The 69,403-nt window shown below is 36.4% G+C and overlaps 10 protein-coding genes across 11 annotated transcripts in view; 5 read left to right on the top strand and 5 right to left on the bottom strand.

Moving 5' to 3' along the window:
• The first annotated feature begins 3,848 nt into the window (after positions 1-3,848).
• On the top strand, positions 3,849-12,775 carry LOC137735353 (pentatricopeptide repeat-containing protein At5g04810, chloroplastic). Its single transcript, XM_068474774.1, has 10 exons — positions 3,849-4,906; positions 5,208-5,335; positions 6,733-6,873; positions 7,318-7,404; positions 7,723-7,876; positions 8,785-8,844; positions 10,015-10,443; positions 10,647-10,942; positions 11,136-11,265; positions 11,629-12,775. Exons 1-10 carry the CDS (start codon positions 3,971-3,973, stop codon positions 12,136-12,138), a joined length of 2,871 nt encoding a protein of 956 aa, XP_068330875.1. The 5' UTR covers positions 3,849-3,970; the 3' UTR covers positions 12,139-12,775.
• Positions 12,776-15,096: 2,321 nt separating this feature from the next.
• LOC137733220 (transcription repressor OFP13-like) lies at positions 15,097-16,252 on the top strand. The gene has a single exon (XM_068472374.1). The coding sequence runs from the start codon at positions 15,097-15,099 to the stop codon at positions 15,979-15,981; it is 885 nt and encodes a 294-aa protein (XP_068328475.1). The 3' UTR covers positions 15,982-16,252.
• Positions 16,253-19,029: 2,777 nt separating this feature from the next.
• LOC137733914 (uncharacterized) lies at positions 19,030-22,781 on the bottom strand. The gene is made up of 7 exons (XM_068473131.1): positions 22,627-22,781; positions 22,335-22,464; positions 21,300-21,383; positions 20,877-20,916; positions 20,288-20,356; positions 20,056-20,165; positions 19,030-19,379 (listed from the first exon to the last, which is right to left on the bottom strand). The coding sequence occupies exons 1-7, from the start codon at positions 22,643-22,645 to the stop codon at positions 19,229-19,231; spliced, it is 603 nt and encodes a 200-aa protein (XP_068329232.1). The 5' UTR covers positions 22,646-22,781; the 3' UTR covers positions 19,030-19,228.
• Positions 22,782-24,278: 1,497 nt separating this feature from the next.
• On the bottom strand, positions 24,279-33,465 carry LOC137734811 (exocyst complex component EXO70A1-like). Its single transcript, XM_068474094.1, has 12 exons — positions 33,213-33,465; positions 32,796-32,891; positions 31,923-32,128; positions 30,252-30,512; positions 29,247-29,385; positions 28,958-29,170; positions 27,840-28,045; positions 27,345-27,545; positions 27,157-27,256; positions 26,375-26,484; positions 26,115-26,261; positions 24,279-24,852 (listed from the first exon to the last, which is right to left on the bottom strand). The coding sequence occupies exons 1-12, from the start codon at positions 33,378-33,380 to the stop codon at positions 24,735-24,737; spliced, it is 1,965 nt and encodes a 654-aa protein (XP_068330195.1). The 5' UTR covers positions 33,381-33,465; the 3' UTR covers positions 24,279-24,734.
• A 3,984-nt stretch (positions 33,466-37,449) lies between these two features.
• Positions 37,450-40,003, bottom strand: LOC137733337 ((+)-neomenthol dehydrogenase). The gene is made up of 4 exons (XM_068472489.1): positions 39,933-40,003; positions 39,125-39,389; positions 38,021-38,206; positions 37,450-37,912 (listed from the first exon to the last, which is right to left on the bottom strand). Exons 1-4 carry the CDS (start codon positions 40,001-40,003, stop codon positions 37,508-37,510), a joined length of 927 nt encoding a protein of 308 aa, XP_068328590.1. The 3' UTR covers positions 37,450-37,507.
• Positions 40,004-41,541: 1,538 nt separating this feature from the next.
• On the bottom strand, positions 41,542-51,283 carry LOC137733842 (uricase-2-like). Of its 2 annotated transcripts, none has more exons than XM_068473036.1 (8): positions 50,839-51,283; positions 49,971-50,063; positions 49,024-49,099; positions 47,977-48,086; positions 46,843-46,934; positions 46,512-46,685; positions 46,344-46,434; positions 41,542-41,631 (listed from the first exon to the last, which is right to left on the bottom strand). In XM_068473036.1, the coding sequence occupies exons 1-8, from the start codon at positions 51,040-51,042 to the stop codon at positions 41,548-41,550; spliced, it is 924 nt and encodes a 307-aa protein (XP_068329137.1). In that variant the 5' UTR covers positions 51,043-51,283; the 3' UTR covers positions 41,542-41,547. The 2 variants fall into 2 exon arrangements, with proteins under 2 accessions (XP_068329137.1, XP_068329136.1); XM_068473035.1 differs by lacking the exon at positions 41,542-41,631 and adding an exon at positions 45,126-45,480 and having other exon boundaries at positions 50,839-51,280.
• A 3,052-nt stretch (positions 51,284-54,335) lies between these two features.
• LOC137733641 (dnaJ protein homolog) lies at positions 54,336-57,774 on the top strand. The gene is made up of 7 exons (XM_068472778.1): positions 54,336-54,493; positions 54,617-54,786; positions 55,232-55,397; positions 55,481-55,622; positions 55,710-55,986; positions 56,087-56,285; positions 57,256-57,774. The coding sequence occupies exons 2-7, from the start codon at positions 54,637-54,639 to the stop codon at positions 57,573-57,575; spliced, it is 1,254 nt and encodes a 417-aa protein (XP_068328879.1). The 5' UTR covers positions 54,336-54,493; positions 54,617-54,636; the 3' UTR covers positions 57,576-57,774.
• Positions 57,775-59,374: 1,600 nt separating this feature from the next.
• Positions 59,375-60,642, bottom strand: LOC137733598 (cucumber peeling cupredoxin-like). The gene is made up of 2 exons (XM_068472729.1): positions 60,429-60,642; positions 59,375-59,847 (listed from the first exon to the last, which is right to left on the bottom strand). Exons 1-2 carry the CDS (start codon positions 60,640-60,642, stop codon positions 59,375-59,377), a joined length of 687 nt encoding a protein of 228 aa, XP_068328830.1.
• A 2,678-nt stretch (positions 60,643-63,320) lies between these two features.
• Positions 63,321-64,847, top strand: LOC137733330 (uncharacterized protein At3g28850-like). Its single transcript, XM_068472484.1, has one exon. The coding sequence runs from the start codon at positions 63,605-63,607 to the stop codon at positions 64,712-64,714; it is 1,110 nt and encodes a 369-aa protein (XP_068328585.1). The 5' UTR covers positions 63,321-63,604; the 3' UTR covers positions 64,715-64,847.
• Positions 64,848-67,728: 2,881 nt separating this feature from the next.
• LOC137735174 (uncharacterized) overlaps positions 67,729-69,403 on the top strand; it is a 3,480-nt gene continuing 1,805 nt past the window's right edge. The window contains exons 1-6 of the mRNA XM_068474569.1: positions 67,729-67,891; positions 68,048-68,192; positions 68,351-68,411; positions 68,493-68,625; positions 68,862-68,985; positions 69,248-69,304. Of these exons, the coding sequence (XP_068330670.1) occupies positions 67,803-67,891; positions 68,048-68,192; positions 68,351-68,411; positions 68,493-68,625; positions 68,862-68,985; positions 69,248-69,304 (609 nt within the window). The 5' untranslated portion in view covers positions 67,729-67,802. The remainder of the gene's footprint in view (positions 67,892-68,047; positions 68,193-68,350; positions 68,412-68,492; positions 68,626-68,861; positions 68,986-69,247; positions 69,305-69,403) is intronic.

Consider the following 69,403-nt stretch of genomic DNA (forward strand, 5'->3'; position numbering starts at 1 on the left):
TGTAAGGGAAGAGAGATTAAGAAGGGAAGGAATCCCACTCCAAATGAAAAATGCAAGAACATAACAACATAACCAAACCACTCTAAGTGCTCAATCCCAACACAGCACACTTGAGGTCCCTCAAATCTGTCAACTTGCAAAACCGGCACTGCACCGTGAGAATGGTGTATATGATAGATAAAACCCAATAAGTTGTGTAGCTTGTGTGAGTAGTAAGTAAACTATGATTCACTAAGCATGCCATGTCATAAAGCCATAAGTACGGATTATTGTCATCCAATCTCTATGACAAGTATTCTTACAATGCTATACATCCTAAATCATCTTTCTCTATGGTCACACCTGTCATCTCGTGTTCTCCTAGATCATTAATCCTCTCTTCCATACATAAACAAGTTTTAGAGCTAGGATGACACAGTTGCCCCAAGCCTACACTTCATATGATTTCCAAACTTCTCATAGAACTACCATGCAGGAAAACAGAGTCCAAAAACCATTTAATGAACTCGACAAGCATGAATCATTAGTTTTCATAACTACTCAATGAACCTATAAGAAGTAGGATTCTAGATCAACTCAATGAGATACATATAATATAAGGTTTCAGACCAGCTCAACGGAACAATATAAGGAGTATGATTCCTGACCAACTTAACAGAATCCCTAAAATCGAGGATTTCAGACCAACTCAATGGAATCATATAAAGAGTAGGATTCCATTCCAACTCAATTGAATCCATAGTAGTTCCGGACCAACACAACGAAACCATTTAGGAAATAGTATTTGTAGACCAACTCCATGGAATCCCTATAATGCGTATGACCCCTTAATGCAGATTAACCAAGCAGAACCATATACATACATAATATAGTATGGTCCCCCAATGCGGATTAATCAAGCAAGACCATACCATACAACAATAGCTAGGCAATTATCATCTATTGCAGATTTCCCATGACACCCCTAATAGTCAACAAATTAGGGTAGAGATGTGTAGTTCATCACCAAAATGATAACAAAACCATAGGTAATAATTAAAAGATGTGATAAAATTTGGACTAAAAATCATAATTTCATGAGTAAACTAAAATTATCTTGCAAGTCAACTACAACAACCTCCCCTCTTGGGGACACAATAGGTTCATCTCAATTGTTGCAATCAAATCCGCAAGTCATTGTGTGTGGAAGAGATGCACAAACTTGTTTAACATGCAAGACTGTAAATTGTGTGTGGAAGAGATGCACAAACTTGTTTAACATGCAAGACAATAAATAACTGTAAGTAGCCAAGGACCAAGGGTGTCGCCCAAAAGCTCTCTAACGACCAAGTTAGTATGTAAATATATGAGATTCAAGTAGAGACAAGAGAATACGTGTGCGGTAATTCCGTTACCAGAGATAAACTCTAAAGGGGTATATTCATACTAGTCAAGATAGAGTCGTTTTAGGATATGGAATCTGTATTAAATAGGGAGAATCCTAAAGAATATATAGGAGTATATAGTGCATCCTCTTAGGAGTATGTTTACTTCCGATGCCCGGTAATTTTTTTAGATTGTAAGGATTATAAGAATATAGGAAACTTGGCTGATACCTTACTGGATCAAGTTTTAGTGTCTTTCAGAAAAAGTATGATCAATCTCAACGAAGTTGTCAACTTCGCCCATTGCTCTGGAACAGGATGATGGTGGCAGCGCAGCTCTGTCTGTGTAACTCCGTTGCAGAAGCTGTAGAGTCCATGACCAGATTTTTGAGGTATTCGTATTCTTATTTGCCTTACATCGACCTTGGAAAATCATGGTCCCACACTAATTAATCACACCATGTTCAGAGCATAACAATAGTACATTATTCACAAACAGTCTGTGATGTGCATACATAACCAATAGTTTGGCTATGTTTTATTACAACTAGATAAAGACAAGACAAAAGTAAAATCACCTTACTTCGTAGAAATATTGTAATATAATCAAGCCCACTCGTTGTTGTTCACTACTGCTTTGGTCTCACTATCTCATAAATTCGGATTGTGTCTCTATAACAAGCGTCTTGCCTTTGTCGAGGCTACTCAAGTTTGCACCTCTTCTGTCAATTATTCTGTTAAGAGTTAATGGAAACCACCATTACTGTTAAGTGTGTCGTCGGCCGTCGGAAACTAAACTCAAAAATTGGCAAATTGGGGTTGAATCCACCTCAGATTAGTTGGAGTTTGGCCGAGCTTCCTCGCCAGAAACTAAAATCAAATTGAATAATTAAGAGTAAATTGTAGCATTGGTCCCTCAACTTTAATCAAATTGGAGCAATGGTCCCTCAACTAAAAATCTACTACCATTGGTCCCTCAACTCATCAAAATGTGTAGTTATGGTCATTTTCATCAACTTCATCAGAATTTTGTCAAAATGAGTTGTGTTGGAAGGACTATTGCTATAATTAGGATCCCTCAACTCATCAAAACGTGTAGTTGTGGTCATTTTCGTCAATTTTGTCAAAATTTTGTCAAAATGAGTTATGTTGGAATGACCATTGCTACAATTTGGTTAGAGTTGAGGAACTATTGATTTAATTAGGAGGGAATATTTCTTTAGTTGGATTAAAGTTTAGGGACTAATGGTAATGAGTTTTTAGTTGAGGGACAATAGCTGCACGTTTTGATGAGTTGAATAACCAATGTTAATAGATTTTAATTGAGGGACCATTGCTCAAATTGAGTTAAAGTTAAGGGATCATTGCTACAATTTACTCTTAAATCAAAGCTCAAATGATAACGATGTCGTTGAGTTTCAATTCGAAATTTGCCACAGAGTTCACTGAGAATGGTTGTTCGAATTTAGTACCTTTCTACCCTCAATGATTCTAGTTTTAGTGGTTTGGAATCAAGATTTGGTCGGCGTTTAATGGTGGTTGTGGTGGTGACGTCTCGGTGAGCTAGAAAGAGAGAGAGTGTGTGAGGTCGAATTGCAAGTTTAGGGGAGAAAAGACTTGGAGAATGAGGGAGGGGATAAAGCTGACTGAGTTGGGTCACAACTCATGATTAGAAAAAATTGTTACAGGTACTCCATGTAATCGAACAATCTAATCAATGAAGAGTTTAGCCAATTTAACAATTGAGTAAGTTTCACGAACCGCAATAAAATGAGCTACCTTCGTGAGTAGATCAACGATCATGACTATCCCTTGTTCGGGAAAAAGTTACAAAAAATATATGGTAGTCTCTTCCAACTCCAAACATGAATAGGAAGCGGTTGAGACAATCAAGAAGGTTTTTGTCTTACAGCATTAACTTATTGACAAATTAAACATCTTCTCACATATTGAGCAAAGTCCCTTTTCATACCTGACTAGTAAGGCTTTATAGTATGATACACCTTGGTAGCACCGGGATGCATAAAATAAGTTGAAAGTATGTGCTTCGTCTAAAATTTCCTTCTTCAGTTCTTCATCATTAAGAACATAGTTAGAACAATTTTTAAAAGCAACCTATATGCTGTTTTTGAAAGCTGATGTTTGGAGGCCATTACTTTTAAAATAAGCAAGATATTTTAGTTTTACCAAACACTTATTTATCGCTTAACTTTAAAGTAAAGTGGTTTTTGGTTAAAAAAAAAAGAATTTCAACGAAATATTCCCGGTACTGTTTACTTTTAACAAAAAATCGCAATTTTACATTTCTTGGTTATTCACTTACACATTTATTTGTTATTTTTGATTAAAACTAAACTTTTTAAGAACTTTTTGTTAGTTTTCTTTAAAAAAAATTAATATCAAACTGAACCTTAGCGCATTCGACTTTTTATCCGAAGTTTCGGATTTGAATCTATTTTTCGGAGTTCGATAAGGTTAATGTAGATTATCCATGGTTTGTAAAAGGAAAATGAGCGCTACGGTTACCCTCTCCATAGAAGCATATGGCCTCTAGGAAGTAGAAACATCTACTTCCAGTTCACACGGTCCTGACTCCTGACCGGATAATGGAATTCTCACTCAGCACCCCACACTATCCCAACACCACCTCTCCCTTCTCCGCCGTCTCCGTCGTCCTCAACCTCAACCAAAAACAGCACTCCACCACCACCACTTGTCTCTCTTTCTCTCTCAAACCAACACCTCCGCCGCCGCCAAATTCTGACAGCCCCATCAGCTCCTCCCCTCCATCTAACCAACTTCGCCGCCCCAAAACCCTCAAAACCGCTTCTCCACCCACCAAACCCACCTCCAAATTCCGCTCTAACCCTTTCAAGAACCTCATTAATCCCGCCCAAGTCCCTACCCCACCAATTAACACCACCACCAACGCCAATTCACACCCGCTCACTGACAAGCTTTGGCTCACCAGCAAGCTCTCTCCCCCACCTCCACCTCCACCTCCACCTCCACCTCCGCCGCCCGAAACAGATACTTTTGAAGAAACCCAAAAACCCATCAAGGACAATGAGCCCGGAAAGAATTCGGAGCTACCCAAAGTTGAGTTGCGGCAGGAAGGTAAAATCTTTGTGGGAAATTTGCCCAACTGGGTCAAGAAAAATGAGGTTTCCGACCTTTTCCGGCAATTTGGGCCCATAAAGAGTGTGATTCTGATTAAGGGTCATTCAAGCACTGAGAGAAATGCCGGCTTCGGGTTTGTTATTTACGGTGGTAAGACTGCAGCTAAGTCGGCCACGAAGGCTGTGGAGTTCGATGGCATGGAGTTCCACGGGAGGGTTCTGACTGTCAAATTGGATGATGGGAGCAGATTGAAGGACAAAACTGATGAGAGGACACGGTGGCTTCAAGGGTACGACAGCGTTGAGTATCAGTCTCAGTGGCATAAAGAGCGGGAGAACTCGCGGAAGGCATTGCGCAAGGTTATGGATACTGAACCAGAGAATTGGCAAGCAGTTGTTAGGTTTTTTGAGAGAATTGAGAAGGTAAAAGCTCGGTTACACTCGTAGTTTATATGCATTTCACGTTCACTATATGTCAACATCCTCAGGCATATTTTGTTTCGATATGTATAGCTGTTTGAATTTATGCTGTATGCTATTGCTAATAATGAAAATCACCTTCAAATTCACTTGGTGAAACATTAATTCGTATACTCATCACACAACATGTTATGGACATTCATATATCCGTGCATTATGTGGTACTTAGTCAATGAATGGTTGCTTCGGTAATATGTGCATGACACAAGTGTTTATCCTATGTCTTTTTTCTTCTTGACACCAGCCTTCCAGAGGAGAATATGGCCTGATGGTGAAGTATTATGCAAGGCGAGGGGACATGCATCGTGCTCGTGAAACTTTTGAGAGCATGCGAGCAAGAGGAATAGAACCAACATCCCATGTGTACACAAGGTAATACTTTGCATAAATCATTCATAACTTAAGCTCTCGGTAATAGTTTTTGGGCCAACTTTTATTTTGGGTAAGTTAATGATCCTGTAATTTGTGGGGAAGTATTAGCAAGTCTTCTTTTATAGTTCAGAAATCAAGCACCTGTTTCTACTTCTCTTTCTTTTTTCTTTTGTTTCTTACAAATGTTACGAGGAAGTTTAACAAAAAACTTTATGGATTATGTATTGAATTCGAAATATGAAACTCAAGTTTCAAAAATGGTTTTGGTGATGTTTGATATTCTTGAGTAGACTCCAGGTGATTTTATTAAGGACTCACGTGATTGACATCCCAATTTTATTAGAGGCTTTGAGTTGAGTTTGTAATTAGAATACGAGATCACTGTTAATTTGGTTAAATTTTCATGCTATTTCTCATGCTGATTTTTAATAAAGCCCATTCAATATGTAAGAGAATTCATATAGTTCAGACTCTCCTTTATGAATAAAGGCTTTGTTGACTGTTGAGTTGTACAACTTGTACTGAATTTTATTCTGACTTGTTGGGTGATTAATGAGACTTCATTTGTTAAATTAGAAGTTTAGGGTTGTTTTCAATCTTCTACAAATTTACAATAGAGTAAGATTGATAAAACTCATGGCCTTGTAATCGAAAAAAAAAAAAAAAAAAAAAAAACTTATGGCCTTTATTTCAGTGTATCTGTTGGTGATATTTTTGAGCTTATGCCCTTAATGTAGGTTGCAGTGCACATTTATTTTTGGTTTAATGTGTTAAAGAAATTACTCTCAATCTCAAATCATACTACCACTGGCCCTTGTAGTCACAGTAGTTACTCTCAATGTTTACAAGAGGGATGCCCATAGGGGTTTGTTGAGAGAGTATATCCCACATCGGGAACGTAAAGCCTTGCCTTACACTAGAGACCAATTGGTTTAGGGCTGGGTGATCTAATTCTATCATGGCATCAAAAAAGGTAATCCACATGTTACACCCACCGGCCACACATGTTCCCATGTCACTTGAATATGAGTTGTCCACGTGTTTGACTTTAGTAATACTAACACAGCATGTGAGGGAACTTGTTCAAAGTATATAACACATCAAGAATGTAAAACCTCACGTTGCAATACATAGTGTTATGAGTATCTGCTCCTAATACCAATTGGTTTTGGATTTGGTTACTAATTTAATCAAAGCTTTAAGTTCAACCCACAACAAGAGGGTGAGAATTGGGAAGACTTTCACAAGATCAAAGAATCACATTATGAAATTTATTCTAGTTTGCATTACAACTATAGGGTCCAATCATATCTAAAAGTGTAAATCTCTCTAGGAGTATGTACTTTAGAGTTTTCGGTTTCCTCTTCCCGACATTAAAAGTTTTATACTATGTGCAGCCTTATTCATGCTTATGCAGTTGGCAGAGACATGGATGAAGCATTATCATGTGTTAGAAAAATGAAGGAAGAGGGCATCGAAATGAGTTTGGTGACTTACAGTATCATTGTCGGGGGATTCGCAAAAGTTGGCAATGCTGAGTAAGCAAGCAATATACATATGTAGTTTGCACATTTTCCTAGTAATTATAGTGGTTTTATAAGGTGCTAATTGAAGTTGTTTCAATGATACATTTGGTACATTCACAATTTTTACGTTTGAGAATTTGGGTAAATTTCATTCATGTGCATTGTAGTTTGGCCCATCTGTTTAGTCATTGGTATGGTTTGATTATTAGTAATCTAGGTGTAAAACTGTCTACAAAAAATAAAAATGGTTGGTATTTGTGCACCCCCTCAGAACCTAGGGGGTATATGTGCAAGTTTCCCTAGTAGAAATTTGCCACCTTCATTTTAAATTTCAAGTCATGACATACAATCTAGGTGATCGATTGATTGTTTTATTAATGCTAACTTCTCATCTATACTGAAACAGAGCAACTTTTGTGTGTCCTTAATTTAATTCTATTTGATGTTGTTTGGAAGAGCTGCAGATTACTGGTTTAAGGAGGCCAAAGAGAGACATACAACTTTGAATGCAATCATTTATGGGAATATTATATATGCTTATTGGTGAGTGTTGCAAATTCCGTCTTATGTCCCATTCATTTTGGTATCATTATATATGTATCGGTCATTATGCATACACAAATTATTTGTATTACGCCCATTTTCTAAAATCTGAAAGACAAGGGAGTAAATATAACTCTTGATTTAACTTCTCTTGCATTAATGATTTTTCTGTTTGCTTATCATGTGTTATGTATCATTGTTGCTCCAAATTCTGTTTGGGGTCATCTTAATATGATGTAACTATGCAAGTAAGATGCATTTTAAATGCAGTCTTGTTCTTTAAACTTTTATGTTATTTCTGCCTTGCTTGAATTACAGTCAAACATGCAATATGGATCGCGCCGAGGCATTAGTGAGGGACATGGAAGAAGCAGGCATAGATGCTCCTATTGACATTTATCATACCATGATGGATGGCTACACAATTATGGGGAATGAAGATAAATGTTTGATTGTGTTTGAACGACTCAAGGTACAAGCTTCAATAAAAGTGTTTTCCTTGTCTAAGTTGTGCATATATACATTCTTCTGTGCTGGTGTTCCTTTATGAACAATTCAATTTAAGAAGTCTCATTACTCTTTTTAATCAGATGATACTGGTAAGTTTTAACAAGATTTCTTTTCTATGTTGTAGAATTTAAAAAATATCTTATGGTTAAATGGAGGAAAGAACTGTAATTCTGACTAAACATGTTCTTTTTGATTGAAAACATAGAAGACTTCTTTATAAACAAAGACTAATGATTAGTTAATCGGGTATGAAATATGTCTATGCGCGTTCAACTTTTGATAAAAGAACAAGTATGAAATCAAGATATAGTTGCCAGCTTAGTAATGAATCAGTGATTTAATAAAAGGAGCATTATGGGAAAGTTAGAACAGATGTTTATTTTTTATTCTTTTTGTTTTGTTGCAAGTTTATGAAATAGTTTTGTTGCAAGTATATGAAATACTCAAGTGATAGAGAATTTAAATATAGGAGATTGTTAAACGAGCCTTTTATGGAAACTTAAAACAGAAAACTTTGTTGCAAGTATATGTAGTATAGGATTAATGTTGACAAGTAGAGAAATGAAATTTAAGAATTGTTTGCTTACGATGCATGGAAATTTTAAACAGAAAACTTGAAGAATTGTTTGCTTATGATGCAGCCTATTCTTTTCTTTTGCCTGGAAAGGTTCTTAGATTGTCCGTCAAGCTTTTAACTCTTGCCTATAAAACTTAAAGAGGTGTTTTTTCAAGGCCCTAAATACCCTAACTTTTTTACTATTTCTTATAGGGGATGTATAATGTCTTCATCCAATAACGTGATTGTTCATTGCCCATAAAGATTTGCCATATTTCTTCTCTGTATACTAATACTTGCTGATTGGCATATAGGAATGTGGCTTTACACCTTCAGTTATCAGTTATGGATGTCTGATCAATCTTTACATTAAGGTATGGCTCCTTTTTTTCTGTCCTTTTTTCCCTTTTCACATAAAAGTAACAATCAATTGTTTCAAAATTTATCCTTTGTGCTATCATTAAGGGCTCACAATTCAGTTAATACACACATTGTCGATTATGAGCAATTATATTTTTGGAACCTTAGGAATGTTTCCTCAAAAGGCCAACTTGGAGTTTTAAAACTTAAATATCATTATGCGAATAAGCTTACTTGATAACTCAATTCCTAGGCCAACCTAAGAAATAAAGAGTAGGCCTTTCAGATTCTGTTTATAAACCCAAGATGGTGTTATTCTTCCAGTCTTCTTTGTTTCATTCTGTCGTGTTAGATTTTCAATTTTATACATAAAAAGTATATATCCACTGGGTGGTTAGAATGCTCTTTAGTACTCTTCCTTTCTGCTGATGACCACCAATCAAAATGAATGAATAATGTAGTTCTTGCTTCACGATAACCTGACGATCCCAATGAAGAAGTTGGGGTTTCACCATAAAACCAATTAGTAAGGGAGTAGCCCAATTACTCATAAGCACATGCAAGGTCCCTTCTTTCCCCGATGTGGGATTCATACTCTTAATATGCCTCCTGACGCATGGTGAATTTTCAAGCCTAACACATGGACAACACAAATCGGGTAATGTGGGGCACGTGTTGGCCGTTGGGCTTCACACATAAGTCAGCCTGCTCTGATACTATAAAGGAAGTTTGGGTTCCACCATTAAACCAATTGGTAATATGGGGAGTAGCCCATTTACTTATAAGCACGTGCAAGGTCCCGATTTGGGATTCATACCCTAAACACCAAATATAACTTTAAGAGGGTTGTAACATTGATCCCCTGAAGAAAAGCTAAGGAAGAAAATTCATAATGATCGAACTGGGCCAAATTTTTGTGTCTTCAAATTTCTTTGCTACATTTTACTTGCTGGTGAGAGTCTGAGTTGAGAGTAACCTGTCCGGTGCTATGCTGTTTGACTACTGCTGTCCTCGTCCTTTTCTTGCTGAGTCCATCGCTTTAGTGGTTGTACATTTGTTCCTTCTTTGAATTCCTTGAGTTCTGATTTACAATTAATTTTGGGGGCGCAAGTCTATAAGTTTGTACTTGTTATCATTTTGTCTATAAGCTACGACTAATTTGAAGATTGGTATCTGAATTTCAGATTGGAAAAGTTTCTAAAGCCCTGGAAGTTAGCAAAGTGATGGAATCAGCTGGCATAAAACATAACATGAAGACCTACTCCATGTTAATCAATGGCTTTTTGAAGTTAAAAGATTGGACTAATGCATTTTCAGTTGTAGAAGATTTGGTAAAGGATGGGTTGAAGCCAGATGTAGTCCTTTACAATAACATTATAACAGCTTTCTGTGGAATGGGTAACATGGACCGTGCCATTCGCACCGTTAAAGAAATGCAGCGGGAGAGATATAGACCTACATCACGGACGTTTATGCCAATAATACATGGTTTTGCAAGGGCTGGAGAAATGAGAAGAGCCCTCGAGATTTTCGATATGATGAGGATGAGTGGGTGCATTCCCACTGTGCATACATTTAATGCTCTGGTTCTTGGTCTTGTGGAGAAGCGGCTGGTAAATATCCTTGAGATGCAATGCATATATTATATACTTATACAATCATATATTACATATAGTACATGCATACATACACACACACATATCAAATTTCTCTACTTGGGGACATTCAAATTTTAACGATAAAAGATTCTCCATTATTTGATTGCCCCGTCCACTGCAATTATGATTCAAATTTGAAATGAAAGTAAGTGTTGCAGATGCAGAAGGCGGTTGAAATATTGGATGAGATGACACTAGCAGGCATAAATCCAGACGAGCACACATACACAACTATCATGCATGGTTATGCAGCTTTAGGTGATACTGGCAAAGCCTTTGAGTATTTTACCAAACTGAGGAGTGAGGGCCTGGAGATTGATGTGTTCACATATGAGGCTTTGCTGAAGGCATGTTGCAAGGCAGGCAGAATGCAAAGTGCATTAGCGGTCACCAAAGAAATGAGTGCTAAACGCATTCCAAGGAACACCTTTGTTTACAACATATTAATTGATGGGTATGGTTTGTTAAAAGTTTTTAATATGCACTGATATACTTCACACTAGTACTTTCGTGGGTCTTTATTCTACCGTCTGCTTCTTTGTTTTGTAGGATGTTTTATGTCAAGTTACTGGAATCTACTTTTTCAATATATTCTTCTCTTTAGTTGATTATTTTCGCTGCCTCTGAACCTGCCTTCCTTTATGCAGATGGGCTCGAAGAGGTGATGTTTGGGAGGCTGCTGACTTGATGCAGCAGATGAAAAAGGAAGGGGTTCGACCTGATATTCACACCTACACATCTTTCATAAATGCTTGTTGCAAGGCTGGAGATATGCAGGTATTTTACAATTTTGTCAGGTCGTTGGAGATAATTTTATTTCAAGAAGTATTACTTATATGACCATTCTTTCATCGCCATTTTGAGCTTTTATGAATAAAATGTCTATTTCATATATTTCACATTTGTCGTACTTTATTTAAGTACTTTATTCTACAGATGGATTTCGTGACTTGTTATGCATTAAAAAGCAATGGAAAATGGTGTTTTTCCATAACTGCAAAAATTTGTCATCTTTCTGATTTCAGTTGGCCAAAACCCTGGCCTTATAATACAAGAATTAGAAAACTAAACTAACCTCATTTTCATTTTAAATTTATCAATTTGGTTCAGCAGTTCATTTTATTTACATTCTGTCTTCAGAGAGCTGAAAAAATAATTAAAGAAATGGAAGCGTTTGGAGTGAAGCCAAATGTGAAAACCTACACTACGATGATAAAGGGTTGGGCGCGTGCTTCTCTCCCAGAGAAGGCCTTGAGATGCTTCAAAGAGATGAAGTCAACTGGGTTGAAGCCGGACAGAGCTGTATACCATTGCTTGATGACATCTCTGCTGTCAAGGGCTACTGTTGCTGAAGTTTACATCTACTCGGGCCTTCTGTCCATTTGTAAAGAGATGATTGAATCTGGGTTGACTGTTGATATGGGAACTGCAGTTCACTGGTCGAGGTGCTTACGCAAGATTGAAGCAACAGGTGGGGAGCTTACAGAAGCCCTGCAGAAGACCTTCCCACCTGATTGGAGCTCATTTCATACCTTAGATGTAAGTTCAGATGTAGACAGTGATGAAGAAATAGATATTATCAGTGACGATGATGAGACGGAGTTTGCTAGTGGAATAAACCGTGATGAATTTATGGAGAGGATTGTCTAAACGACAGAACCTGTTTCTAAATCGTGTTGCTGACAAAGGATATAGCATGCTACTGCGCATACAGACGTTATGCACGCTGGTTCGGACTCTAGCTTCATTTAAAGCAGTGAGGTTGAAGAAATTTTAGATTGCTGGAAGGGTTTTTGCAGGATGAGAACCAGTGCCATTACTGATATCATGATTCTTTGTTAGCTTAAATGTTCTTTTGTACAGAACTTATTTTTTATATGAATTTTTCAAGTTTTTGAACAGAAATGGCAATTAGGTTTTGTTTAGGTTTTTCCAAGTGACACAATTCGTTGTTTTTCTTAAATGTTAGGTGTCCAACTCCAAGCCCTCAAATGAATTTTAAATAAGGTGGCACGTCAAGAAGAAAAGTCAAGAAGATCCTAACAGAGGAAATCCAAGCATGTGTGCCAAATCGTATTCTTAAGGAGCTTATTTTTAAAACTCTTTTTATCATCACACACTTCTATTTATTTTTAGTCGTCGGATTGAATAACTCGAATAAAAAATAATGGACAAATTAAACATGCGTATGCATCATTAAAATTAGGCTTAGTAGCTACGCCTCCTGAAACTCGATTTTAATCTGACTTTGTTTCCTGTAACTCAAAAGTCACCACTTTACTTATTGAAACTTAAAGTTTGCTTCACTTTGCCCCCTGAAACTCAGTTTTGATCCTATTTTGCTCTTGAAATTTGAAAGTCATCTTTATAAAATTCAAATTTACTCCACATTGACTTAGATATGTTAATTTCTTATGTGAGTAGAATTTGAGTGAGCCATGCTGATCAATTTTTTTTCTTTCATCTCTTTAATTTCTTTTAAATTTAATATTATATGATATTTTAATATTAACGCATAATGGAGATTTATAATCAAATTTCATAGTTTTATTGAGTGTAGAGTCCTACATATATTTTATGAGGCAACCTATAAGTTTTAAATAGAAGAGAGCTCACAAGTCAAAGTAGAACGAATTTGAAGTTTTAGGAAATAAAATGATAACTATTGAGTTATAAAAAGCAAAATAAAATCAAAATAGAGTTTCGGATGACGTAGCTAATAATAAGCCTTAAAATTGTAAGATACATCACTAATATGGTTGAGCTATCTAATTTTAATTCCTTGAAGATATGCATGAATCTAAATTCTCATGTTCTACTCAATCCAAATAAACGATGCGATTGTCGGAATATGAATCGCAATGTCTTCCGAATGATGGACTTTTGATTGTTTTGAAGGGAAAATAGTTGTACATGAACCGTGAACTGTTTTTTTCCTACCCACCTTAATCATCCTAAACTGCACATGCTTCGTTGACCTCCTACGATTGACCACTTCATTAACCAAATTTAATTCGGGAAGCAAACATGCCATTGGACGACATTTAAATTGTGCAGGTCAAAATTTAGAGAGACAAAGAATGAGGTGCGGCAAGAGAGTTAGAAACGAATTAGGGATATATTAAGTAGTATTTTATTTAAATTAATACAAGGAGTTATATTTCTACGCACGAAATGTAGTGAGTTGAAGAGGAAGACTCTAACTATTAGGGCCGTCCACTACTTGCAAGATAATGGTGTGCTTAAATTTGAGCATCGCTCGAACCAAGTTACCACAAGAAATTTTCTGTCTTTTTACCACTCAAAGTGATACAGAGCTGAAACTCGGTGGGTAATCTTCACAGCGGCTAGAGTTTCTTTTTTCATGTCTAGCGTTTTGCAACGTGTACAAATTCATTTGCCTAGTGAGATTTCTCTGTTTGAAGAAGTTCTATGTTCGGAATCTCATTTTCGATGTCAATGAAAATAATTGATAAATAGGATAAAGGGCAAAAAAAGCAAAAAAAAAAAAAGATAAAAAGATTCACAAAATGAGTAGTCTATTTTGGAGGTTGTAACCTCTAACTCCTCATAAAGACGTTGGGCAGAGGAGAATTGTATATGATGGGGTTCAGCCGTTCCCTCTTAAATAGCTCATATGAATTTTGCTTGGTCATATGAATTTTGCTTGGTTATGTTTGATTTCTTCTTTTCCACGTCAGTTTTGTAGTAGTCTCCGAAAAAGAAGAAGAGCTCTTTTTATTTTTTATTTTTTATTTTTTTCTAAAGAAATAGAAATTTAGACAATATGACCGTTAATCAGTTTCAATACAATCAAATAAAAGAGTTTATGGGAAGAAAAAAGCAGAATTATTGGACGACTGGCGTGGAAAAAGAAATTGGGGGAAGTGAGAAGCATAATTTAAAGGGAAAATCCTTGTACATCACAATCATCATTTAATTTATCAATTTTTTTCATAATTATTGGTTTATTAAAAAGTTTTTAATTGATGGTTCGGTAAGAATAGCATTACTAAAGTTGGAAATATCAAATCAAATTCTCTGACTTTTTAACCATTAGATCTTTGGTCAAAAACAAAAAAAAAAATCAAGATTTAGCGGTTAAAAATTCTAGAGTATTCACCATAGAATATTTGTTAGGATGTGACTTTCACACATTGTTTTTAGCTTCTCACACCCCCTTTTATTTATAGTCACCGGATTAGATAATTCAAACAAAATCAAGGGTCATGATTAAATAAAAGTGTGTAGAAGGCTAAAAATGATGCGTAAAAAATCAATTTATTTGTTGAGTTGTTTTGATGTAAAGATTTTTCAGTATGCCGAAAACACGGCTCAGTAGCTATTTATATTATAACACTTAATATACCGAATCGTGTTTTCATCACACTAAAAGATTTATGTTTTGGTTGGGGAAGGCATTCAACACCATTCAATATTGTACAAACGAGGAATTGAATACACACATGAAAAGGCCCTACCACCACCACCACCACCACCACCACCGTCAGCAAAACCCCATTTTCTCTCCATCTTCCATTTACTCTCCTTTTTTAAAATGTCACTCATCTCCTCTTATCTAAGTTGTAACTGGCCACCTATATATATATGATCTATCACATTATTATTAACGCCATCACAAACTTCACAACAAACATCCTAGATTCCCGATCGATACCAACCAACTTTGTAAGCTCTCTGACGGACGTCTTGGATTGGATCCTTCCAATGAAGTTGCCTTGTCTCTTCAAAAAGAAGGAAACAAAAACGATAGCAGCCACATCGGCAGCGCCATGGCAGTACTGGCCCTCTTGCAACCACCCCAAGACGCTTTCCTTCCGAGCCCGCAGTGGCAGTGACAACATGTTCAAGACTGTCAACTCCGCCTTCTTGGATCCAGTTACGGAAGGAGGAGCTGATCAGTCTTGGTTCATAAACTCATCCTCCTCCTCAGATAATCAGTCAACAACCGGGTGTCATCATGAGGACGGAGAGGAGTCCTTGGATACGGTGGTGGTCCGAGGGGCAAGATCCGAGAGGCTGTTTTTCAAGCCGGAAGACACGAGCTCCATGGTACAAAAGGCGAAAGGCACCGGCGGAGGAGAGATGATGAATCCGTTGTTGAAGGAAAAGTACGTGCCGGTGTTAGCCAACATGGAATCGGAGGATCCGTTGAAAGATTTTAGGAGGTCAATGGAGGAGATGGTGGAATGTCATGGGCTTAGTAAAGATTGGGAGGGTTTGGAGGAGCTGTTGGGATGGTATTTGAAGGTCAACCAGAAGAACAACCATGGCTTTATAGTGGCAGCATTTGTGGATCTCCTTCTTGCTCTTTCTGCTGCTGCAGCTGCTCCTTCTGATCATAATTATTATTATTCCACTTCTTTTTCTTCTGCCATTTCTTCTTTTTCAAGATCTTCTCCATTGTCATGTTCTTTTCAAGGTCAGGAGGAGGATGACAGTGCAGAACCAGTAGAGATCACAATGTCTTAGCTATATTTATAATCCCCGTCATGTCATGTGGGGTCAAAATGTGTCAAAAAATAGGTGTCCCACGATCCTAATCCTCTATATCATTTAATCTAACATTCGTATAGTTTTAGATTGGGCTAAGAGCGAGTCCATCCGTTTTTGGAGGGCAAAAGCAAGGTAAGGGGGTAAGGGCAGTGAATATGTTTTTACTATTTATTCAGAATAGTAATTGTCTTTGTGCAAGTCCACTCTTTTGTGAAGGGCAATGACACTATTCACAAATATATTTTGTATGCCTTGTAAGTTTGTTCTATGAAAATAAAACGGCTTTCTAATTTCAATAATTTATTTCAAATACAAGACAAAGTTATAGTATTACAACCCACCAAAGATGTTAAAATAATATTATTCTCAGTAGCTTGGACTTTGGAGTATGCTTCACAACATATGGCAATAGTTTTGTATTTCAGAGTATGTTTCACAACGTTTCGACATTCTTGCTTTATGAATGATCTTTTGTTGTTATCAAGATTGAACTATATTTATGCTTGTAGTTGTTGAAAAAAGAATTGTGAAACAAAATAATAAATTACATAATACATTTGAAATATTTTAATAATAAAATGTTATCACCCTATTTGATAGATTATTGCCACTTCGATAAATGGCTTCCGATCTTATGAGGGCCTACATAATAGAAATTGCTCGATCCGAGATGTGCCCTTAATTTGCTTGACAAATTGTGCATGAATCTTCGTCCATATTTGTTGCACCATCATCTCATTTTCATGACGGGATCATGAGTAACACGCATTCAACACTTAAGCAAAGCAACATCTTCCTTGATCAACTAATTGACCTCTTACCCCTTTTTTTTTTTTTTTTTTTTTTTGGTGGTAACAAAAGGATTTGGGAAGTAGAAAAAAAATATAGGAGATTGTAGTAAAAAAAAAAATATTGAGTTATGCTGTGGGGAATGAAGAAGATTGTTAGGTATTTATAGAAAAAAAAATTTGGGTATTTTTTGGTCTTTTGGTTTTTATTTTATTTTTTATTTGTATTTTTTACCATTAAATTTATCCTGGTTGATTTTTAAACCATTGGATGCCCCAGATTGCGCCACATGGTAGCTGCAAATTCTTTTGCAAAATTTGTCTACCTTTGAAAATCCAGTGGTCTAAATCAAGGGCCCATTGGAATTCAGCGGCTGAAGTGCACGGATAAAAGAGTCGTTTGGCTCTGTGGCTTACAAGTGGGGGGCCTTTCGTCTGTTGTTGACATTGGCCATTGCCCACGAGCTCAAGTCCAGGAGAAATTTTTAGTTATGACGAGAATTCGGATGGTACATCACGTGTTTTTATGCAAGTGGTGGAAAATTTTAATGTTTAAGTTATTAACCTTTTAACACACATAACCCACCATTTATATAAGGACACGTGGTGTACCACCTCATATAACGGTTACACTGAAAAATCTCTCCAAGTCCAGGCGAGAATTGGCACGGCAGCCCAACAGGCTCTTGCCATTCCTCCAATTACCTCCTCTTTAGAGCACTTCCAGTGTAGGAAGGTCCCCCAGGGCAATTGGCAATTGAATCCCCTCCACTAAATAGTAATTGATTTTAATGAACAGTAATTGCCTTTTGTATCTTCACTTCTAAACTGAATAGCCATGACAATAGACAATTAAATATTAGTATTTTTTATTTTATAAAATAATAAAAATAATTTTATTTGTAATTTCGGATAGGATTTTTAACCGGTCTCGTTACGCCACGTGTCATTATTCGAAAGTACAATTTTTGGTGATAGATTTCGATAAGATTTTTATCCAATTCCATCACACCACGTGTTGTTACCTTTTTAGAATCGTCAAAGATAGATTTCCGATAAGATTTTTAACCAATCACGTCGTGCCACATGTCACAATCTGTTTAGAATGTTTGAATATAGATTTTGATAAGATATTTATAAGGTATTTATAGAAAAATAAAATCTTAAATTTTTTTTTTCGGATTTTTTTATTAATTTTTTAACATTTTTTATTAACTTAATTAATTTCTGCTGTTGGATTAAAGAAAATTTGAAATCTAACCCTCCAGATTGTGCCACGTGACATAACAGTAACATATCAGATTTTTTTCTTTTTAAAAAAAATTTAAATTTGAAAAACGTGGATAGTTGATCTGGAATCGAACGATTGAGATTGTGCCATGTCATCTAGCCATTGAGGGAGGTTTGAATTTTTTTTTGAACGTTGGAAATCCAACGGTTTAGAAAAAATAGCCGTTGAAATCCAACCGCCTTGAGGGTGCCATGTGGCGCCCAGTAATGTTAACATATAAGAATTCCAACCGTGGGCCCCACTGCTTGAAATCTTGTTTGTGACGCGCCCCTACGCATGCGTGTTATACACGCGCTTGATGCAAATTTTTTGTATAACGTGGCTGACGTTAGCCCTTAAGCACTCGGGCCTTAGACTGCTGCCTGCCCTTTCCCACGAGCTCCCCCTTGGCCCAATTGCTCGAATGGGCTAGAGTAAGAAAGGGAGATGATTGGGTTGCAAATGGGGATAGTCCATCGGGCTCAACCCAACGGTGGAAGTGCTCTGAGTGGACGGTAGGCGGGCCCTTTCGGAGGCCAAGGGCAATTTAACCCAATTGCCTTGTTAATTGGGCTACAGGTGGACTTACTCTAATAATCAACACTAACAACACTACCAAGTCCCGTTTATTATTTGAGCATTATATTCTACAAAAATCACCAAATTCAAAATCATTTGACTGTTGGATTAATTGGAAGTTGTAATAGTGTTTCTTTGAAAAACCGTATTCGTCTATTTTCTTCCATATAATTGAATGTCTGAATAGTTTTGGAGTCATCAATATTTTTACAAGATAATTTAAGAATGATGTACTAAATTATAGACGGTTTGGATTGTTAAAAAACAGTTACAGAATGAGCAACACAAGATGTCCCTTAACAAAATTATTTGAAGTATAACTAAATTATTTGAAGTATCCCTCAACGGATTCATGACAACTTTGGCGTACATATGTGGAATCCTTGATGCCGTAGAAGGTACGTACGTACGCAGTTGTCCGTCCATACAGTGTAATATATTCACAAAAGCACGCAATGGAGCTGGTTTTGAGCTCTAACGTTTATGTTGACATGCCTTCTTAACAGGAGATAAATTGCAGAAAAACATTCACAAACCCAAAGGAAACAATATTATACAAACAAGAGTCTTAATTTGATATCCAAAGTCATTTTGTAGGCGTGGAATTGGGTGGATCCTTCCCAAACCCCATCATAACATGAGTTGCCAGCATTGAACCCCTACGAGCCATTTCCAAAATCCGGCCAAGCAGCGGCACCTTCACCGTTTCTCTGTTTGAAAGAGGCTTCTTGTCCCACCTACACAAATTTCACGTACCATTTCAAACATCATCCGAAAATTTCTGTAAATAGCGTTGCAGATTTAGGAATGAATTCTTGGTAACAAGAACTGCATCTCACATTGAACTAGAGATCTATGATCCACATCGGTCCTTAGACAGACTATACAGCTGTAAAACCCCATGCTTCGATGAATACTCACCACTCTTAAGGAATATACTTAGTAGCTCGGTAAAAAATTCAACGACATCTGTTCTGAAAGTAAATCCTTACGAACAACTTTCTACCTATATTCCATTGATGAAACTTTGGTTTACATTTATGCCGCATTTGCATGTTACTCATACAACTTACCACGCGGTCAGGTTTTTCTGTGCATTCAAGCTCTTAGCAAGTGTCCTATGTGCAGCCAGAGAGGGTGGGGAGAGAACTACCCTAAACAAAACTTTGGCTCTCAGACTACCTTGTTCTCAGGGTTTAACATCGATCATAAAACAAAATCGCATATACAACAGCATATTACACTGTATTTAAATGCATCTTACTCGATATCTATCATGCATTTTGCACATAACATCAGAGAATCAGAAGAAAGCATATTTTGCTCCAAAATTTGACTTAAAAGAAAAATAGACCAAAATATACCAAAAAATAAATGTAAGATCTGGAGTATATTAGAGCTTGCAGAGCATACCAATCTTCATGGCGAACGACTTTTCCTTCCAAAACAGACAATTTGATGAGGGATATCATATCTATGTCTTTCCCCATGAACTTGTAGTGTTGCTTGTTATCAACCCATATCTGGACTCAATTGACAGGAACTTTTAATTAGGTCTTGTCACAATACAGTGACCCAACAAAAGCATATAGTAAAAGATCAAACAGAAAGAAAATTGATGAGAGATGCAAAAGTAATTCCGGACCTCGTGATTTCCAGGTGAAACCATATTTTCTTTGACGCTGTATTCCACAATTCTTGATTCACTAAAGACCTGAAATATAGGAAGGCAAATCATAGCTGTTAAAATGTGGAACAATACGTTCAACAGCAGTGATCACAAATTTGCAGCAAGAAGAAAGACAGCAATGCCGCCATATTAACCGCTACACCAGAACGCTCAAACCAGTCATTTATGGAGAAAATACTATCTTAGCTTAAGCCAAATTATTCTTTGGCTTTCAAACCAAATCACTTTTCATTTCAAGCTAACCTACACTTTTATATATAAACGAACAATTCGGGTTTTCAGTGAAGCACTCTCTAATATAAATCGTGAAATTTAGTCCAAGCTAACCTTCAATGTCAATTTCTTTTTACAGTTGGCAATACACTACAAACCATTTGAACCAGAACAGGAAACAAAAACAAAAGAAACGAATCCAACGAGCCTTTGCATGCTCAAAGGCTCTAGCAATATCATGACATCAACTGTCACTGAATTTAAAAGATACCCAAAAGAATTTCACACGAGAAAAAAAAAATGAACATTGTATTCCGCATGGAAACAGGACCTTGGGAAGTGAATAAAATGCCGATTTGATCTGTTTCAACCTGCCAAAAGAAATATAGAGATAATGTAATGCACAGATTGTAAATTATAAATTCAGTGTGACAGAGTTAATGAAGCAACAAGATCTAGCAATGAACCAGCTTATTGAAAAGGTGATATATCCCATATACTGAGCATCGGTCGAGTATGACAAAAACAAGCTCATATTTTGGTGGAAGATTGGTCTACCAACAAGGAAGATACCCTCTAACTCTTCAAATTGGACGTAATGTTTCAAAAGGCGAAGGCGAAGCCAAGGCGTTTTATGGATAGCCCCGTAGGCAAATGCTTGATTTCGTCACGAGTATACTAAGTAATGAAATTCTAGCATAGTTAATGGAAAAATTCCATATAAATTGACTGATGCCAAATTGCTAATACATACCCACGAGCGCACATCAGTGGGTCCTCAAAGGAAGCATTTGGAGAGTAGATTTCAAAGTCGGAAGGCGTTGCACAGGACCCGTATCTGAAATGATTCAAAACAAACTTGTCATCAAATTTACCGGGAAAAAAGGAAAAAAGAAATATAAAACCATCAATTGAATTCAATTTGATATGCAGGTTGTACAGGGAAATGATCACCTTGTAACTTTTACTCTTCAAATTAATCATGTTTTTCCCATTTAATTGATCATGCATGAAGTAAGCCATTTTTAGGATTGACAATGCAATAACTTGTACGAGTGTAAGGCTATATACAAGCATGAAAACCAGCTTTGTCTCAACATGCTAACAACAAAAGGGTGACCAAAGTCAACAAGGCTCCCTGCTTTGGGAGAGTACGTGGAACCTCTACGCAGCTTTACCCTTGCTTTGCAAGTTTGCAAAGAGGTTGTTTTCACAACCAAGGTTCTAAAAGATGTTAGATGCTAGTCGGGCGGCAGGCTGGAGCCTAAACGGACTTAAGTAAATCTATTATATTTCGTGTAAATAAGTGTCTGTTTATACTTAAAATATATATAATTTCTTCATAAACTACAAAATAGAATGACATATATATTATGAAGTATTGGATTATAAGGAAAAACATGGGGAACAAACATATAATGTGTGTTCATTCAACTATTCAATAAGTCTCTTACAATTTATTAAAAAAATAAAATACAAAATGAAAGTTATATATTTTTTGTCTATGTAAGTTGCAACCTAGGTGGGGTGGACGGACTAGCCGGTGCCTAGGTGGTCTAGGCTAGACGCCCTTTCTTGATTTTTAAACGTTTAGGCATTAATCGGGCTGTGGCCAACTGCCTAAGCGGCGCTAGCGGCAATTTTTAGAACAGTGTTCACAACTCAAAGAACCGTGACCTTTCAGTCAAAACAAAGCAACCCTTCTGTTGCTAACAACCGATATGCTTAAATTCTCTGTTTAGTGTAAGACGGTAGAGAGAGAGAGTGTGTGTGTGAAATTGAGACTCACAGTTTAAGAATGTGAAGAATGATATCATCATGAACAGAAGCTGAAACGCCGTCCTGCTTTCCTGAAATAAATTCACACCTGCCTTCCTTCTTCGTCTGACTCTGACTCCCTTCCTTTTCCTTTTCCTTTCCTTCATATATGAAAATTTGAGACCACGCGAATATGGAAATTCAAAAAAAAAAAAAAAAAAAAAAAAAACCAGCAACGGAAGGAAAATTGTAGAAAAACCCACTTCAATTAGAGTCAGACAAATTAAGAAACAAATAAATAATAATAAAAGGAGAAATAAAACCTTGCGGATGCTTCTCCATGGCGAGCGATGAGAAGGCGAGACAGGTGAGGTGATGGTTTCAGAAGAACACAAGACTGAGAACTGAGAAGAAGAGGCTGCAGCGACTTCAGCCAACTCAACAAACAACAAGTCCTGGCTTCATGGCGCGCAACGTGGCCATTCCTTGTCCATTTCTCTCTTATTTCTTTTTCCTTTTTATTTTATATATATATATATATATATATATATTGATGATACCTCGTATAATTCTTTAAATTTCATTTTAAAGGACTCGCCTAATTGCCAATAAATCCAAAAAAATGGAGTTTCACAAATGAAATTTTAAAATAAAGTAAAATATTTCTCTAAAGTTGTATGGGATGATGTATTCGTTAGAAATAGTGTCATATATTTGAGCTTGCAGACACATAATGACCCGTCAACAAGTTCATCTTCTTTATTTTTAACCCGAACGATATTTAAAACCAAAGTAATTCTAACATCTGAAGCATGTTTAATGCCCTTTTATCAACTTTTGGTGTTAAAGAAGCATTGCATCCATCATTTTTCATCACTAATTTTGGAAACGAACGGTGAATATTGATTCTATAGTCAACTATTTGGTAGGTTGAATTATCGAAGGCACTCATACATACATTCACATTTAAGTAATAACCACCATGTAGTCATACAATTGATTTAACTTTTTTTTTATTGGGAACCTCGGCGGTACGAGAGAATTTTATTGATATGAAAAAAGAAGAAGTTACGCTTAATCAGGAGAACATAAACCTTACTCCTCATAAAACAAGAAAACCAAATACAAGAAAAAGAGAGGGATATAAATCTTATCCTTCTTGAAAAAGAAAATACAGGAAAAGAGGGGGATACAAACCTTACCCTCATACAATTGATTTAATCCCAACACTATGACCTCATATATTTATATAGACAAACATACCATATGAAGGTTTTACTATATTTATAGCAAGGAGTGAAAAATTTAAAAGCCACACAATAAACGTGCCATAATAATTTGATTTGAACTAGTCATTTATGAAATTCGAACCTAAATCCTATTAGATAACAATCATCTTGAGTCTCCAAGGAAGAGAGCAACGTCCAGAAATAATGTCGATGACAAGTTTTGAATCGGCTTCAACAAGGATGTATTTGTACTTCCGGTGGTGTACAAACTACAAAGTTCGAAGTATCACGCATGCAACGCTGCAGCCTCAGCAACTGGGACAACGGTTTTGTCTCCAATTGAGGATTTCCGACATTATTTTTTTTTTAACAAACGATATTATCCATACTAAGGGAAAGAGTAGGTTAAGTCTAACAATAAACTAGCAGTAATATAATTTAAATTCGTATTTAACGACAATTAAATCTAAAACCTCTCACTTACCAGTTAAAAAAATTTCCGATTTAACCATCTAAATTATTTAAGGTGGTTGACGTGGTACTACTACACTACCTAATAATTTCTTCTCAATGATGCTTGTCTGATGGACATGGAAGAGTTGGGAGCTGAACACTTCAATCATAGACATACCATGACTGATGCAGAATTCGATATCAATTTTTTCACGTAAAATCATTTTGAAAATTAAATTGATGACGTGGCAGATTTGGAATCCATTAGGCAGTACAGAAACATGCAAGCGTAGTGGGGTTTACAAAATCATTGGTATTCCTCAAAAGAATTTTAAAATCTGCTCAAAAAATAACATTTGCCGACGGTGATGGGTTTTGAAAATATTCAAGAAAAGACCCAAATTTGGTCTGAAATACGACAGCCCATTTATGTAAAATTACAAATATGCACTTGGAATGCCGCCGGGCCATAGGGACTATACAAGCATATGCAGAACAGTAGAAAGACTCCTCTTATTCAGTGTGCTATTAAGCACCAAACCAACATCTACAGATCTATATTTTTCGTTTTCCAGATGGATGCCGAACTCATTACCCGCCTAAACATAAATCCATTGAAACCATGCAGGGATTTAGATGCTAACTTTCAGCGGGAAGGGCAACGAGCGTTCCACAGGGTACCAAAGCCGATAGTATGCATCATTGGCAAAACCTTCACAGAGCCAGAAAGAGCGAGAGACAAGTCAAATCTACCGCCTGGGTTCATTCACGTTCTTCCCCTCGAAGAATTCACCCAACATATGTTCGAGATCCTCCGCTGTGTATCTGACGTACTTTTGGGGGGTCTTCCCACCCTCAACAAGAGGCCTGTGAGACAAACAGAATATACAGATTTTGGAACCCATAGATGTAACTCAGACTTGGACATATTTTGAGAAGGTGACAATAAAAACAATGACACCTTTGAGATGATTTCCAGGCCAATTAAAAAACAATAGTTACATATCATTCAGCCAGAATAACCGAAACGAATTATTGTCCTATTACAAATAAATGAATAAATGATGAGAGTATCTACAACATGGTGAGATAAGAGATGTCCTCCTTTGAAGCTCAAGACTAAGTCCGTGTCCAAATCTAAAAATAAAGTCTTTGGGTCTAGCGAGAAGTGTCTATGGTAGTTGTGGCCTTGCTTGGTCTCTAGTACTGCATTGGATTGACTGACCTCACTATATTCAACATAATAGGTAAAGGTGAATGATTTTTCATTCCACGGAATTACATAGATTACCCAAGAAGGAAACTTCTTCCTTCCAGTCCCCCAAAAATGGTAGGATAGGAAGGGTTAAGTTTCATTCATGTCTAATCTCCTTCTAATTCCCTTCAAATGAAAAATCATTCACCTTTATCTTCAACATCCTTTGACTATAGTGGGTTATTTTATTTCCAATCCAATCCTCGAGACCCAACGAGGACTTAATGTCCAGACTTCAGAGCCAGAGCATCAAGTTTGGTCTAATAAATTACAAGGCTTAACTTTCAAAATGGTCAATGTGATTTACCCATTTAGCCAAAGTAGTAGGTGTTTTCAATTTAGCCGATTTGGTCTATGTATTTACCTCTGTTAGGCAATCTAGTTTCTTTTCCGTTTCAGAAATTTTATTTTTCCTCCTAAAATTACTCTTTATAACACCAATTACGGAGATTTTGGCCCGTTTGACAATCATTTCATTTTTCAGTCTTAGTTTCCATTTAATGCTAGGAATAGAGGAGAAATATAAGAGAGAAATGAGGGATGACCAAGGGCGGAGGATGGGTGGTGGGAAGTAAGTGGAAGAAATGAAAAATAAACACTACAAACTAAAACCAAATTTTAGTAGGTTTTCATTTCTGGATTTTGTTTCCTACATTTTCCTTCACTTCTCCCTCCACCCTCCCTCTACCATTCATCCACCCTTCATCCCTCATTCCTACTTATACATTCCCTATATCTCTATGCAGAAAAAAAAAATGAAAACTAAAATGAAATGGTTATCAAACGGGCCTCAATGTTTATGATTCTTAAAGGGATATATACAGGACATATGTTGAAAGCGCATGAAAAACAATAGAAGATGATGAAAACGCACCCATAACGTTTTAAGAATGATCTGTAGGCAGGCAATAAGACTTCAGCAACTGCAAGTCTTAGTGACTCTCGCAACTCAGTATCAGGAACTGTCCACTGTGATTGTTTTTGATGAAGCTCCTCAAATTGGATATTAAACGTCTTGAACCTGAACATTTCAGCTAGGTCAAAATGTTGATGACAAAGTAAATCCATCAATCGATAGATAATCAAATTTTAAATTTTAAGTGTATGTTTGATAGGATAGAAGTTGAGATCAACCTATCTTTAACAATTGCTCTTGAAACTCCACTGTTACTTCCTCCATCACCAGCTACTGAACTACCACCTCCAGATGATGTCAAGCCTTGGATGGAGAGGCACTGAAGAATCTGCACGGAGGATAACACCAACATTTCAGAAGGTAGTGAAAAACTGTTTAAGAGAAAAATACTTCCAAGTAAAATGAACATGCTGACAGTGTTAAATATTCGTATAGCAGCTTCTGCATCACTGCATATGGAAAAGAGAATCCATATTTTCCAAGAAAGGCCATAATTGTGCAAATGTAATGGATTTTTATATGAAAATACACATTGTTCATGGATTTGAAAAAAGGAGTTATTTCTTATAATAGGAATCAACATACCAAACTAATGGTTGATCATACCAGACCACACACAACAGAATCAAAACACAACACTACAAAAGCACGTGTCTATCAGTTTATACAAAACTTACATTCCATAACTCCTCAATGGTGTACTAATACGTCTAATAATATCACAATGACAATATAATATCTCAAACCCGGATCATATTTTTCATCAATTTTTTCTTATTTGTGGATTTCAAAGGTCTGTAAACGTTATCTCCATTATTAACATTTTTAAAAGATAAAAGAAATGCTAAAAGCTTAACATCGATTATAATACAAATAGTGACGGCCCAAAAAGCAAGAACCAAGTTCCTAACTTCCTATAAAGACAAAAACTAAGGTAAATTATGGAAAGATCATGCAGGGTTCAATTGGGCAACAAATCAACTATGTTAACAAACAGCACCTTTCCCCAAGCATTTCTTTTATATTGATTTGCATGCTGCTGCACAATTCTCCGGTGTCTTTGCACCCAATCATCCCCTAACAAATCTTTGGCTTCAGATCTGAACACAATTTGAAACAGGAGTGCCACATAAAATAGGCTTGCAACAATAAAACCAAAAAGTCAAATAAAACATATCTGAGACAAACCTCCGCACAGATCTGACCATATAGTGAATATTATTCATGAGAAATAGGTGAGTTAAAGCTGGATCTCTGTACTGCTTAGATTTCCCATCCAAATTGGTTTGAAGAGCTTGCATTATTTGCATCGTGACAGCGGCTAATTGTGAACCATCTTCATCTCCATTTTCAAATTCTTTAAAAAGTTGCTTCAATGTCGATTGGTAACTGCAAAATATAGTTTTGGTCAACTTAAAAAGCTGTTTAATGAAAAATTAAGAAATAGGCATAAAAAAACCTATCTAACCGTTAAAACCTAATATCTAAGTGAGAAACATATGCTGGTCGATTGGCCAAAAAAGTATGTATCCTATGTATTAATGTATCCAAGAGTTAAGCAGCATAAAGAAAGATTTCAATAGAACTATGAGGCATGTTAGAGGAATGATCATCCAACCACAGAGCATCACTGTCAGACCACAGGACTAGGAAAAGTCTTAAAGCCTAATTCGTGGAACTTACTCAAAAAGAAACTTCACATAGTTGATCACATAGCTTGTCAAAGGATGGACAGTGCCATCAGTTACAGCAGTTTTCGTTGCATCCCTTTCAACGGCTTCTTCAAAATCCCCAAAGGTCTTTTTTGCGGTCAGGGCAAGCCTTTTAGTCAAGCTTGAAGCTGATTCTCTAATTTCAGCACAAGCTTTACCTATGAAGATTGTTTCAATCTGCAGATGAATTCAGGGATCAACTCAAAGCATCAATCTGGCACCAGGCCATCAAGCTACCTACTTTCTCAACAACAGGCAAGTTTGAAGTGACCTAGAAACTACGTTGATGCAAAATAGAAAGTATTATAGTAAAGGGATGTGCTATCCACACACCCCATTTTACTTCTCACACACCCTTGATAATTTCTGTCCGTTGATCTTCTTCAATTCATTTGATCCGATGGCCGAAAAGTAAAAAGGTGGTAAAATGGGGTGTGTGGATATCACACCCCTATATTAAATTTGATGTTCTACAAAAATTGCATTTTAACCAGCCACCGAGTGTACAGAATGAAATAAGTGATAACACTAATTCTTCCAATTATGAAAACAAAATTAATAAAAATAAAGCATCATGGACATCCTAAAGTATTGAAGCCCTAACTGTATAGTAATATCCTGAGACAAAATCAAACAAAAGATTATAACCCATTTCTAAAAGAAAGATAACCAAACAAATATCAGGTCAAAATACAATGAAACCAAGTATTTTGATATAGATGAAACGGAAACAAAAAAAAAAAATTATCTAATTTGATATGGATGTGATTGATAATTTGTGGAACAAAAGCCATCTGTATTTTAAGCAGACACATCTGGGAAAGAAACAAGAGAATATAAATTTTAAAATAAAATCCCCTAATTCTCGATCTCAAAGTTGTCTGATATACTTAATGATCCTATGTTACCAAATGTGATGAATTCCTAACGTCCAAAGTGCTCTAGACAAATCAATATCCTTACAAAATTCAGGTTATCAAGAGATGAAACTACACCTAAGGGGAACTCCTAATTGTGTCGTCTCCTTAGCTCCAATTTCTCATATTGTATACCTAGTGCATCTTTATAAATTTGTTAAATTATTCAAACCTCTGAGTGAAGCTCCCGCATTATCTCGTACATGTCTAAAAGTACAAATAACTTTTCCGGAGATCTTTTGCTGTTAGCAATTGCCTCCCCAAAACTAAGTAGAACTGAGACACTACTTCTGGTAACTTCAGCAAAACATTGGTCACCGAGAGAATCAAAGCTTTCAAAAATTTGATCGCAAACTTTCCGTTCTCCAGCAAAGAGTAATTTGACCTGTTCAAGGACAGTTAGGTATTGAAGAAAAACACAGATAATCTATGAAACTGAGCAGATTCCATAAAGTTCTTACAGCTATACGCATGTAATGAATCCAGTTCCCAATCTTGGCCTCCAAAATCTCCCATTGCATTTTCTGAACATCATCCTTGCTAAGTTTTTCGACCCCCAATTTATGGAGGCTTTCTTCCAAAACTGAAGAACGGGCATCCCTGAAAAACATAAACAAGATAAAGATTGATAGAATATATTCCAAATTTAAACAGAAAAAGACATGAGTCAAAGAAGCGCATATAAGTAAAGCACTATCGGAAAATAATAGTCCATACAAATTCCGCTACTATATGCATGGAAAAGTAGACTTTAAGTAAGCAATAAAAATTCAAATACAAGATCTGAAGCTAGCTTCAATGTTAATGGTGTGGTTAGGCACCTAGGGAGGACAGCAGAAATTAGAAATGAGATTGAAGCATAATAGCATACAGACAACTCTACAATCACAATAACCTTTCTTTAGGATTTGAAAACTTAACTCCTATGTTTTTGGTGTGTTGACATGGGCATAGTGTTCCCTATGCGTTTTCTGAAAGTCCAGATGCAAAGATTATGATACAGTTGTGAAAATTCACATATTTGGAGAACTATCAGTGCTTAAGAAAACAATTGCTTGTAAAAGAACCATTTATCAAACTATTTAAGACAACAATAACTAAGTGCAGTTTTCTTGGCAAAAGTGATCAATGCCTTCTTAAGTTTAAACTCTTTCTAGCATATGAAGCTGCATCATTTCCAAGAATACAAAGAAGTCTTCGACACATGGACACAACACAAGTGTCATGTCCTTGGGTGCCCAACATGGAAAATGTTCTATGGAAGCGTCCACACACATAGGCCAGTTCTCTTCTGGTCATTAAAAAATAAAAACTGAGCTTCACCAACATTAAATAACTTTATACCCAACGGATCATCTGAATTTCAAAAAATATGAAAACGTGAAATAACCTGTTGTCATGAGTAGGAAGTGAAAAACCAACATAACACATTGATAAATGAAAAGCAGAGAATGACCTTTTATTACCTGTAAATTATTAGCAACTGCTGTTGGTGACCAGCTTGAAACATCTGTTGGGCTAAATCATGTAACAATGGAAGAACCCGCGGTGGTATCAGAGCAGGAGGTGTGTAGACAGCATTTTCTAAGTTACTGTTGTGGTGTTCAGGATGGTGATTGGATGAAGGATTCTTGCCACTATAATCACCCTGATTCCCAGGAGATCCTGAGGATGGCCGCAACGAGTTTGGGAGGCAATCAAAAAGGCGCTCAGGTTCCACAGGTTTGCTGAAATAAAAAAACAAATATATGGTGTAAATGAAGCACAATTCAATTCTAAGAAAAAGAAGAAGCGCAGTTACAGTTCAATAGAGGACCTAACAACCTATCTGAAGGTCATTAACAAAACATTAAATTTCCCAAAGAAAAGTCACCTTTTATCACAAAGTTGAGCAATAAAAATTAAAATACACAATGATGTTAATGGAAATGACCATTTTGGTTCCATAGTTTGACATTGGGTTCAATTGGGTCTCAGTCTATGTAACATGGATACTGCAAAGTTTTTAGGGTGAGTATCCCATACGGATACGGCCCTGATATAAATTTCGTATACAGAAATTGAAGTATCTGTTGACATTCGGGTACAGTATGGATAGGTATAGATACGTTCCAGATATGGTAAGGTTACGGCACTAACGGGGATTATAATTTTAGGAACTTTGAGGTCAATTTGTAATTTTAAAAGAAAATTTAGCCTACCAAATGAGTCTTTCTTCTCCTTCTTGGTAACAGAAAAGGGAGCTACAGATTTCATTATCCTTATTCTTATTTATAACAAGAAGAAGTGGAAAAGAAAAGGGACGGATCCTTCAAAGGGGAAGGGTCCCTTCAAGACTGGACTGGAACCAGTCTCAATACTGTCAAGTTGTGCCTACCATGTGTGGTCAACCCAAGAAAAAATAAAAAATAGAAGTGTGACATTACATGTGGTGACTAATTACCAACAGAAATAAAGAAATTTCTTGACATGATGCAAAATATTACAGAATATTACTAAGAGCTGGACTGAACAGCTACATAAAGAGAACCACGAGAGGTATCACGGAGGTGGAGTAGCCCATCATTCTCTCCTCTCACATTTCTAGAAAGCCTGTTCGAACATTGAACTAAAATTACTAATGGTATCTATATAAAAATGATGGGTAGAAATTTGCTAATTAAACACATTTTTAAAGTATGCATAGTATTCTATTTGACGTATTCGTATCCTAGTTTTTAGGGTTTTCATATCGCCCTACCACAGCATCACGTCTCTGTGTCACAGTCTCACAATACCTGTCATTCAAATTGTTTCAAACAAGCACCTGTGTTAACTAGTGGTTACAATAAAGAAATGGGTTTGGGATTGCATTGATTAGATTGGGGATTCCAGTGATTGGATGGGATTCGATTGTACAATAGTTGGAGAAGATGTAATTCTTCCATGCTAGACTTTAATTCACGAATTCAATGTTAGATTTTCCTTTAATAGTTTAACAATTTTTTTGGACAATATTACCCCAGCACTAATGACTCTACCATCAAAAAGATTGAAAAAAAATATAATTTAGGACTCGACTGTAAGACAATGACACATTTGAGAGTTCAAATACTAATGCACCAGAAGAACAACATCGTTGGCATTCAAATACTAACCTGTAAGACGATAACAGCTGCTTGAACTCTGCTTCCAACTTTGAAATAGCTTTAGCAAGCAAACCATTTGCATGACTGAGAACTCCATCACTACTCTTAAAGCCTTTGGCGCTACTAAAGAACCGTATATTTCTTCTTAGCTGATCAATTGCTTCTAGATAACTTTCCAAGTCCTCATGTGGCCCTCTAAGTATCTTTGACTCGACCTGTGAATTGAAATCAAAATGAAATCAACAACCATAAATGGGAAAACATTATTCATCAGACATAAGGGGTACAGAATATATGCGTGAAATGGTACAAACATAGGCAAGATAAGGTTAAAACAACACTGTCATACGGTAATATCCCAGCTATTAAAACTCTAATAAGCATTTTCACTGCTGGAAATAGTGAAGAATTATTCAATGATAGGCAGATTATTGAACATCCAACAACTACAAAGGAATCAAATGTAAGGTAAGATCCTCTCTTGCAAGCTATAAAGCGTGGATAACTCTAATAAAATGTAAGGTAGATTATTGAAAATTCAACAAACTATGTGGAACTAGTAATTTCAAATCCCACTTAAAATACAATGTAGCCAGCCAGGGTTTTATAGTTTTTCTGCCGAATCTAGTCATGTTCTAAAAAATCAAATTTGTTTCTTACAATGGAACCAAAAAGTGAACAATGCTCGTCGTATGTAAGCACCAAAATCCTGGATGAACAGACTCGCACAATTCATTGTAAACGGCGCAATTGCAAACAATCAAAAGCCAACAAATCAATTCCAAGATATGCGAAGGAAGCTCGACATACTTCTCTAGATATACTACTAACTAACATGTATGTGAGTTGTTACAAGTTAAAGCTTAGAAATGATAAATGTACCTGACGAGAAAGATCGAATTGCGCCAATATAACCTCGGCAGCCTTTAATGTCTTATCAATGTTCTCATGGGCTTTCCGAATAGAATGCGTTCTAATCTGCACAATCCAAAATTCAGACAAGCCAACCCAAATAAGAAAACACAAAACTAAGATCAAGCTTATGAAACTATAAGTCAAAATCCGAGAGATCCGCTGTTTGGTCACTAAGAAATAGAAGAAGAAAAATACATACATACATACATATATATATATATACACACACACACACACACATATTATATTTGCTACTCTTTTGTGAGAAAAAGTAAAAGGCCAAGTCAATCTCAGCGATCCGAACTTGCATCTGTTTAGATGTTCTAGGAACAGAAAACGAAAGGTAGAAGAAGAAGAAGAGGAGGATGAGAGGGTGGGACCGACCTGCGTAGGACGCATGGCGGTTTCGAGGGCGGAGAGGCGGTGGTCAAAGGAGCCAAGAATTGAGACGACGCTGTCGGTGATGGTCTGGCTCTTTTGCAATGACTCTCTCATTGTGGCTGCTCTGGCACTCAATGAATCGCCGCCTCCTGCGGCGGCCACAACACCCATCCTTGTCCTTGTTGTTTGAATCTGCTTCGCCTTTGTCCTCCTCCTTCGTTGTTGCTGCAGAGTTTCTGAACGAAAGAGGAAAGGAAACAAAGAACGAGGATTGAATTTTAATTTGATTTTTAATACTTAAAAGTTGGCGAGATGGTAATGGTGGACCCCACTGACAGTTGGACATTTCTTTCCGGCTGTCAGACGCTGTGTTTTCTGGACACGGTGTTTTCTCGAGTCTCCTCTCATTCTCTTTCCCTCTCAACAGGAATTTTTATTTGGTAAAATTATATTTCAACCCACACCCAACTGAAAAAAAATTATTTCTTTAAATTCCAACTTTGCAGTTATGTTAGAGTGTTGATAAATTCACTCATCTCTCTAGTAAAATGATATCTAAGATAAAAAAAAAGAAAAACCTCTGCTGCTCTAGGTTGACAGGCTCGTCATTCCCTATCTTCTAGAACAATCCACCTCTTTAAATCTTCAAAAAATCAAGTCCCCATTACCCTTGGCCTTTTTAATTTGATTTGTTTGCTTTTGTTGACAGTACCAACAAACAACCTTGAAAACTAGGATAAAGGCTCGTCTGTCCAATCCAAATATCGATTGCAGTGGGAGGCGCGAATGAGGTGGAATACGGTGTTCTTAAGGAGGGTGGCATGCTGGAGGATGGAGAAGGTGCCGAGAATTGTGTAAAATGTAAGTAAAATTGTATAGCTGCGATTCTCGTTGTGCATCTTGATCAATTGAATCGTTTCTTTGTAGATTTTGTTTTACTCAATAAAAAAAAAGAAGTAATTTCAATATAAAGGTTATTTTAGGAATAATAGTTAGTGGGAAAATAACATTTCAATTTTTTAACTTTTTGTGATGAGTGAGATTATAACGTGGGTGGAGAAATAAAACACTAGAGTGGGTCTAGCAGCACTCTTGTGTTAATAAAAAAAAATTGTGATATCCATACACACATTTTTTTTATCTCTCACACACCTCTATTAATTTTCAACTGACAGATCGATTGAATTGTTTAAGCTGTCATATTAAATAGATCGAGGAAGATCAATAGATAAAAATTTGGGAGGTAAAACCAGAAAAAAAATTTAGAAAAAATAATTAATGGTCTCTTTTTATCTTTCTCCTCTCTCTCCAACTTGTTTCTCCAGGCAAAGTTGGATCCATTACTAATCTCGAAAGAGGCCACATGTTATAGAGTGGAGCCACGTTCAACGCCGACACTGGCAGAGCATGGTGGTTCCCATTCTTAAGGGTATCCACAAGAGGGAGAGGAGAAAAACAAGGAAAATTCCACTTGCACTTGGGATGGATTCTGCAAATGGGAACCAGAGTTTTATTACTGCTTGCTTTAGTACCTCACTTAGACAAGAGGAAAACTAATGAAAATGGTTTGAAAATTTTGAGTTTTAACGATAAGAACAAAATAAAGGGTAAAGTGAATAACACAAGGATTGACTTTTTAGTGTAAAAATGTGGTTATTCGTTAAAATGAATAGTACCGGAAGTTTTCGTTAAAATTCCCATTAATTATTGGATAGTTGTTGTGCTTATTTATAGTCAGTCAATGAAAATGCATGCTTCCAGTTTGCAGTGGCATTGTGGGTTTAGGGTTAATGGGGGTAGAGAGAAAAAACATTTGAGGGAATATATGGTGGAGAGAAAAAACATTTAAGGGAATATATGAGAGTTTGGTGGAGAAAATATTTAAGTTAGGTGTAGAGATAATTTAATTGGGTCGATATAAAATTTTCTTTTATATTTCCTCCTACCTATCCCTAGACAATAATGTCTTTCCTCCAAATATTTCCCCTTATTTTTATACCACTGTTGTTTGATGTTTCATTAGTCAATCAAACATAACACAATCAAACATTAGTCAATCATTAGACAATAATGTCTTTCCTCCAAATATTTCCCCTTATTTTTCCCTACAAAGATAAACTGCTTACAGGAAATAACCCACACCGAATGCATCGTTTAATCAAGAAGCTTAGTACTTTGTTCTCTATGAAAAACTTGGGGCCTCCACTATTTTCTGGGCGTTGAAGTCTCCTATTTGAAGAATCATATGCATCTTAGTCAAACAAAGTATGCATTAGATTTTCTAAAGCGGACCAAGTTCGTTGATGCAAAGCCTATCTCTACACCAGTTCCTGCAAGTGGTGCACCGCATCCTGATCATCATACTTACAAAAGTGTCGTGGGTGCTTTGCAATACCTCACAATCACACGCCCTGATCTTTCTTATGCGGTTAATCAAGTGTGCCAATTTATGCATGCTCCAAACAATTAGCATTGGACGAATATGAAACGAATTCTGCGATATGTTAAGTCTACCTATGATCATGGACTTCTGTACAAACTTGGTAACATGCATCTAAGTGCGTTTTCAGACGCTGATTATGCAGGAGATCCTGACACAAGGCATTTGACAGGAGGCTTCAATATATACTTGGGTTCAAACCTGGTTTCGTGGAGCTCCAAGAAACAAAAAACTGTCCCGTGCTCAAGCACAGAGGTTGAATATAGGCAGCTGGCCTATACTGCAGTTGAGCTTCCATTCCTACGTTCTTTGTTTCGTGATCTACAGCTCCTTCTTCTTCGTCCACAAATATGGTGTGATAACATTTCGTGAATAGCCTTGGCCTCTAATCCTGTGTTTCATTCACGAACCAAACACTTGGAGGTCGATTATCATTATGTCAGAAAGAAAGTGGTTTGTGGTGAGCTTCTTGTTAATTTTATCTATTCACAAGATCAAGTTGCAAAGCTTCCAGTTGTTTGTCGTCATCAAGGTTCAAGCTTCTGGTTTCCAAGCTTCCAGTTGTTTCTCATCCTGTCATCTTGCAGGGGGATGTTAGACCAAGTCCTCAGTCCGTTAGAATCAATATGTTTGAGTCTTTTATTCTCTTTGTAATTCTTATCTCTAAACAGTTGGTTAGACGTAGGACTTTGTCAATATTCTTAAGTGCTCTGATTGTATATTTGAATAACCTTCAATGTAAATAAGGGTTTGAAATTTTGAATGTAATCTTCAGTATATTATAAATACATGCAACCCAAGCTTCAGTGGGTATGCAATTGACTGTGAAAACCTAGCTGCATATTTTACAACATTCAAAGTTCTTAGTTTGTACATCAATTGGGTAAACAGAGACAATAGTAAACACGAAACAGCTACCGTATATACAAAAATTACAAACACCAACCATATTAAGCTGTCACAAAATGGTAGACGCAATAGCGAGTTATCGTGCACGAGTAAGACCACAGAAAGTCATTGTTGATAGATAAGAGAACATAATTCTTCACTCAAGGCAAAAACCACATATAGCCATTGTTGTAGCACAACGACAAGACAACAAAATTGCCCTACGTCGATCGAGAAGGGACTCACGCAGCCGTTAAGTTCAGTCACCAAGGTGATCAACTGACATATCAGTGCATACAAGGCGTCAGGCCACCAAGTCAAAATGCTTAAGATCGCGGAAAAGAAAAATATGGTCACCCAAGGAGTCGCAAACGCCAGATTCCGTTGCCTAGGACGGCGCAACCTTCAAATCCGGTCATCCAAAGGTGAGCAGCCATCCGTTCTGAGGGCATAAGGCGGTGCAACCGCAAAACATGTCATTGAGGTTGTTGCCACTGCGTTTTAAGCGAACGAAGGTGAATCTCACCACCAACAACCAAGAACCACCTCAAAATTCTAAATCTAACTCCAAATCAAAGGACAAGGCCTTGGGAGGAGAAAGATCTCGACTTTGGGGCGGAGGCTCCAATTAAGCCATTGAAAAATGGTTGCCAACAAAAAGGTGGGGGGAGAGAATGTGTGATGGGTAGCACCTTAGAAGGGAGAGGAATGAGAATCGCGAAAAAAGACAACACAGCCTTTCACTTTCTAGCTTTTGTATTTAACATGACTAACAATATTGTTGATGAAAAGTCTAAAAGCTAAACATGGTTAATCTACTAAAATTGATATGCATCTAAATCCAAATGCCTCAATAAATAATGTCTCACATAATATATAATTCTAACACAAATTTAAGCATGGAGCCTCACACATAACGGATTAATACAGTTGACTCGAAATTAATGTAATAATCACTCGACTCGAGCAGCTACAATTTAGAAAGTATGACATTACTACTACTTGTACTAACCCACCAAAAAAATTTCCCCGTTGGAATCTCCTTAGGAGGAAGCAGTGCCAGCCTTGCGCCAACACTAGCGGCATCATCGGCTGTGTGGTCGCCCTTACAACGAGTCATAGATGTCTGCGTGAAGCCGGGACAAAAGCTATTCACGCTCAAACCCCTCCCCTCGTATCGCTTGGCCAAAACTCTTGTGTATGCATTGAGTGCAAGCTTTGATACAGAATAGTCAGTCCATACTTCAGGCCACCCTTGGCTCTTCCATCTCCCGCTCTTGACGTCTTCAAGAAACAAACTAACCACCCCCTCGATATCCTTTTCCGATAGGCTTTCACTTTCTAGAAGTTGTTTTGTGGTAGGGTTTTTCAGTTTCTGCAGAAAAAAAATATTGAGAGCTTGATGATTGAGGTTTAATGCATGCATCTGTTGTTTCGTGAGCTTAATATATTAATTAGCAAGTTTAATTTTTTGATCGCTTACATTTAGTGAGCCGAGTCTGGAGCTAACGTTAAGTATCCGACCAACATAGGAGGTGCTACGACGGAACATGGGCAAGAGGGCCTCCGTCAGTAACTTAGATCCGTAGAAGTTGGTTTTCATCACTATCTCAGCATGTTCCACAGAATTTTCATTGATATCGTTAAACGACACAGCTGCATTGTTCACCTTCATATCCAAATTTATAATCAATATAAAGAATCAGTAGCGGCTTTGGAGGAGCGAAAGATTCGATTGCACAGGCCCCAAGTTTGAAGCACACCAATATTTATTTTTTTTGCCCTCTCTAATATTGTAAATAATAATGCTATACATGAAAAAAAAAAAGAAAAACAATCTTTTGATAATTAATCTATACAAAAAAACTGTCCCACTTTTATGATTTCTCTAAAAAATTATTAATAATTTAGTGGTCACATGTTACCATAGTATAATGATATTCTTTTTCCTTTGTAATCGGAAGATTTTAAGTTCAAATATCGTGATGTGAGTTTAATATTAAATATTGTGACAGACTTATGTGTGGCTTAGCACATCTCCATTTCTTAGGTCAAACTTCACAGATACATATTTAAGATATTCGATTATATGGAACGGATCACACTGTGACATAGATATATATTAAAGATATTCGATTGTATAGAATGGACAGATTGTATAGAACAGATTACATTGTCACACAGATATATATTGAAGAATCCAATATTCGATTATATATAACGGATCACATTGTCAAATATATAATATTAATGTAATTAGGTTCACACTTAACATACTATATGGTGACAATGTAATATGACGTCTACAATGTAAGAATCGATTCTGTTACAGTAATAACAATGTTATTATGTGTTATTATATCATAATATTACCACAATATAACTTTGAGCTGTAAATTAAACTTTTGACGATTATAGTATAACTTTACCATGAATTTTAACAATTTAGATGTTATTAATTTCATGTTGTAAGACCACTTAACGTAAAGGTAAGGAGCCCAAGTAAATAACATAAATTGGTATATAATTCCACTGTAATGTTAAAAAAAAAAAAAAAGTAATTAAAATGGAAATAGAGAAAGCTTACAAGAATATCCAATACTGCATAGGCTTTTTGGAACCATAAGGTGAAAGATTTGATAGAAGCAGGATCGGAGACATCAAGGCAAGAGAAGACTACACTGTGAAGACCTTGAGCTCTGAGTGCCTCAAGAGCCTTGCCACCCCTTTCCTTGTCTCTGGCCGTTAATATCACTCTCACTCCCAACTCCGCCATCCTCTTCGCAACTGCAAACCCTATTCCCTTGTTTGCTCCTGTCACTATTGCAACCGTGTCCTCCGACCACCATCTTCTTCTATGTCGATCCACCACCATCAAAATTATACAACAAATTGTACTTCCACAATATTATTATTATTGTTGTTCTTTTCTTTTTCTCAATTATAGTCAAGGCATGAAAGTTAATTAAACAACAGTAGTAATATTGAATGACCCCATGCATGCATCTACCAAAATTAAAAGCTCAAATAATATATAGTGATGGCAAAGTACATAAAAGCAACGGTTAAGGACCAAACCTAAACGCATAAAGGAAGAGAAGAAAAGAAAGGAGAACTAATAAGACCTAACCTAAATGGTTTGAGACCAAACTAAAGTAATGGGTTGAAACCAACATAGATTATTTTTTTTTTACAATTAATATTGTGAATTCATTTAAACTATGGGGTAGGGGATTCAAATTTTAGTGCAGAAGGAAAGTACTATTCTAATCAACTTGACTAAACCTAAGTCTGCATAGAGTGATAATTTAAAAAAAAAAGAAAAAAAAGGAATCAAATACTGTTTTATCATGCATCATGCAAGAGAGAGAGAGAGAGAAGGTATTATCTTTTACCTGCTGGTTGGGGCTGGGGAGAGGGAACGAGAAGGAGAAGGAGAAGAGATGGTAGCTTCTTTGGACTCCATAAATTAAGTTGGGGTGAGAGAGAGGGAGGTGTATTAATTGGAAGGGGGTGGAGAGGATGAATGGTAGCAATCTGAATTTATAGACCAAAGGAGATTAGGAAATTGCAAGTGTATGAATTGGACATTAATAAATTGAAGGCATAATCATATGATATGCACATGAATAAATTAAAAAGACCAAACCCACCCACGTTCCTACTTAAGGTAGCTCCTACTTTGTTTCTTTCCTTTATAATTTAGTATATGTTCCACCGGTTGCCTTTGCCTTATATATATTTCAATTCCCGTAGCATTTTTCAAGAATCCAAACCGTCTATATCCATTTAGTATACCCAATTTAAAATCATTAAAACATTTATTTATAGTGAAGAAAAATAGACTAATGCCATCATCAGTTCTGCTCTCCTAATGCTCTCATTTTGAGGACTTGTGAGGACTAAATGCATAATAGCCACAAGACTATATTAGTTTAGATCTAAATAGTTAATATATTCAACTTAATAAAGTAAAACCAACTTAAGATCCATGAACCATTAGAAAATTCATCTTCGTTTTGGTTTATTAAGTTGTCAAATATTTTAAGCATTTGAATCTAAACTAATAGAATCTTGTGGCTAATATGCATTTGGTCCTCACTGGTCCTCAAATGAGGGTCCTAGGAGACCAGGACTCATACGGTTATACAAAGAAATACTAAAATGACTATCCCAAGCATTGTGAAACTAAACCCACCCCCTTCTTCCTTACTATAGATAATATCATTTGTTAAAAAAAATGACCATTATTTAATCCAACGGTTATGTAGTTTTAAATTGTCGTATTTTATTGACTATTAGTTAGTTGAAATACATTATAGAGTAGGCCCCAACAATGATATATAAATATGAAGCGGCTGCATGCGGATGCGGCTGTTCTTTTATCAATTACAAAGAACCATTGTCCTCCCTCCCTGGTGGTGTTGTGGTCCTCCAGTCCAGTGCCTGCCGTGCTCCCCCTATACTGGTAGCTGTTGACTTTCCAGTCATTACACGTCTGTTTTTGGTAGAAAATATATATCAAGGTTAGTGTGTTATTTAAAATAGTCTAGGATCTCTGTCTCACATGACTCTTTGATTAATCTGCATCAATGTCTTTGTTACAAATGTGTACTTACACACGGAAGGAGGCTGGAGGCCGAGTGTGAATTGGAATTTAACAACATTCTTAAACGTAGATTAAGTTCAGATCTCCGTTCCCATAAACTAGAGTAGTTTTAAGTTTTTAGAATATCGCTCGTATAAAAAGAATATTGGTTTGTCAAAACAACATATTGATCCAAGCATAGAATAAACTCTAGATTTCAGTTGTTTGACTTTCGAACATTATTCATCGTATCCCCCACTCATGCATCATTTCTAGAACTCTAGACATTCTTGAGGCCGGACTTAGTCTTCTTCAGAAACATTGTACTTTACAGTTAACGAAGGAGTTAAGCTATTAGCTTCAAACGTCGAACAAACTGGTTCTGTATCTTGGAAAGCTTACAAATACAGAAATGGCGAGAACTACGTCTTTGACCAGAAACGGCTTAGAGTAGCTTCTATTGATCCGTGTGGTTCATCAGTTGGGAGATAAACATCGTCCTCAAACTGCAAACAACATAAAAGGAGAAAGAAATTTTCATGGCTCAATGAAGGATAACACATCATTAGCTAATACCACAAGAAGAGAACAATTAAAATTATAGATTAACCTCACCATAAAGTCCACATACAAGTACAATGCATCGGAAAGTCTTGTCCATTAGCGTCTGTGGGTTTTCGTTATACCAAGGATTTGGTTTCACACGTATCTCATTAAACTTAATCCCTTATTTTAAAAATGTGCCATTTTCACGACCTCTAAAACACGTGTGTATTGAATACAATAACTGGCTGGGTTTTATCAACTTGCAATTTCTATGCCTAACAGAATCTTTGCAATTCCACGTTACAACATTGACATAAGAATATTATTCATGAATCTTGATCACGAAGAAGCTATTGCCTTCGTGATCACAACGTGAATTGAACCTGTAAAAGAAACAGCAGTTTCCAAATAAGTGTCACAGAACTACTGGACAAAGCAGATACCATCAACGTACTATAATTTAAACAAGCTATGAAGGGTGAGGGCTGAAGACACCAGGAAGGAAAAATGCGCGCTGCAGTGGACAGCTGCTTTGCGGGGAAACATGGAATGTGAGCTAAAAAGCAACATGGCCCTAAGCAGAATAACAGGAAAAGATAGGTTTAGGAAAGCTGCTGAGTAAAAAGCCTGACTGGTCAGAAATCAATTTACTCTTTTCAAACAGTAGATATATACGGATGAGAGCCACTGGCAGAAGTTTAATCTGTTAGTTATTAAGTATATAGATTTTATATGCAAAAACTTACATAACAAAAGAGTCTTACCTTCACAATAGTACTATCCTAGTTAGATAGATTAACAGGTAAGAAATGGATATTAGGCATTTTCAGTTGTTAACCTGCCTCCTCACATCTGGATTCGAAGCACTCATAGATGTGGTTCTCTAGTAAAACAACTCAAGTGGTTTTTTAGGGAGGAGAAAGTCGAACAAAAGTAAAGGTTCTAAACTATTTTGAGCAACAAGTCACTCGGAAGTCGGGATAGACTCAAACTTTGTCTTTTTTTGTTGGTCAGTGTTTATGCTGCTTTTGTGGCAGAAATAGTTGATGACAGTATTGAATTAAAAATCAGATTTATCTATTTGTTTCTAAAGGCAGTTTAAGAGTTAACATTACTTATTTGTTATGTATTTTGTAGCCTGGAGGAAAGTCTGATCATAGTTTTAAAGGCAGTGATAAAGATCCACGTATATTATTCCATCATGGAATACCATCAGGCTGTAACTTGTTGGCTTATGACTCCATCCGTAAATTACTTGCAAATTCAACCAAGTAGTCCATTTCTTCTACCAAAGTTAGCCTTGTTATTGCCTTTCAGAAATTGTCTGTGCAAGATGTTCGTCTTTTGTCTTCATTTTCGTTCACTTGAAATATATATGATAATTTCTTCACATTTACAGGGATGGCTGAATCAAATTATTTGGCAAAGATAACACTGAAGCTCTACTTGAGTCTGTCAATGCAGTTCCAAGCAAGTTTTTACAGGGTACAAGTATTACGTGTTACTTTCTTCGATTTCCAACTGTTTTGTTTCGGTTTTCTTGTTAATGTAGTGAAATTTAGAGACCCTTTTGTTCTTCTTGAAAAGTATAGCAGTCAGTTCTCTCGTACGATGATTCAATAGTCAGTATAGCAGTCAGTTTACGGAGAACCAAGGCATACTTCTAAATGCACATACCAAGAACCAAACCGAGGCAAGTTTCTATACTATGCTTTCCTCTGATATATTTTTCATTCTTCGACGAATGAATTATCGAAACTTAGTTTTTGGCTTTGTTTATCTACTGCCGTGTAATAATTATTTTGCAATGTTGTGCTTAGGTTTGGGACATAGAAAAGAACATGTTGGCTGATGTTCATCCTTTTCAACAAGATATTACCTTGCCCACGGTTATGCAGCATATAGTCCCTACATGTAAGTGTGTGTCACTCCCAATTGGGATCGATCGAGTAGATAGGCGGCTTCATTTGTTTCGAGTAAATTTATGTATTGGACAACTGTGCTTGCAGGTATGATGGAGATTCTGGTGGTAATGTTACAGTTTTGAAGCTTGAGCAAGAAAAGTGATTGCACGACATCATCCCAGGCATCATCACTCTTCTGAAGTATTCATTGAAATCCTCTATAAAGTTCTCCACCGTAAGGATCGTAACTATCCAATATAGCTTGATATTATACAGATGAGAACCTATAAGATTAAGAGCTGATGGAAGGCCATGAGTATAAGTTATTGCACGCTGTGCGAGTCTCAAATAATCAACTGAAGGTTCTTTTCTTCAGAAAGCATTCAAACTTAAAAGCTCAAGAGCCTTGTCGGCTTCTAACTTTTGGGCCTTGTATATCAACTTATACATTTAATCAACGAACATTTTGGTGCCATGAAGTACTTGGACTAAGATCTCCTCAACAATGTTGCTGAGAGATGAAGCTCCATAGCAGTTAAAAACAAATCACACGTTTAATCAACGAACATTTTTCTATGTTTGTATCCAAAAGAGATAGGGTTTAATTTCAATATGCACTAGTGATTACTAAAGTCAATCATTTTTCTATGTTTGTAACCTACCTACTACCTTTCAATGTGAATGTGGCCAAGTTGAAGGAGAGTAACTTTCGTGACAACTTCATATTGAAAGTGATTTCTATTAAGCATTTTCCTACCTACTAAATTTAAATGTGGAGTGGAATTCTTGTGGCAACTTAATTTCATCAACAGTGATTTATTTTTCTTTACTGACGCGCTCTTTCTTTTCATCTCATGACACTAACACGATGCAATGCAACATGATGCTACGATGTCCATATGTCAAACTAATCTTGCATATAGAAAAGTTGAAAAACGCATGAAATACGCAATTGATTTCAAATACTGCAACAAAAACACTCTAGATTGTTAAGTGATCTTCACACCCGTTTTTTTCTTTTGTACTCCTTTTTTCATTTTTACTCAGAGGTTAGCGCCAATGGACTCCAGGCTTGTTTTTTATTTTAATTTCATGATTTGTTTGGAGTTAGACATCTGCCACACCGCATCTCTTATATGGGTGCTACATGGTTCTACACACATTTGTCACACCACACGGGAGGAGACTTGTTTCTGTTGGCTTACGGCATCCGATGGATCGGCATGGATGTGGTTCCATCGACATAAAAAAAAAGAAAAACCTCTAGCGTGTGTGTCTCTAAAGTAACAAAAACGAAGTTTCCCAAAAACTGATGTATGGGATATACTGATGTTTAAACGGTTTTTAGACTAACATTGTCAAGATCCACCCATATAAATCCAATAATCCAATGCTCCAGGACATCTCATGCAAAGATGTATTTGTAAAAATTTCGCTAAATTAGATTTAGCGGAATAATCCTTAATTACATCTTACCGTTCCTTGGATTCCATTTTAAACTAGAGAAGTTTTAATTTCCTGGAATATCGCTCGTATAAAAAGAATATTGGTTTGTCAAAACAACATATTGACCTTGTATATGTAGAATTAAACTTTAGGTTTTCAGTTGTTTCAGACTTCTAAACATTATTCATCATATCAACACTCTTATTTCTATTTTACAGTTGCATCAGTTCTAAACCTCCAGACATTCTTGAGGTCGGACTTAGTCTTCTTCAGAAATACTTTCTACTTTACAGGAAAAGTTAAGCTTATAGCTTCAAACGTCGAACAAACTGGTTCTGTATCTTTAAAAGTTTACAAGTACAGAAATGGCGAGAACTACATCTTTGACCAGAAACGGCTTAGAGTAGCTTCTATTGATCCGTGTGGCTCATCTGTTGGAAGATAAACATCGTCGTCAAACTGCAAACAACGGAAAAGGAGAAACAAATTTTCATGAGTCAATGAAGGATAACGCATCATTAGCTAATACCCCAAGAAAAGAACGATTGAAATAACAGATTAACATCACCATAAAAATCCACATACATACAAGTACAGTGCATCGGAAAGTCTTGTCCATTAGAGTATTGTTTTCGTTGTACCAAGGATTCGGTTTCACACTTATCTCATTAAACCTAATACCATTTTTAAAGATGTGTCATTGTCACGACCCTAAAACACGTGTATATTGTACACGATAACTGGCTGGGTTTTATCAACTTGCAAATTATTCAAATGATGAAGTCTAGCCATTTAGTTTCCGACAACAGAATCCTTGCGATTCTACATTACAATAACATAAGAATATTAGTCATGAATCTTGATCACGAAGAACCTATTTCCTACGTGATCTCAACATGAATTGAACCTGTAAAGCGCAGGGAATACCAATTCCAGTATGGCAAAAGAAACAGCAGTTTCCAAACAACAGTCACAGAACTACTGGACAAAGAAGAGACCATCGGGATAGTAGACTTTAAATAAGCTATGAAGGGTGAGGGCTGAAGGCACCAGGAAGGCAAAATATACTGCACACCGCAGTGGACAACTACTTTGCAGGGAAACAAGGGATGTGAGATAAAAAGCAACATGGCACTAAGCAGAATAAAAGGAAAAGATAGTTTTAGGAAAGCTTGCTGAGTAATATGCCAGACTGGGAAGAAATCAATTTACTCTTTTCAAACACTACACTTCTACAGATGAGAGCCACCGAACAGAAGTTCAATACGTTAATAAGTATATAGATTTTGTATGCAAAAACTTACGTAACAAAAGAGTCTTACCTTCACAATAGTATTATCCTTGTTAGATAGATTAACAGGTAAGAAATGGATATTTGGCATTTTCAGTTGTACTGCTTCTATGTCGGGAAACCTGTAACCATGAACATGAATAAGTATATTATTTGGCAAGCATATGCAATATGAATGTGTGTGCTGACAGAGAAATACCCATTGAGAACAGTCTTTGCCATGTGATAAAGAGTGCTTTGGACAGATGGGCTGTATACTCCTTCCTTTGGAGGACCATAGAAAGTGTCAGCCAGAGCTTTTTTCACACTCAGGTATCTTTCAGTGAAGTACAGCGTCTTTTGAGGGATGCTAAAAATGGATTCATATTGGTACCTGCATGCAATTTGTTTCAGTAACGTAGATTTGTAGTCTCCAAACACTTGTGGAAATTAACTCTAGGCTCAATGTAACCACTGAAGACTATAATACAGAAGAAACCAAATCCACTTAACAAGCATTATATCAAGTCACCAAATGAAAACATGCATACTTCCATGATGCAGTGATCTCTGTAGCCAGAATCCTCTCTCGTGTGTCAGGAAGAGCTGTGTATTTGTCCCTAATAAACCCCTCAAAACCTGACTGTTCAGGTAGAATCCAAACAAAAAATCATCAGTATCAATCAATCAACAAACTCAACAAGAGAAAAAGAACACACATGCACGCTAATATGCAAATAGCAGTTAAAAGTCTTCCCAAATTATATCAACTTGCAATGTTTGCAATGCATACTTTTTCTGTCTCCTTTCCGTGTTCAGTAAATTGATAATGCATTAGCATGATAATACAACCACGTGCAGATGATATCATGTTAGTCAGAAACCACGAAATGGTAAATTTTGATAACTCATAAGGAGCCGGAGGTTAATGCATTGGAAGTTCTGTTTCCAGATCTTATCACTCTCCACTCTCCAGCAAGAGCATCGAGAAGCTTCAAGATTTTTAAGATGCATCTGTGTTTCCTTCCGGTTAAGACTTAAGTTAGGAATCTCAATGACTTAACAGTCGGAAGAGTTTGCCCTGATGTCAGGGGCTGGAGTATATATTCAAGGGACAGTTACGAGCAAAGGGGGATACCATAGGGGAGAGTTCGCATCCATTTTCTTTGATCCAATTTGGAAGGCAAAGATTCCTCTTAAGATTCAAGTGCTTGCATTCCTGATGGCTAAAGGGAAAATTAATAATTGTAATCAGATTCAAAGAAGGCTCCATAAATTTCTTTGAAGGGCTGGGGAAGGAACTGTCGATCATCTTTTCTTAATTGTCCATTTACGATACAGATCTGGTAGAAATTGTTTAAGGAGGGTCATTCAAGTTAGGTGGTCCAAAACAGATGTTACGAGGGTCTTATGCACCTTAAAATCTTGAGAAAGACAATGTTGTAAAAACTTTTACGTGTAGAAGGGCATGACAGTTTTTTAGATCATATGGATGGAGTTAAACAGAATGAGTTTTTAGGATTATTCAGCGTAGATGAAGTTTTGGATCGATTTAGCTTTTGGTCCCAACCCCCACCCCCGGCGGATTCCTTTCTTGGTTATGCACAGAGTGATTACGATATCCATTGTCACATTACACCTTCAACTTTTAAAACCTTGATATAAATTTGATTGGATAAGATTACCTTTGTTGTCTTTAGCAGAGATAGTCCTTCAATCCCAGAAGTCACCCTCAGTGCACCAGATTTCTTTAAAATTACCTCTGTTGTACGCTTCTCGGATCCTAATTTGAAACCTTTAACAAATATGGCAATGAAAAAAAATTAAAAATTAAAAAAATGAACAGAATGGATGTCTCCAGATTGCAAATCAATATGCTTGGAAATACTTTCAGAATATATGTGAAAAACAAGGACTTCTACTCAACATTTGGATGCAAAAAACAGTGACCTAACAAGATTAAGCTTGAGGCAACAAGAACGGACATACCATCCATGATGTCATCTCTTGACCCTATCTCTACAAGCAACTAGACAACAAATTAATCCCGAAACTTACCACTGTTTAGGTTCCAAGTTAAGGTAATTCTCAGCTAAATAAACAATCTTCGTATACAGTAAAAACGACAAGGAACAACGTGGAGCAAATAGTTAAAAATCGCTAAATGCAAATGATAATTCATATGTGAAATATGGTTAATTAATTTCCAAGTGTTCTGCTTATAAAGTGATGGAGGAGCATCTAGAAAGATCTTCAAGATTGCTTGTGTCCACTGGGGAATTAGGCTAAGGTTTTAGTTAATCTGGGAAATTTAGTTCTTTAATATTTTCTATGCTTCCCTATGTGTTTAATGTATTCTAAATAGGAATGTGATTAATTAGGTAAGTCCTAGTTGGATGAGATTTCTTAGCAAACAAGATTAGGGTTTCTGGGCAGCTGTAATCTAGTATAAATAGGCTATTAAGAGAACCATGTATCCAGTGTTTTTTATCAAATGTATTCCAGTTTCAGATTTAAGAGTTTTGCTTGGGATTCTCCCTAGAACTCAATTATCGTCCTTTCTACTTCGATTCTATTGCTTTTATCTCTCTATTTCCTTGCTATTTTACCCGCTCGACAGCAGCTTATTGTGATTGCCCTGCATCATAAAGTCTTCACTAGATAGTCGATATCATATACAGTAGCTTTATAGCTTCGCTTACAATTGTATGCAGGACAGAAGATAGACTAACCATGTTCATGTGGTTGACCGTCTACATATGCACGCTCCCATGGCTTCTCCACAATCCTTACTATGGCAGTAGTGACCTACAAAAATAAGAACAACCGATTTTTTTCACCAACTATCAAATATTACCAACAACAAATATTACCAGAAATAAAAAAAAATATGAGATGCCAATTTGAATGTAATCTTTAAATGAAAAGCAAGATAAAATTGTAAATATTGTCCAAAACAGTAGGCAGAGGAAGTTTGTGCCAAAATATTCCTTATCATTACCAATCTTCATCTATCTCTATCGAAGTCTCTCTCAGGGAGACTACTATAACTAGCAGTAAATGTTGCAGGAAGGAAAGCTTCCTCCTTTTCGTAATTTGTTTTTATATTTCAAAAACGACAGCTTTCTTTCTAGATTATGCAAATACTAAAAGCATTAGACAAGGCCAGAAGGAGGTGCTGCAGTTGCAACCAGGCAGTATTCTAAGTGTGAAATTCTGTGCGTATGGAGAGAGGGCGGTTGTTTGTGTTCACTTGAGAGCATATCTAGCTCAAATTTTATTTTATTTTTGATCTTACAATAGCACACAGTCCAGACACAATTTGTTTCATTAAAGCTGAATGACACCAAGTTTCACACGAACCACGAGAGAGAGAGAGAGAGAGAGAGAGAGAGAGAGAGAGAGAGCACAGAAAAAGTCCAAACTTAAGACAACCGATGAAACAGAAGCTTAAAAAGATACCATGAGTCATGCCTTCAGGGATAAGGAAAAAAAAAACATTACGCTGTCCAGATGAAAGCTTGATTAGTTAACCAGGAAGCCAACCAAGAATAACAACAAACAGCCATCATTTCAGCAGTGACAGCGGTAAAGATATCAACCATTTTTTATTTTCATCTACAGCATGGGATTAACTGATGAAATTCAAAAACAAACACTTGAAGTACATAGTGTTTACCTGCTGGTAAAGAGATGTGAAGTGCTTAGCAAGTCGAACTGCAAATTCCTCCACTGAAAGTTCTTCTTTACATTCCTTTGCCTTAACATACACCTGCGTTGCAACTACGTTAAATTCCAAAGCGAATAGCAACCTAAATGATGGAAATATAGCAGATTTCCAGCACTGGGGAAGCTAACAAACATGTATATGTACATATTATTTTTCTCTTATGTCAGTATGACATTACATTAAAAGTATCATCCTGTTAATTGGAACTAGAGTCCATAAGCAGCCATGTTAACTGAGGAACCTTAAATTCCTCGCTCCCAGTTTCAACCGATATTTTTGCCATTTGGTGCTGAGAATCATGATCAGCTGCTAAATATGCCTTACGAGTTATCGCTCAGCAATAGTTCATTAGAGTTGATATGTTGCACAGCAGTTTCACCCATGGATTCTACCTGTCTCTAAGATTTAAAATTAATAGAAGTAGTTTTCTCCACTGTCAATCATTTTGGTTCTTCTGTGCAAAACCTCCGTTAATTTGAGGATATTTTTGTCAAATCAACCCCTCCACTTGAACTGTGATTCTTCAATTTAACAGAGATCTTTTACAGAAAGAGCAAAATAAGTGACGCGGACAGTCTCTAAGACCACTTCTATCGATTTTAAATTGGAAGGACCAACATGAAAAGACACGCCAATATCAAGATGGCTAATAACTCTAAAACATATCTTTGAAAAACTAACAAAAGATTTATCAATCTAGGTAACAAGATATCATTTCACTGATCATAATCTATTAATTAAGAGTGGATGGAAATCATAATCACTTGGATTGTTGATTTGATTCGACGAGAGAGAGAGAGAGAGGCTTATTACTTACAGTGTTCTTCATGGTATCGGTAGCAACGATATCAGAGTTGTCGTCGCGGGTATAGGCAGAGACGCAATCGGAGAGGAGGCTGATGCCGACGTTCCATTCGACGATGGTATGGCGTCCGTCGATGTTCCGCCAGACCCTCGCCACCCTGACCCTTTGCTTCCCATGCCTCTGCTCAAAGTTGAACCCCTCTATCCTGTTCGCCATCGTCTCCCTCCGCGATTCGGCGACGGACACCAAACACAACCAGACAGACCGACAGCCTTCCTTTTAAACTACCCTCAGCCAATTATTCTCAACTTTCCATTTGGATATGGGATTTAGAGTCAGACTAGCGTGACACCAACGTCGGAAGTTGTCAAACTAACAAAACCATGTACAGATCAAAACCATTGTCCTGCTCTTTCACTTGACGTGAGATATCATCTTTTCTGTGGGTATTTCAGCCAATCGGATTGGATTTTCACAATTTTTTTTTAACATTTGACTTCAAATATTTTAGAGAAATGCTAGCCAAACTTGCCTCAGACGTGCTTCCACGTGTCTATTGGCACTCTAGTGGCGAGTCACTCACATGGCTAAGTGGGCTGTGGGCTGTAGCCCAGTGAGGTTTTTTGGTAAACCCGTAAACAAAAAGACCATTTATACGGAAAAGGATCCGGTCAGATCCTTTTTTTTTTTTTTTTTTTTTTTAAGAATATGTGATTATAATCGTTCATCGTATATTGTGCGGTCATTTTTCGTTAAGTACTATTTATATTTAGTTTTAAATTTAAAATTTGAAATTATTTCTGATCGCACGATGTATGATGAACGGTCATGATCGCAAAATCTCTAGGATTCTCAGCACAAGGATCCTTTTCCCATTTATACTATGCAAGCTAGCGCTGCTTCTATACTTTTTACTCAAGAAAAAAAAATGTTTTTAATCCACATTTAAATCTCTGTGTCTGCAATTTTCTTACTTTTCATTGAGATTTTCTAATGAATGTCACTTTCTATTTGTTTTTTATTTCTTTATTTACTTATTCTTGAGTTAGTTAGTAGGTTAATTATTTATATGGTCCTTGAGTTTATGGACTAGGGTTACGATTTTGAGAATAGCTTATACTTCATTGTTGTTATTTTATGTTGATTATTATATAATTTTATATAGCCAAAAAATTGAACATATGATTTTATGATACTAATTTCAACTAGCCCATCCAAGAAAAAAATCTTGGTTCCGCCCTTAACTGCAGCTTGGGCCCACTTCACAAAAATCTAACGTAAAATTAGGCTCCTGCTTTATGGTGAATGTTTTATGCAACTAAGGCTGAAATTTTTTTAATTGAAATCATGTATAGAAATACTTGATTAATGTAACCAAACTCCATTATTGAGGGGACCTCTCCAAATCTGAAGCCTAGCGTTAGGAGCATATTCATAAAAAAAAGGGTATATTATCAATTTCCCCCTTGAACTTGTGATCATTGGCCAATTTCCCCCCTGAACTTTAATTTTGGCCAATTTCCCCTCTCAACTCTCATAATTAGTCAATTCCCCCCCTGAACTTTAATTTGGCCAATTTCCCCCCTCAACTCTCAAAATTAGTCAATTTGCACCCTACTGTTATTTTTTTTTTTTTTTTAATTTTCCATCTATTCTTTTCTTAATTTTCAATCTTTCTAATAGCTTCCAACAAAGTACTAAAATTAACATAAACTCACCTGCATAATATAGGGTAAAATGTACAAAAACATAATACAGTTAGTATGTGACATGGGTTGATTATAAGAAAAAGTTATGAATCGGGTTTAAAGCATGTAGAAGAAGAAATAATAACAAAAAGAAATAATAATCCTAAACTCATGGATCAAACCTATTTCAATAAAATGGGTTATTCTTAATAAGGAGTCGAAAATTATGAATAGACTAGCCATTTTTTTACTAAAGCTCGATTCTCCGCAATTTACTTGAACTTAGCTTTCACTTTTACAAAGAAAATTGTATTCGCATACAAAAATTTACACATCAATCCTTTTTGTTATCAATTTTGTATAGTCAAAAATCAAATAAAATTACTCCATATTGATTTATTATGACTAATAATACTATCTATGATAAATTGTAAAATTCTAAATTTTAATCTATTTGTAATAGGATAAAGATATAGGAACATGATTAACATACATCTTATTTAGTTTCTTACACACACTTGTTTAATTATGATCAAATTAAAAATTTAACAGTAAGGTGCAAATTGACTAATTATAAGAGTTAAGGGGGGAAATTGGCTAAATTAAAGTTGAGGGGGGAAATTGACTAATCATGAGAGTTCAGGGGGGAAATTGGCCAAAATTAAAGTTGAGGGGGGAAATTGGCTAATGGTCACAAGTTCAGGGAGGAAATTGATAATATACCCTAAAAAAAACATTTTTTTTTATAAAATTTAACTTTAAATATTTTAAAGAAATGCTAGCCAAACTCGTCTCAGACGTCCTTTCACGTGTCTATTGGCACCGGCGGAGTCACTCACATGGCTAAGTGGGCTGTAGCTACCGCTGCTTCTATGCTTTTCACTCAACAAAAGAAAAAAAAACTTGTTTTTAATCCACCATTAAATCTTTGTATCTGCAATTTTCTTACTTTTCATTAAGATTTTCCAACGAATGTCATCTTTTATGTGTTTTTTTTATTTTTTTTATTTACTTATTCTTGATTTAGTTAGTAGGTTAATTATTTACATGGTTTTTGAGTTTATGAATTAGGGTTACGATTTTGAGAATAGTTTATTCTTCATTGTTGTTATTTTATGTTGATTATTATATAATTTTATATAGCAAAAAAATTGAACATATGATTCTACGGTACTAATTTCAAGTAGTCCATCCAAGATAAAAATCTTGGTTTCACCCTTAACTGCAGCTTGGGCCCACTTCACAAAAATCGAACGTAAAATTAGGCTCTTACTTTATGATGAATGTTTTATGCAACTAAGGTTGAAATTTTTTAAATTGAAATCACGTATAGAAGTACTTGACTGATGTAACCAAACTCCGTTGTTGAGGGGACCTCTCCAAATCTGAAGCCTAGCTTTAGGAGCATATTGATAACATGTCAAGAGTGTACTGAAAACATGTTATAAGTAAAAAATTTAAAGAGGCGGAAGGACATGGATGAAAAAGAGATATAATTGAACTTAAGATCTCTTACTTACAAGCGAAAATAATACTATTATACCATAGTATTAAGTGACCCCAAATAATACAATTAAATACAAAATATTCTTCCAAATCCACATAATCTCTTCTAATTTACATAATCACACAATCAAATATGCTAAAACAATTCTTACACAATAAAAACAATATTCCGGCAAAAAAAAAAAAAAAAAGGTAAGAGACCCGGAGGGAGAAAAAAAGGACAAATTCTAGATCCTTCCTTGCTCGCATATCCACACATATGTTTGCATGTAAATGTCCACACATATGTTTGCATGTAAATGTCAATACTAACCCTTAGCTACCACCCTGTTCGCAATCAATCGCAGCCGTCCATTCCCTCACTTTAATATACCGATCCGGCAGAACCCACACTCCTCTTCCTCCCTCGCCGTCTCTCGTCCTTCTCTGCTCCCTCTGACGACATATCTCCAATTAATCGAATCTCAAAATCGGTATGCTCTCTGTATTTCTCTGCATCAATTTCAGAATCGAGTTCTGGGATTTGGTTTTTTTATTATTAATTTTTTTGAAATTTAATGGTGTTTTTTTAAAATTAATTTTTAATTATTTAACAGATTAAGGGGAATAAGTGAGAATGTTTGGGAGAGCTCCAAAGAAAAGCGATAACAGCAAGTACTATGAGATCCTTGGAGTTTCAAAGACCGCTTCGCAGGACGATCTGAAGAAGGCTTACAGAAAAGCCGCCATCAAGAACCACCCTGATAAGGGCGGCGATCCCGAAAAGGTTTTACTTTCTCTTTCCTCTGATAATATTTTCTTGTTTCATTTTTGAATAATCAGCTTCTTGATTGTTCAAATCTATGATTCCCTTGATGAAGATCTGGCATATATTTTTCTTAATGTTTTAATTATTTTTATGCTTTGGAATGTTGGGGATTTCTGGGTTTTATAGGAATTGTTGTTTGCTGCAGTTGGAATTGTTAAATTATTGAAATTTATAATTCATCTGAATCGTTTTTAATGACTAAGAGGTGTCACATAAAGCAGTTTAGTTGTGAACATTGGTTTCTTCAATCCTATTATATGTTTGTCTTCAGACACTTGGGCACCGAGTTTAACTTCGAGCCGGGGATTGCTTGTGCTAGAATTTCATTGTCAATAAACAAAGTTTAATGGTAATTCTTATTATGTTGATTTTCTAACTGTTTCCATTCCGGTTTGTAATTTAGTTTAAGGAGTTGGCTCAAGCATACGAGGTTCTGAGTGATCCGGAGAAACGTGAGATCTATGACCAATATGGCGAGGATGCCCTCAAGGAAGGAATGGGTGGCGGAGGTGGCGGCCATGACCCATTTGATATTTTCCAATCCTTCTTTGGTGGAAACCCATTCGGTGGTAAGGCATTTTCCCTGTTTGGAGCTCCTTGTGTTTGTACTTTGTGTAATTTGGAATTGAGTGTTTTGATGCTATGTTCTCAGGTGGTGGAAGCAGCAGAGGCCGAAGGCAGAGAAGGGGAGAGGATGTAATCCATCCCCTTAAGGTTTCTTTGGAAGATCTCTACAATGGGACATCCAAAAAGCTTTCTCTCTCGCGCAACGTAATCTGCTCCAAGTGCAAGGGGTTAGTGTTTAATAAGTTGAATGTTATCCAAAATTTACTTTTGTGCTCTATGGTTCTGATATGGGGTTGGTATTTGACATGATTCAGTAAAGGGTCAAAGTCAGGTGCTTCAATGACATGTCCTGGCTGCCAAGGTTCTGGAATGAAAGTGTCTATTAGACATCTTGGCCCCTCGATGATCCAGCAAATGCAACATCCTTGCAATGAGTGCAAGGGTACTGGCGAGACCATTAATGACAAGGATCGCTGCGCACAATGTAAGGGTGAGAAGGTTGTTCAGGAAAAGAAAGTCTTGGAAGTAATTGTAGAGAAGGGCATGCAAAATGGGCAGAGGATAACATTCCCTGGTGAAGCTGATGAAGCGGTAGGTGTACATGCTTTCATTTTGAACTTTGGAGGTTCGGTTGTTCAGTACCTCCGTATTGATCCATGCTATTTTCTCTTCGTTTTATTTCATTCTACAGCCGGACACCGTTACAGGTGATATTGTTTTTGTCCTACAACAAAAAGAGCACCCTAAGTTTAAGAGAAAGGGTGATGACCTTTTCTTTGAACATACATTGTCACTTATGGAATCACTTTGTGGCTTTCAATTCATATTAACGCATTTGGATGGAAGACAACTCCTCATTAAATCTCATCCTGGAGAAGTTGTAAAGCCTGGTAAGTTTCATCATTACTGTATTCATTCTGAATAGTTGCCATGTACTTGTGATTTGGTTAATTCTTGATGTTTTGAGTCATTGTCTTATTGGTTCTTGGTTTTTTTTTCCTATACTACCTTTATTGGGGTTGGTCAAATAAATGTGTAGTTCGTATTCACTTGAACCTATGATGATTATTTCGATTGGTGTTTTATACATGTATCATCGTAAGTGTTTGGGTATGTCACAAAGAGAGAACAAACAACCAAAAATACATGAACAGAAAACAAACATCACAACTAATGAATATGTGATGACAATATGTGCACAGCCATTCAAAGATGACCAATTTTTCTGGAAAAGAGAAAAATAACAAGGATTCAAGGTTATTATAGGAATAATGGGAGTGAGAAGGTAATATGTTCTAAATCTAATGGAGAATAAGAAAACGGAGTGGGTGGGAATAACATATTTGCCTTTTAAATTTAGAACATATGACCTTATATCTCCCTTTATCCCTATAATAGCACCTCTCTCTCTCTCTCTCTCTCTCTCTCTCTCTCTCTCTCTCTCTCTCTCTCTCTCTCTCTCGTAGTTAGTGACTCATGTGTTCTACTTACTGCGGTGCAATTATTGTGGACCAATTGATATTTGCAACTTGTCCCCAAAGTCGTAATTTAACTCTTTCATACTCGTGGACAAGATTAGAACAACAAACATGCTTGTGTAGTCAAGTTCTCATTCTCCATTTTGAGTTGGAAATTTTACTTATAGTTCTCACTTGTTTACTTATTAATTTGATAAGGTGTTGGTAATTTGACAAGGTGTTGTTAATTTCTATAAGGTTATTCAGTACACAATTACGAAATGCATCAGGAGTGAAAACTAGACCATTAGTTTTTTTTAGCTCTTAGTGTGAAATTTTTTGTTGCATCAGATTTTTTTGTAGTTACCCTGATTTTGTTTCTATCTTCACCGGTGTCTCTCAGATCAATTCAAGGCTATAAACGATGAGGGCATGCCAATGTACCAGAGGCCATTCATGAAAGGTAAGTTATATATTCATTTCACAGTGGAGTTCCCCGACTCACTGAACCCAGAACAGTGCAAGGCCCTGGAGACCGTCCTCCCCCCCAGGACTTCGGCACGACTTACCGACATGGAATTGGATGAATGTGAGGAGACCACGCTGCATGATGTAAACATAGAGGAGGAAATGCGTCGAAAGCAAGCACATGCGCAAGAGGCATATGACGAGGATGAGGACATGCATGGTGGTGCCCAGAGGGTTCAATGTGCTCAGCAATGATTAGATTAAAGCTTTATGAAGTTATTTGAGAAAAATAAAAGTTAATTGGCACCGTGGTCTGTTGGTCTAGGTTCCCAGTGGTTTATTTCTGGTTTGGTTTGTGAATCCGAAACTTCTTCGGAACAATAGCTGTTAAGGAGATGCTTATTCTACTTAATGTGGATGATTACTTATATATAATATGATATTAGTTGTTGAATGCTAAGAATTTGTTCTGCTGCTTTCGGATGCTGGTTCGAGTACAACTGCTACCTTAAAATGGCGAATTTGGAACTACAGACACGATTTTTTATTGGTGTGTACCTTTTTGTCCATATAGCTTGATAAAGTTCTTGTTCCACTATAAAACAAATTACTAATACGAGGGATAACTCAACTTTTTATAAAGGAGTATGCTATTCACATATTCTATTTGACTTTTTACACATATTTTGATAATTTCTGTCTGTTGATTTTCTTTAATTCGTCTGATTGGACGGCCGAAAATTCAAAAAGTATGTGGGAAGTAAAATGGGGTGTGTGGATATCACACCCCTTAATAAATACCTAAGAGATTTTTGATTATCCGATATGAAATTCATACTCTTAATAGTTTGGTCCTTTGCTTATTTTGGTTCTTACATTTTGACTCCACTTCAATTTTTGTTGAGTGGTTGCGCTTGTTCTTTTCGTGTTGTACTAATAAAATAGAGTAAATTGTAGCAATGATTCTTCAATTTTAATCAAATTAGAGCAATGATCTTTCAACTAAAAATTCATTACCATTGGTCCATCAATTCATCAAAACGTGTAGTTATGATCATTTTCATCAACTTCGTCAGAATTTTGTCAAAATGAGTTATGTTGGAATAACCATTGCTACAATTGGGTTAAAGTTGAGTGACCATTTCTCAAATTGGGTTAAAGTTGAGGGACCATTTCTCCAATTAGATTAAAGTTGAGGGACATTAGTAATGAATTTTTAGTTGATGGACCATAGTTGCACGTTTTGATGAGTTGAGAGACCAATAACAATAAATTTTTAGCTAAAGGACTATTACTCTAGTTGAGTTAAAGTTGAAGGATCATTGGTAAAATTTACTCAATAAAATAAATTGTAGCTCTGATTAATTTTTTCTTTTAAAGTATTGAGGTTGAAGTGTTTTTTTTTTGTTAAAGACATTTTTGCCTTTAAATTTTTTCTTTTAAAGTACTGAGGTTGAAGTGTTTTTTTTTTAGTTAAAGACATTTTTGTCTTTAAAGTGAATGTTATCAAGAGTTTATAGTACGTGAGAGAGGTCCATTTTTTACGTTAAAAAAAAGGTCTATAACAAAGAAAGTTAGAACTTTCAAAAGTTGATGACCTCAACTAAGGATTGTAGTCAAAATCAGGAAATGTTTTAGTATACACCGAGGTATTTTATACTTTGTATATTTAAACTTTAAACCGATATATCTTTGGACAAAGGTACAATGATCAAGATTTAACGATTAAAATTCTCAGTGTAAATACTTCAGGACATCATAGATCTTTCGCAGAATATATTCAATCTCCCAAATAGTACAAACAGTTCCACCAATAAAAAGCAATGCTATATGTTATTGAAAGGATTGAGTGACTAAAAGACCCATGTATGTCATAACCAAATTCTTGTCTGCCCATGTTTGGATCGAAGTACTCCAAACAGGATCTTCAATCCTCTAATCTAATATCAATAAAGCAATCAAATTATTCTGGTTAAGGTTTGGAAAGAAATTAAACACATAAACTCTGCTATCCTAAGAAAACAACTTAAATCTAGTCAAATTATTTTCCTAGATCACCCAAAAACGAGGAGTAGCACCCCAAAACCAACACCAAACATCCCTTTATGTATCAATGCTGCAGAGTTTGAAGGACCCTCAGGAGAACCATTATCAACTGGCAACGGAGCTGGACTTGTAACCTGCACATAAGGAGGCTGGGACCCGTTAGGGCTGCTTGGAGACGGCGGAGGAGATGATATGAGTGGTGGTGAAGACGGGGGAACAGGAGTTGGAGAAGCGGGAGGCGGGGAAGACGGAGGTGGACTTGGTAGTGGGCAAGGGCACTCGTTCACTTTAATAGAAATCTTCTGGCCAAGACTACAGTACGTAGAGATGTTGCATATGTAGTAAAACACACCCTTTTCTTCCAATGGAATAGTCACTGGACCAGTGTTGAACACTTTCAGTGGCTTGTAACCTGTGCACTTCTCATACTCTTGCTTTGTCACTTGCAGGAGGTTGTAACGCCCCGTATCGAATGCAAAAACTTCAAGGAAATACGAAAAAAAAGGCAATATAATTTAGTCAATCTGATATAGAACATGTAAATTCTTATATCTCTCATGTTATATATAGTCGAAGTGTGAAAAAGATTTATGTGGAGTTGATGATAACAAGTTTTTGTGTGCCAATTTACCACAATATAACCGCGCAGTGGATGAAGAACTTAGTATTTCAAAGTAAGGAATTGTGATGGAAACTCCAAAAAAATCAACATGCACTCGTGCCATAAGAAATGTACCAGAAAAATTACTGCCACATTTGGAAAAAGAAATTTAGCAGTGTGTATGTGCACAGACTTGTATACATATACATACATATATAGTAATGCATATGAGGAGGGGGTAAGCCTTGACGCAACAAAAATGTTGCTCTCCTTTGTGACCAAAAGGTCAGGGGTTTGAGTTGTGAAAACAATCTCTTTGCAAAATAAGGGTAAGGTTAGGTACGATAAACGTTTCTCTGACCCTCACATAGGGAAGAGCCTCGTTGGCTTGTAGTCGTCCCTGTTTTAGTAATGCATATGAGGCAGAGTGATATATATGTATACACGGGGAATAGGATTACCGAGGGAGTCACCGATCTTGAAGAAATGGTTAGAGGACCAGTTTGTGTAGTAATCAGGGTTTTGAGGAATGGTCCAAAAGGGGTCTCCGACTGGGTATTTCACACCACCACTCGGGGTCGGTATGCAACCAAGTGACTCAGGAACAACCAAACCCACCGCCGCCGCCGCCACCATCACAACTAATGCCATGGAAAGCTCACTCTTCACAGCCATTGAAAAAAACACAGAGAGAGAGTTTTCTGCGGTTGTAACTTATAGCTAGGTAGAGGGGTAGCAAGCAATTAGGCAAGGCAATGAAGAGACTAGAATATTAACATAGATAACGGTTTTATACATAAAGATGGTAAAGTCGTCGGTATTTATAACTCGCAAACGACCAGTCAAGGCCTGATTAGGTTTTCCGTTCATATTTCCATTTCAGTAGTAAATAGTTTTTGGAAATTTAACGGTTTCATTGCATTCATTCATCATATAGATATACAAGGCTTAATTTCCTGTTAGTGTCATTCAGAAATAAAGTATTTGCTATAAATTAAAATTAATTTATGTTAATTTATGGAGTCATAGGAAATCCATAAATGTACGTTCATGGAAAAGCAACGTTAATAGTTACAGATGCATGTCCATCATCTTGTTATGTTCATGGAAACGATGAGGATGACTTTAGACGAGTAAAACTCAAATTTTCGGTTCTAAATTTATCTCAACTTGCTCCAAGAGACAAATATGAGTTTTAATCAAAAACTCCTTTGTGGGGCAAATTTAGCCCATGATCCCCTGGGTCTTAGTGGAGCTGACCCATCATATATGTGTTTTTTTTTCGTTTTATATTTATAAATTTATTGAATTCAACGGCTAAGATCTAACATGATCAAATCCAACGGTAAAAAAAATAAAATCTAATGGTCTAAATTTAAATCCAACGGCTAAAGTAATAAAAAAAATATTTTATGTGGTTCATATTTTTTCATAGTTCATAGTGTTGGTTTAGTGATTATTCAATATTTATATCAAAATCTAAATATTTTTAGTTTAAAATAGGTTAATTACACTAACATCCCTTGAGGTTTATCGAGTTTTCACAAAATCCCCTCACATTTGAGACATTACACTAACACCCTCTCAGGTTCTAATTCACTTTCATATAACCCTTCAGTCAAAATTCTGCTAATAAATTGACGATTTTACCTTTATAACTAATTAATTAAATAATAAAGAAATATATTAGAAAAAGGAAATATTAAAAATAAACAAATTAAACATTTAAAAAATAAATTGAAAACTTCTCCCTCTCTCTTTCTTTCTATGACTAATTTGCACCACCACCATCATTCCCATGCCTGCTCGCTGCTCAGATCATTGAACTCCTCCATCAAGCATAAGTAATATATTTATCAAGAAAGAAAAAGCCTTTCATTGATCATTCCACTACTATAAGAAGAATTATTATCAGTCACTACGGAAAACTCTGCACTGTTGTGGCATCGGTGAGAGATAGGATTCACATGATAAAATTCACAAATTTTATTTTTTTCCAACATTCTGGATTTTGTTCAAATTGGTTTTCTCTCAAAAATGGTGATGGTGAATCTGGTAATGCTCCACTATGTTCTGGACCATGTGTACGGTGCATTCATACACAAAACAAAGGTTAGCCCTCAATTTTTTTCGAGAGGGTGGGGGCAGAGAGGAAAGGGATGAAGGTGGCAATGGTGGGACGTTGAATTGTGTAGGGTTTAGGTTTCCTCTCATTTTTCCTTTTCGATATTTTAAATTATTTATTTATTTTTTAATGTTTAATTTACTTATTTTTAGTATTTTATTTTTAAAATATATTTCTTTAGTATTTAATTAATTAGTTATAAGGTTAAAGTTGTCAATTTATTAGCAAAATTTTAACTGAAGGGGTTTTGTGAAAGAGAATTAAAACTTGAAGGGATGTTAGTGTAATGATTCAAATGTGAGGGTGCTTTGTGAAAACTCGATAAACCTCATAGAGTGTTAGTGTAATTAATTTAAAATGTTCATAAAATTAAATTAGTATAGCCTACGTAATTTTTTTTAAAGTTACTTTAAGGAAAAAATTATCCTAAATTCATTTTTTAGTAATCTCAGGTTAAAAATTTAATCCAAATAGATTAGAGGAAAAAAACTATTTCTGGGTTAAAACCTAAATTTTTTGAATTAAAAATTTTAGATTTTGACCCAAGGGTTGAAGATGATCTAACGGAGTAGGAGGATGTGGTATTTTATTTTCTTTTTTGGAATAAAAAAAACTGGGAGATGTGGCATGTTAATGAGTAATGATCATAATTATTAACAGAAACATGTACATGCATGCGTGAGAAGTTAAATTATTTTATAAAAAAAAAAAGTCTTGTTAATTGATTTGCCCCTTAAGATTGTCATTTAGTCTTACTTTACCTCTTGAAATTAGTTTTGTCTTACTTTTCTCCATAAAATTGTCATTTTTGTCACAGTTATTCTCAATTCACCTCATTTTCGTCTATTCCATCAAATAAACGTTAAATTAAAGGTAGCATGACATTTTAATTTTGACAGAACTCTTTGAATCCAACTTTCTGCTAAAACAATCCCAATTTACAATCCTTAATCACATATGGCACTTCAGAAAACATCTACTCCTTGTCAAGTCTCATGCAATCCTCGATGATTAATCCGGGTAAACAACATGACTACGTTCTAGTATAATCATCAGACAAACAACTCATTAATTATGAAGGATCGACATTGTTCCAAAAAGATACACCTCGATGATTAATACTATAGCTAGCTTCTCAATCAACCATCCATCAATGTCCTTCAGAGAAAAAGGAAGACAAAAAAGGTGAAAAAAGCTAAAGAGATGTAGAAAGAAGCCGCTAGTAAATTATGACCGTTAGCCACACACTTATCTTGTTCCGCATCTCCCAGCATTCCCCACATTTTCGAATTTTAAAATTCCAAAAACAACTTTGTAGCCGTTGAAGTTGGAAAGCTCTGGCTGTAGCACCACCACCAAGGTCAAGGCGGAGAAAGAAGCAGCAGCAGCAGCTTCGTTTACCCTTAGCTCTCCCCCTCTTTCTCTCTAATCTCTACGATCCCCCCTTTTTTTTATTTCCGTGTTCAAATTCTGTTGCCTGGTTCAGATTTTCGGAGCTCAATTTTGGAAACAATGAAAGGGGTGAAAGGGAAGTTGATGAAGAAGTTGAAGTCAGTCGGACCGATTGGAATTGGGTACCTGAAACCGCAAGATCGAGTTCTTCAGATAAATGCATCGGATGGATATGCGGATTCAAATCTCAACATTCAGACCCATAATTTCATTTCAAAAGAAACGGAGCAGCAGGAGAAGATCAAACGGTTAGAGAAGAATGTGACGGAGCAAGAGCCTGACATTATCGATGTCACCGAGCTTATGAGAGACCTAGAAGACGAAGAAGAGTCGCCCGATGGCGATTATATTGACATCAACGACAAGGAAAACGTTAGGCCTCAAACGAAGGCGAAACACCGAGTAGAGGGCAACAACAATTGGGTTACAACAGAGTCAAATTTGGAGGAAAACAGAGCTTCTGAAGCTTCAGAAAATCGAAGACAGACCCCTTTGTCGCAGATTGACATCTTGTCTTTCCGGAGACCGGACTTAAACTCCGGTAGCCTCTTCGACCCAAACCTACTGTTAGCCTTTCAGCAAGCGGTGATGGAATATATGAGGTTTACTTCAAATGAAGACGTAGAATCCATTTTTGTAGAAGCGCCAAATCCCGAGCCAGAGCAAGAGCCGCCTTCAAATGAAAACCCTCTATTAGGCTTCGAAGAAAAGTGCCCGCATGGTAGTTTGGAATCATCGGTAGTTCTCTACACTACAACCCTTCGGGGGATTCGAAAGACTTTTGACGATTGCAACAGCGTTCGATTTCTTTTGGAGAGTTTTCGGGTTGTGTTCTACGAGCGAGATGTGTCAATGCACATGGAATTTCGACAAGAACTTTGGAAGATTTTGGATTTCAAAGCACTGCCTCCAAAGCTTTTCATAAAGGGGAGATATATCGGGGGAGCAGAGGAGGTTTTGACACTTCATGAGCAAGGAAAGCTCAAGCCGCTTTTTGAAGGAGTGCCGATGGATCGGTCCATTGGCACCTGTGAAGCTTGTGATGGAGTTCGGTTTGTGATTTGCTTCCGATGCAGTGGGAGCTGCAAGCTCATTGGCGATAAGGGGCAGCCGGATAAGTGCCCCGAGTGTAACGAAAATGGGTTGATTATATGCCCCTTGTGTTGCTGAACAAACTTGAAATCTTGATTCTTGTTGTAATGTATGTAACTTGAAATTTTTTATTCTTTGTCTTCATCATATGTTTTCAAATTTGTTTTGGTAAAAATTCATGGATAATATATTGAGAGCAGATGTGCTTTGGAGAGGGAGTTTTCTGATTGTTTTAACAAATGCATGTAGTGATGAAACACAACAACAAAGCCTTATTATACTAAATGGGATTGGCTATATGAATTCTAAACGTCACTGCGCTCGGTTTTGTGCCACTACACTCGGGCTGAGGATTAGAGGTCAGAAAGTACCAAAGAGTGAATGTTTTCGTTATCTTGGATCTATCTTGCAAAGGAACAGAGAATTGGATGGAAACATCAACTATACAATACAAGCTAGATGGATGAAGTGGAAGAATGCATCAGATGTGTTGAGTTGCGACCATTGTATGCCACTAAAGTTGAAGGGAAAATTTCATAAGACAACAATAAGGCCAACAATGCTTTATGACATGGAATGTTGAGTGGTCAAACATCAACACATATACAAAATTAGTGTAGCGGAGATGAAAATATTTCATTGAATGTATGGGCACACGAGAAAGGATAGGATTAGGAACGAGGATATCCGAAGTAAAGTAGGAGTAACTGCAATTGAAGATAAAATGAGAGAAAATCGGTTAAGGTTGTTTGGACATGTGAAATGAAGACCTACAGACGCTCTGGTTAGAAGATGCGATTATGAAACAGAGGCTCAATGCCAAAGAGATAGAGGAAGACCTAGGAAGACTTGGAAAGAGACTCTAACAAAAGACTTAGAGTACTTGGATCTAACAGAAGATTTGACACAAAACCGAGTACAATGGCGTTCTATTAATCATACAGTCGACCCACTTAGTGGGATAATGCTTTGTGTTCTAGGATTCATATATACATTCAAATTTACTTAATGGGATAAGGCTTTGTTGTTGTGGTGGTGGTGGTGATGTTCATCTACCATGATCTGGATACGAGAGCTGAAGGAGCCAGTCAAGCACATCATCAAATGCAGGAAGGAGATTATCGAATCCGATCTTCAGTAATAAGAATTTTCAACTTTCTGGTAGCACACATGATCTTATGGCATTATATTTGGAAAGAATAGGGCAGTTGAGAGCCTTGATCGATCCTAAGGTCATCCCAAATCGACCTGGCTAAAGGGTCGTAGGTCAAAATATAGCCTTATTATATGAAAACTGTCTTCAACCGAGATCTAAGCCAAAAGGCTTGTGGGCCCCACCTGACCATAAACCAGCCACAAGGCCAGCGAGCTGGCCAAAGGAAGCTAGCAAGCCAGCCTGATTTGGGTAGCCCAGTTCACTTGGCGTTGTTGGTGTTGTGGGTCCCGCTCTGGTTTAGGTTGCGTTAACATGGTGTTGTGAGTTCTTGTGATTGTGACCGTTCATCGTACATCATGCAGTTAGAAGTCATTTTTAATTTTAAGTTTTAAATTAAATATAAATAGTACCTAATGAAAACTGATTGCACGATATACGATGAACGATCACGAAATTCCTGGGATCCCCAGAAAAAAGGATCATCGCTGGATCCTTTTCTCACGGAATCTAGTACCATTTTTTGAGGTACTATTATTTTATTTGTTTTTAATTTTAGGAAATTTTATTTGCAATCCGCATTTGGACGAGGTCCATGCTTTTCTTTTCTTTCAATATTTTTTCGATTTAATTTAATTTATTTCGATTTAATATGGTTGTTTAATTCAATTAACCATATTAATTTAATTAAAATAATAAATTATTGAGGGGGCTAAAAAATAGCCTCCTTCGGTTGGAGATACGTTTTTTGTCAAACGGGCTATATTTTGACCTATGGTCTTGTGGCCCCCTCAATTGGAGATAATACAATATAAGGTTTGTTTGGAAGTGATTTTAAAATAACAGAAAATGTTTTTTTAAAAAAAATATTTTATTCTTTAATCACATAATTAGTGATACTTACCGCATAACTATCTCCTCGAGTAGAGATTCCGTTATTTATTTCATTCACAAGTGTAATCATCTTTTGTTCGAAGCTCAAGTGCAATCCTCTAATGGAATCATATCCGCACTAAACGTAAATCTTCTCTTGTAGGCGATTTTTTCTTAGTGGGAAACCCACTTATACTCGTCTAGTGCTAAATGTGATATTTCTGTTTACTTGTAGAAGAAAAGTTTTAAGTTTAATTTTCATGATGGTGAGTTTGTGTTTAATTTTCAAGTAACCAATATTCTTTCAATACGTGGCCTAGGCAGTAAACTGTACATACATTTGTGTTTCGATTTTTGGGTAAAAGAATTCCAGCCCTAAAAAGGATATGACTGGAATTTCACTCATGCTTGTCAAGGGTGGGCATAGGCTATAAATCATCCTTAGCCAGCCCGATAAGATCGAGTTGAACCTATTTTCACCCAAGAAAATTGGCAAACCAGCCCACTCAAACTATTCTTAGGCAAGTTATGATGGGATTAATTACTTTCTTATCATTAATGTGAGTATAATTAATATAATCCAAAATGAATGTCATATTGGGCTTAAATCATATGAATTTGGTGTTGTAAAATCACTATTGTTACTTAATATTTAAAGCGTGTTAAAAATTTATTAAATTTTCTTTATGTATAATCTATTATAAAGTATATTTTAGGATTTTTGATATTTCAGTCAGTTTCAATTAGGTTCACAAAAAATGCTACTCTTACTACATTTGTACTATCTTTCTAATATAGACAACACCGATATTTCCTTACCTCTATTATAAATGTTGTACACACGTAATATGAAAAAGATATGATAAATATAGCATTACTCTTCGGTTAATAATACTATAACCCAATCCGGTTCAACCCTTGAAACGAGTGGTATGATTTTTAACCAAAAGTAAAATTTTGAAGTTCGCAACTCAACTAATTTCGGTTAAGATTGGTCGGTAAACCCGCTAAAATATCTGCCCCTAAATTGTTTGTTAGGGTTCAGTTGAACCGAGTACGGTGATGGAATATGTGATTGGTAGTGGTTACCAAATAAGAATCTGAGAGACATAATAATTACACTCTCAACTTTCAACTCAAATGAACATTAATCGTCTGCAAAGCATCCTCCTTCTCGGCACCACCACCCCCCACCGCCGCTTGCTTCCACCCCACTCGTTTATTTCCAGGTTCCTCTTCCAACTCCAATCTTATCACATTCTCTCTCTCTCTCTCTCTCTCTCTCTCTCTCTCTCTCTCTATATATATATATATATATGTATGTATATATGTATGTATGTATGTGCGTATTATATCGAATTTAAGCTTTGCAATTGCAATTGCAGGGCTTGGTTTTGTAGCGGCAGAAGCTTCAGAAATCCGTCCCACATGGAAACGGATGCTTCTTGTGACGCGGCGGTTGTGGGTGACTCCGACTTCCTGCTCAAGAAAATTGATGCTATTCGCGATGCCGGTCCCGCCAAACTTCAGGTTTGCCTCCTTCATCCCCTTCTTTCGCCTTTATTTTGTGTCCTAAACTGCAAAGAAGTAAGATAGTTTGGAGTGAAACTTTCTTCCATTGAAGGAAATTTAATGTGCACATAGAACTTTAGAGTTTTATTTATTTAATTAATTAATTTTTATGTCAGGTAATAGCAGATTTTGATGCCACCTTGACCAGGTACCGGGTCAATGGTTGCCGGGGACAAAGTAAGTTCCTTTTGTGTTCTTTGGACTCGATTCTGTTTGCAAGGTTTTCTTGTTTTCGATTTTCGTTGATAACGAGAGTAGGTAGTCATGGTCTTTTGCAGCAGGAGAATCCGGAATATGATACGAAAAGACAGGAATTGTATGAACATTATCATCCGTTAGAGTTCTCCCCGACAATTCCACTTGAAGAGAAAACTAAGCTTATGGAAGAATGGTAATTTCCCTTGTTATTTTTATCTAAAGGAGGGTATGCGGAGTCTAATGAATCTATATGGATACCTGCATTAGACGATTCTAGGTAGCCTCTTTTTGTCTGTTTTTCGCTTATGATCACCGAATTATCATGGATTGGTTCACCTGAAAGTTCATATTCATAGGAAGCTACCGCATGTTACCTCAGTTCCAATTATTGGATTTCAGATCACAGAAATACTGATTGCATGGATACAGGTGGGGGAAAACTCATGGACTCTTAGTTGAGGGTGGCGTTACATACGATGGAATAAAGCAATCTGTTGCTGACTCCACGATTGCTTTTAGGGAGGGTGTTGTAGAACTATTTGAGTTTTTGGAGGTAAGTTTTGTTTTATCCGACGACTATGTTAGTAATTCTTATTAGCGGAATACATAAAATTTGTCACCGGAAGGAAATAATCAATTGAAGATTTTGATATTCTTAGTGTTTGAGTTTATTCAGTGTGAACTAGTTCATGTTGGCAATTGTCATCTGATTTGTTCTCATTTGTCCCTTAATTTTATTTGTTCTTTTAATTAGGAAACAGAAAAACTTATTTTATTAAGCTCTGCTCATAATTTCCTACTATCCGCTTTTGCAGGAAAGAGACATCCCCGTTCTTATATTTTCTGCGGGACTTGCTGATATCATAGAGGAGGTTAGTTAAGTTTTGTGGCCATATTTCTTGTGTGTTCATTTCCAAGTTCCAGGTCTATTTCGCAACTTTCTTGTGCATTAATGTTTGCTCTTCTCATTG

The sequence above is a fragment of the Pyrus communis genome, chromosome 5 (assembly GCF_963583255.1).
Source record: "Pyrus communis chromosome 5, drPyrComm1.1, whole genome shotgun sequence".
Classification (NCBI taxonomy): Eukaryota; Viridiplantae; Streptophyta; class Magnoliopsida; order Rosales; family Rosaceae; genus Pyrus; species Pyrus communis.

Excerpts from the sequence above, each read along its gene's own strand:
- LOC137735353 (XM_068474774.1), top strand. The coding sequence starts at position 3,971 with ATGGAATTCTCACTCAGCACCCCACACTATCCCAACACCACCTCTCCC. Across the intron at positions 4,907-5,207 it reads TTTTTGAGAGAATTGAGAAG|CCTTCCAGAGGAGAATATGG; the intron begins GTAAAAGCTCGG and ends TCTTGACACCAG. Across the intron at positions 8,845-10,014 it reads TGATCAATCTTTACATTAAG|ATTGGAAAAGTTTCTAAAGC; the intron begins GTATGGCTCCTT and ends TCTGAATTTCAG.
- LOC137733220 (XM_068472374.1), top strand. The coding sequence starts at position 15,097 with ATGATCTATCACATTATTATTAACGCCATCACAAACTTCACAACAAAC.
- LOC137733914 (XM_068473131.1), bottom strand. Across the intron at positions 21,384-22,334 it reads ATTCTTCACATTCTTAAACT|ATACGGGTCCTGTGCAACGC; the intron begins GTGAGTCTCAAT and ends GAATCATTTCAG. Across the intron at positions 19,380-20,055 it reads GTCGTTCGCCATGAAGATTG|GTGGGACAAGAAGCCTCTTT; the intron begins GTATGCTCTGCA and ends AAATTTGTGTAG.
- LOC137734811 (XM_068474094.1), bottom strand. The coding sequence starts at position 33,380 with ATGGGTGTTGTGGCCGCCGCAGGAGGCGGCGATTCATTGAGTGCCAGA. Across the intron at positions 32,892-33,212 it reads CCGCCATGCGTCCTACGCAG|ATTAGAACGCATTCTATTCG; the intron begins GTCGGTCCCACC and ends TGGATTGTGCAG. Across the intron at positions 32,129-32,795 it reads AATTCGATCTTTCTCGTCAG|GTCGAGTCAAAGATACTTAG; the intron begins GTACATTTATCA and ends TTCAATTCACAG.
- LOC137733337 (XM_068472489.1), bottom strand. The coding sequence starts at position 40,003 with ATGGAGTCCAAAGAAGCTACCATCTCTTCTCCTTCTCCTTCTCGTTCC. Across the intron at positions 39,390-39,932 it reads TCCCCAGCCCCAACCAGCAG|AAGATGGTGGTCGGAGGACA; the intron begins GTAAAAGATAAT and ends TCGACATAGAAG. Across the intron at positions 37,913-38,020 it reads CCAGACTCGGCTCACTAAAT|AAACTGAAAAACCCTACCAC; the intron begins GTAAGCGATCAA and ends TTTTTTCTGCAG.
- LOC137733842 (XM_068473036.1), bottom strand. The coding sequence starts at position 51,042 with ATGGCGAACAGGATAGAGGGGTTCAACTTTGAGCAGAGGCATGGGAAG. Across the intron at positions 46,935-47,976 it reads CTCTGCTAAAGACAACAAAG|TCAGGTTTTGAGGGGTTTAT; the intron begins GTAATCTTATCC and ends CTACCTGAACAG. Across the intron at positions 46,435-46,511 it reads GCAAAGACTGTTCTCAATGG|GTTTCCCGACATAGAAGCAG; the intron begins GTATTTCTCTGT and ends TCATGGTTACAG.
- LOC137733641 (XM_068472778.1), top strand. The coding sequence starts at position 54,637 with ATGTTTGGGAGAGCTCCAAAGAAAAGCGATAACAGCAAGTACTATGAG. Across the intron at positions 55,398-55,480 it reads TGGTGGAAACCCATTCGGTG|GTGGTGGAAGCAGCAGAGGC; the intron begins GTAAGGCATTTT and ends CTATGTTCTCAG. Across the intron at positions 56,286-57,255 it reads TGGAGAAGTTGTAAAGCCTG|ATCAATTCAAGGCTATAAAC; the intron begins GTAAGTTTCATC and ends GGTGTCTCTCAG.
- LOC137733598 (XM_068472729.1), bottom strand. The coding sequence starts at position 60,642 with ATGGCTGTGAAGAGTGAGCTTTCCATGGCATTAGTTGTGATGGTGGCG. Across the intron at positions 59,848-60,428 it reads CAAGATCGGTGACTCCCTCG|TTTTTGCATTCGATACGGGG; the intron begins GTAATCCTATTC and ends ATTTCCTTGAAG.
- LOC137733330 (XM_068472484.1), top strand. The coding sequence starts at position 63,605 with ATGAAAGGGGTGAAAGGGAAGTTGATGAAGAAGTTGAAGTCAGTCGGA.